The sequence below is a fragment of the Amblyomma americanum genome, unplaced genomic scaffold (assembly GCF_052857255.1).
Source record: "Amblyomma americanum isolate KBUSLIRL-KWMA unplaced genomic scaffold, ASM5285725v1 scaffold_70, whole genome shotgun sequence".
In the NCBI taxonomy this organism is placed as follows: domain Eukaryota; kingdom Metazoa; phylum Arthropoda; class Arachnida; order Ixodida; family Ixodidae; genus Amblyomma; species Amblyomma americanum.
The window spans coordinates 358,736-430,824 of record NW_027526542.1 but is presented as its reverse complement, the minus strand read 5'-3'; the positions used below and the strand labels follow the sequence as shown (position 1 = coordinate 430,824).

The window sequence follows — 72,089 nt, the reverse complement described above, 5'->3', positions numbered from 1 at the left end:
GATATTTCCAATATTATTAAATTAAAACAATAAATGAGACCAAAAACTCAACCATATGGTACTCTATACAGGCGGATTTCAGTTGAGAAACATAATCACGCAGTTCAACGAAGTGCTTTCTATTACTTAACTGATTAATGGCATTTTCGCGAATACAATATGAGTTTAGCTTTCTCAACAGTGCACAATGATTAACAGAATTAAGTGATTTTCTAAATATCAAGGAAGACACCGATTACATGAAGCTTCTGTTCGATATTTTCAATGATCCTATCTTGAATTTGAATTAATCCTATTTCATTAAATTTGTTCTTGCAAAAGCCGAACTCCTTTGGGGAGATTAAGTGAAAATCTTTATATATGGAGCAAGTCCTTTGTGTATAAGGCATTTTAGTGTTTTTGTAAACGTGCCTAAGTAGTTATTAAGAAAGTCTTTTGACCCCCCCCCCCCCCTATCTATTACGGTCAACCGTGCGATTTTAAGTTCAACCTGAAAGAGTCCGCTGTGTAGGATGCAATTGTACACATGTGCAAGCGGGGCGGCAGGAAGAGAGGCTACTAATTTAATTGGCTGTGGCTTAATACCATCAGGAGCTTTAGTACTATTGGTCTTTAAAGAGTCAATAATTTGTTCAATCACACATTCGTCAGTATGGTTTAGGACACTCGTACCTTGTGTACACGTTTTAATTTAACTCACTGGATCTAAAACAGTTTTCCCAGATTTCGTGTATGTGTCATGTAGGTGATTTCTTTGTGGAGCATCCAAAATTTTTTCGCTATACTACTCATGTTTAGCTTTCTGTAATTCAGCATTCATTTCAGTGGGAAAAATTTTTAACTCCTTAAATTTTAACTCATCTCTAAGTTTGAGTAATTAATCAAAGAAATTATCTGTTTTATTTTGTTATACAGCACGGCGGATACCCATGGCTAACGAGCTGTTTTGTGTATTGCCACACATATACTGAAAATGCCTCTGAGTAGAGCTTTTTACCTTATAATCTTAAACTTAGCATATTCTTTGGTTAGCGGGGCCTTTAAAGGGACACTGCCTTTATTGCTAAGAGATTTGGATTCGAGGGTCAAAAACTTTTCCACCGCTACGATTCAAACTCGGATGATGATGATGATAATGATGATGATGATAAAATTTTTAATATTCCACCAGATAAGGAAGCCCCCTACTCCCCGACCCCGGGATGCAGGCCTAGAGGACGGGGGCGGAGACCTCCGCGATCACAAGCAAGCAGGTCTTGACTCTTCGCGGCTTCTGTCGCCAGGCGGATGGCTTGTTGCTGTTGAGCAGAGACCTCGCTCCGCAGCAGGGCTGCCCAGGCTTCTCTACAATTTATGTTTGCTTTAGCCGCTGGGGAGCTAGCGCATTCCCAGATTATGTGGTCGAGGGTCCCCCTCTCCCCACAGTGCTTGCACTTATCGTTTTTTCTATCACCAGTGTGAATATGATAAGCCCAGACCGGGTTTACGAAGTTCTCAGCTTGCAGGTGCCGCCATGCGACTGCTTCCCTATTGTTTAGATTTTTGTCCGGTGGTGGCACCAGTCTCCTGCATAACCTATAACTTTCAACAATCTCCGTGTAATTTTGCAGACGCTCGTCCATATTCCGGCAGTCGGGCGGCTCCAGAGCCACCCGGAAGTAGAGAGCTCGGGCTAACTCGTGGGCCGCCTCGTTGCCAGGAACGGAGGCGTGTGCGGGGGTCCAAATTAGACTGATTTTTCTGTTGAGGCGTCTACCGGCCAGAATCCTTGCCGCTTCCGGCATGATCCTACCCTTTCCAAAATTCCAGATGGCTGTTTTGCTATCGCTGATTATGAAATCGGCTTCCGTTCCAACGCAAGCGAGCGCTATCGCAACTTCTTGCGCCGTTTCCGTGTTTCGGCTTCTAATGGTGGCAGCCGATACGGGGGCACCTCGGCCATCGACCACCGAGGCGACCGCTGCACCCGACTTGCCCCTTGCCGCGTCCAAGTACGCAACCGACTTGCTGTCCATCGAATCGAAGCGTCTGATTAGTGCTTCTGCTCTCTTCTCCCTCCTCTCCGTGTTGAATATGGGATGCATGTTACGAGAGAGGGGGGAAATGATTAGATTTGCTCGGCAGTCCTGCGGGATGCTCGATTTGCCTCGTAGTCCCCTATCTGCTTGCAGGCCTACCATTTCGAGGATAGCTCTGCCCGTGGTCGTTCGGCTTAATCTTTCGAGCTGCGAAATTCTGACAGCCTCCGCTATTTCGTCCCAGGTATTGTGCACTCCCATAGAGAGGAGCTTCTCGGTGGGGGTGCTAATTGGTGAGCCCAGGGCCCTCTTTATGCACCGCCGAATGAGTGAGTCTAATTTCCTCCTCTCCTCCGACCTGATGTTTAAGTAAGCGTGGCATAGCTCACGCGGCTTATTACATATGCTTGGGTTAGTTTAAGCAAGCTTCTTTCCTTCAGACCTCGTCCTTTCAGCGCGACCCTTCTAAAAATGCCAAAGGCTTGGGTGGAAAATCCCTCTAGTTTTTTTATTGCCCCATCATTATATCCATTCGCCTGAATGAATAGTCCTAGGATTCTGATTTTATCTACCTCGGGAACTGGTTTCCCCTCTACTTTAATGTCAAATTCCCAGCTGCGCTTGCATCGGAGCGATGTTGGGTTATAGACGAGTAATTCCGATTTTTGCGGAAAGCATGAGAGACCCCTACTGGCAGCATAGTCCACGACAGTGTCCGCCGCCGCCTGCAGGCGTTCCTCGATGCCCGCATTGCTCCCCTGGTTAATTCTGGGGTTGATGTCATCCGCATACATACTGAAATTTAGCCCCTCTATGCTCCTCAGGGCTTCAGGGAGGTTCCCCATCGCTACGTTGAAGAGGAACGGGGAGAGAACCGAGCCCTGCGGCGTGCCCCTGCTCCTTAAGTTCAGTGTGGGAGACTCAATGTCTTCGAACCTCACGCAGGCAGTTCGGTCTGACAGAAAGTCCTTGATATAGTCGAATGTTCGGGCGCCTACTTCGATATCCTGGAGACCGCGGAGGATCGCTTCGTGTGTAACATTATCAAAAGCCTTTGTCAAATCCAAGCCGAGAATTACTTTGGCGTCTCTAGAACGCGAGTCGATTATGTCATGTTGGAGTCGGAGCATCACGTCCTGAGTGCACAAGCCCGGTCGGAAGCCGACCATCTCATGCGGCCACAGGTCGTTTTGCTCCATAAAGCGCGTCAGTCTTGTCTGGACTACGCGCTCCAACAATTTCCCCATGCATGAGGTTAAGGAAATTGGTCTTAGATTTTCTTTTTTAGGGGGTTTGCCAGGCTTAGGGATTAGAATTACGTTTGCCGCCTTCTACTGCGGAGCCAGGTGGCCTTTGGCCCAAATTTCTTGCATATACTCCGTCAGAGCGCTGATGGAGTCATCGTCCAGGTTTCTTAAAATTTTGTTAGTTATCCCGTCAGGACCCGGGGCCGATTTCGTTTTTAGTCCCAATACTTCAGCCCTGACCTCCTCCTCCGTGATGGGTGCGTCGAGCTCCTCGTTGGAAGTCCCGTCGTATGCTGGGAGGGGGGTACTATGGGTATCGCCAATGTACATGTTGATGAGTTTGTCCATAAATTCCGCGTCTGTACCATCAAACGCGTGCCTAGCTTTTGATAATCTAATTCCCGATAGGGTTTTCGAGTTGGTCGGGTCTGATAGGTGTCTCAGCAGACCCCACGTTTTGGAAAGGTTCATGCCCCCCTCCATCTCCTCGCATCTGCTGCACAAATTCTGTTCACATAATTTGATCGCATAATTTTCAATTTCTTTGTTGTGTCTAGCGATCCTCCGTCTAAGATTTCGGCTCCATTTTTGCTTCTTCAGTCAGCGCTCCATACCATGCTTCGTCTCCCACATGTGAAGCAGTCTGCTATCGACTATCTCCGGAGCGTCGTCCCCTTCAAGCGTCTTTGTTGCCTCTCCAACGTGACGCCTGAGGGCCTCCGGCCATTTCTCTATGTTTGTGATTCACCCTGTGGCAGCTTTCTCTCGCTTCCCCTTAATAATTCCCATTCCGTAACTCTCGGTAGACGCGCACGACGCGTCTTCACTCTTTTTTTAAGGATCGAGGCCAGAATGAAATGATCGCTGCCCAAATTTTGTTCCGAATTTTGCCAGTTCAGATCTGTCACATTTTTGGAGAAGGTCAGGTCAGGAGATGTCTGTGCAGACTCTGTTACTGGACTACTAGGGTCCGAGTGTAGGGTGAGTCCCAGCTCGTGCGCGTCCTCCCATAGCTGCCTGCCTTTAGGGTCTTGTTTAGCGTAACCCAATTCTGGGTGCGCTGCATTAAAGTCACCGACTATTAGCAGGGGGTTAGTCCGGCTACCTTAATCGCTTTGCGAAAGAGGGCCCTGAACCTCACCTTTCTCTGCTTCGGGGTACTGTACAAATTTAATAGGAACACGCTCGGTTCCTGTTTTCGCCCCGTAAGAATTTCCAACAGCACTGCCTCAATTACTCTCGAGATGATTTCGTGCTCGACTGCCGCAATGTTCCTCTTATTCAACGTTGCGACGCGAGATTTCTCACCTCTGTCACTTGGAAAAGCTTGGTATCCCGATAGTATTGCTGCTTTGCCCGTCTCCAGCAAGGCTATAGCTAACGGTTTCTCATCTAATAGCGTCAAGTATTTTTGCACTAAGGCCCGCTTGCGCTGGAAGCCGCAACAGGTCCACTGCCAGATTATAGACTCACTTGGCCCTCCTCTGGCCATTTGAAACTGGTTGATATTCTCCTCAGCTTTTTGTTGTCATTCTTCGATGGCAACTAATTCTGCCCTTTGTCTTTGTACTTCGCCCGTGAGGGCTTGGATCTGGCTCTGAGTCTGATTTATAGCGGCCATAATTTGGGCCATGAAAGAATCTAATTTAGCTACGATTATGGCTTCTAATCTTTTCTCTAGTGCCACCAATGGATTAGCGTCTTCTCCTTTGCGTTACATTGGGGCGGTCTAGCCAATTCTACAATCATATTTTCCTCCTCCGGTGCCGCAGGCTGCGTGGGAGTCCCAGCCCTAGGGGCCGGGGGGGTTGGTTTCGATACCAAGTTTGGTTGCGCACTGTTGGGAGAGGGGCACCCCGTACGCGCCTCACTTTTGGTACACGTAGCTCTTGAGTGAGCTTATTAATTATCTCTTTAAGCTCCCTAACTTCTTTCCTTAATTTATCGATCTCCTCTTCTTTCTTATCATTTGCCTGGGAAACGCCACTGCCGAAGCTTACACGTTCTTGATCCCCGCTCGGATTCCGCTTGTGAGTCCAAGGGTTCGCCGGGTCCCTGGAACTCGATCTCCCCCTGGGTGTGGATCCGGGGAGCCCCCTGGTGCGGGAGCTCGAGCGGCCGCGCTGCTGCTGCCCTCCGGTGGTCTTCTCCAGCCTAGGGAAGGAATCGTTTCTGGTGCGAAAGTCCTCGTTTCCGCGCCTGACCTTAGAACGGCTCCGGGGATTCCCCTCGGCGGTCGGTCCCGCTTGCTGCTCCTGAAGTTCCTGCTGCGGTTGCATGTTTATCTTGCGTTCCCATAGTCTCTTCTTCACCTCGTAAGGAACACGGTAGAGTTCTCTACATTTTCTGTCACCGAGCGGGTGTCCTTTCCCGCACAGTTGGCTCTTGGGGTCACATAAATGGTCTCGTGGCAGTTGTTCCATGCCACAGTCAAAGCATTTCACATTCTCGGGGTCCGGGCAGACGTCTTCGCGGTGTCCGAGCCGACCGCAGGCGTTGCAAACTTCGTATTTTTTGCGGTAGAGTGCGCAGCGGTGCGCCACGGGCGTGAGTCTCACCCACCGCGGCACCACTTTGTCTTCGAACAGTATTAAAACTGTCCTCGATTCTCTTCCGTGCCTTCGCACTCCCAGAACCGGAGGATTTCCGTAGATTTGCAGCCTTTTCAAAATAGCTTCGTCCGAGAAGGACAAAGGGACTTCATGCACGACGCCTTTCTCGCAGTCCTGCGGCATAGCTACGTACGTAGTCATTTCGATCTTTTCCCCTTCGAACACGAGGAGCTTCAAGTCGGCGTATTTTTTCTTGCTTTCCGCGCTGACGGTGGCGACGAGAATGGAATGTTGCTTCACATTCATCGAGATGACATCCTCTCCGGCCGCGTCTGTGCTGACGCCAGCCGCCCGAAGTATAGCGTCAGCCAAGTACGCACTTCCATATTTCATCAGACGTACGAGACCGCCGTGCGGTCTCATGACTATTTTCTCGGCGCCGTCCGGGATTCGGGCAAATTGCCTTTCAACCGACTGTGCCGCCATCTTCCTCTCTGCAAGCTTCTCGGCGGCTCGCTGCCGTTCCACATGGCGTCCCTCGTTGTTCACTAGGGGGGCTGCTTCACTTCTCTTCTTACTTACGTACCATTGTCTCGGCACGTTCAATTCTTCTGGATCTAAGTCCGCACCATCTACGGTCTCCATCATGACTGATACAGTCTTCGAAGGAGCCGCCGCCGGTGGCGACTCGCCGCTAGGTCTAGCATTAGGCTTAGCTCACCACGTGGCTCGTCGTAGACCGCAAGATCCCAAAAAATGAGGAAAGCGTGGGCCCACCTTGGGAAAATCAATATCAGCGGTGTCCAGGCGTCGAGTGCTGTCGATTCAGCTAAAATCCAAGATCCGTCGAATTCAACTTGTGCTCGAGCGGCCGTAGTCGACGGAGCCCATCGAACGCACGTCCGCTCCGCGCGGTGGCGGCGGCGAACTCCATTCAAACTCGGGACACTGTGATGACGAATTAGGAGAACAGTGACGTAAAGCAGCGGAAACGGAAACGACGGCTCCGTAACTACTGGTTGCGCGCGCTGTGCTGCCGCCTAGCAGCCGCTGAAATCAGTACAGGCTGTCGGACGCTGAAGGCCTCTATCAGCCGTTGTGGCTTCGTTTACGTTTTGCACCAAACGTTAACATGGATCCCGCTCCCGATTCCGACAACATGGTTCTCGTTAAGAACTGCGGCCTGCATTTAGCGACCTCAACCCCACACAGCGTGCCATGATTTTGAGGGCTGAGGTGGTGGGTCTGGAGAAAATCCTAGCGCCGATGGGTAGAAAGCGTCGCTGTCACCGCCGTGCCGCCGTCTCGACTGATGTGTAGATAATAGTACGTGTGGGCATATTTAAAGTCTTTAATAATTGTCCTCGTGAGGCTAGTCATGCAGCCCAGCGTCTTGGTACGTTGAGGAAGTCAACACTTGGAGCGGTGTGTTTGCTAACGTTGAGGAACGTTGAACGCTGGCTATACACAGTTCTTTCTCCTTGTGGCAGTTGCGTGCCGTTGCAAGAACCCAGTCAGAGGAGCACTTAGAGAGGATCATGGAGGACCTCTGCTGCTCCGCCTTCGTAAATTGAGGCGCATAACGAAACCATGTGGGCACGCAGAACGCATAGCGGCGAAGCACTCTAAAACATACCGAAACTCAGCTGGCCACTTGTTGCGCCCAACATTCAGGTTGTCTTTATTCCATCTTCCTCGTGTCATAAAAGTGCACTGGTTGTTTAAAAACAAAACTCATATACTTCGATATAGATAAAACACGTAACCTTTATGCAAGTTTCTCAGCCTCAGAGATCTGTGGATTCTTTTCTCCTATTTCATCAACACGCTTTTACTTGCGAGATTGGCCTGTTGCAATACCTGTATTTTAGTTCGTGCTCTTTTCGACCATACAAGGGCTCTGTTTTCAGAAAGAGTGGTGTTTTCTGTGCTTAGGAGCTGGTATTCTATCGGTACAAACCAATTTCATTTTCTCCTCAGTATTACTCAATGTTGTATTTGTAAGCCCTGTGACTGACTACCGTCGGCTGGCTTCTGCTTGAGACCCCCGGCTCTGATTGCACCTATAGTGGCGCCGGCAAGATCATTAGCTAATGCATTGCCGGGAATGCCGTTTTGACGAGGGATTCACCGAAGGTTTTTCGGATGTGGACTGGCGACTGTTATGACTACAGCCGGCAACGCGTTGTCTGACCAGCCTAAAATACGAATGAACGGTGCCACGCTGAGAAAGATCCTGCGGGATCTTCCCACACTTCGCTGTGCGAAGATGGCTTCACTTCGCGAAAGATGCCTGGGGACAGCGACGGAAGAAAGGTTGGCCCGTTCGGGGGAACAACGTGAAGTTAATAAGTGAAGTTAAAGAAAACCGCAACAATCAATGCATCTTCACAGCGTAGAACTTTAAAGGCGTTCTGCTCTTACCACCACTGTAGTACACTTCTTCTTTTATAGCTGGAGCCCCTTGCACTTGCGGAGGTTGCTGAACTTCAGGGTCCGGCACAGCAACAGTTGGTTTGACTGTTCCTTCAAGAAAGCAGGCGAAAGCCGACAGTCTTTATTTTGTGCATCGTGGATACGTTTTCTCACTTTTTATATGGCGTATTATTCACCGTACTGAATTTACTTCAGCATGCGTTAAATATTTAGTGGCATCCCAAGAGTTAACATCAACGTTCTCTATAGATATGCAAATTAAATTACCAAAGGGCTAGCTACTATCGGAGTGGACGTATTTAGGTAGATGATTCAGGTTATAAGTTCTCCCAAGCGCTGTCAGACGTTCGCTAAAGAATAATTGCACAAAATTGCTCATATAGAAGCCTTAATTGATGCAGTGGTGAAAGACACATCAACCAAATGAGCCGGAGTGACAAAAAAATATGGCCCTTAAAAAGGGATGTTGCCGGTTACATTGTCAAAGCCTAAACGTCATTACACTGTATTTAAAACGCAGCTCCCGGGTATCTTCAGTTGCAAGTGCCCCACCCTCAAAAAGGTTTTTTTTTTCCTACAAGTGTCAGTGATTTTACTTAAGATGTACCACACGATTCGATGCTGGCCGTTTCCCATTTGCAAGAAATCAGAAGCAAGCTTTTACCGCGGCAGCCGCATCGGTATTGGTGCCCATAAAAACTTGGATCCTTTCTCAGGTGTTATGACACCTCAACCATGCGACTGTGTACTGCTTCACATCGCATCCGACGGAAGGCTTTGGCGGCACGCACAGCGGAGGAGTAGTGCATCTGGGCGCGTGGGTACCGCATGGCTATGGTTCGGCGGCATATCGTACTTAGAGCGGATGAGTGCTACAGGAAGTCTTATGGAAGCTGGAATTGGAGATAGAGCACACAAGGTCTGTGCATTTCTTGCGGCTGCGTTCGGTGGGATTACCTATAAAGTCTTATTCTTCTCTCGAGATACGAGGTGTTTCAGGGAAGATGTACAAAAGTTTTCGAAAATAGGCTTCTATAGGGCTAAAAATATGGCTTCTGCGGCATAGTATTACCGGTGTTGGCGGACACTGGAAAGCTGCTGAATTGTGTTAAGTAGTAAGGTAGTTAACTAATTTCTGATAATTAAACTTTTCAACTAGTAGTTAGGTGCCCAGTTTCAACTAGAGATTTGTACCGGTCGTGAGTAATAACCATATCTTGCAAGAGTGGCAGATCGGGCTAGTTGGTAATTTTCCATAATGCGATACAGCGCGAATAAAGACGAGGACGAAGCGAGACAAGACACCACAGCGCTGTTTTTTTGAGCCAATGCACACACCGCTTTTCTGAATGTAACTGCTCTCGCCGCATTTAACAAAAGTGGAATTAAGATAGACCGTCAACAATTCTAAGAAGCCACCTACCGACATACCGGAAGAATTTTGAAATGCAACCGAGCCGAACGCATCGATGCTACTTTCAACGCAAGACAAAAGCTTGTCATGTGGCAAAGAATAATAAAGATCTTTAATGTCAACCGAGAATGGCATGAGAGCTCTGCGGTTAGATTTCAGGAAGTCAAGAACTTTACTCGAGTCCTTCAGAAGGAAGGGATCGTCAAGTGCCAGAACCTTGAGCCTAGACTGAAGGAATTGCCCCAAAGCTTTCTGCCAAGTGCCCTTCTCAGTGACAATTACCCTCAATGGGCAGTCTGCTTTATGCGTCTTCGCTGTGAAGAATATGTCCAGACTGGCCTTGCCAGCAGCATTTATGCTTGTAACAAGTTTTTCTAGATTTAAGCGGCTGCAGATTTGCTTAGCTTTTGATTTTATCCTTGACAAAGATACCCTTTCACGCCGCTCGAAGACTGATTCCAAAGCATCAACAGCTTTTGTGCCAAACATGTCTTTTGGCAGGACCAGGAAACCATCTTCTTTGTCAGCTGCTAATAACAAAAGATAATGGCTTCTTAAGTAAGAGACGACATGATTGAAGGGCCTAGTTTTGTCCTTCAATTTGTGGCGAGACAGCACGTCAACTTCTTCAGACAGGCAGCTAGCGAAATCAGAGTCCTGAGCACGATGAGCCACTTGCCTGACCAAGCCCAGTAGATCCGGTGGCGACTTCTTGGGTTCCACGGCGAATTTCGGACCTAGGCTGAGAACACGAGCCACTTTGTCCGGGAGTACCACATCTCCAAGGGTGTGCACTCTATTACTGTGACTTGAGCGCTGTTTCGGTGAGATGGCACGAAGGTAGCAAAGCTCATGTTGCCATAAGGCTTCAGCAGTTCTGTCAGCAAGCGCGGAAAGCTCACGCCACTTCATCCTGGCCCTTGGGAACCTGTCGAGGCGATGAAGCTGCAGGTACAGCGCTTCTCGGAAGAAGCGTGCTTGGCGCTGCCACTCTGACCGTAGGATCTTCATGATTCTTATGCCATGATGGAGCGAGGGCTGGAAACCTCCCAGGAGGGTCTTAATCGCTCCAGGAAGCAGCTTGACACGGATGCAAAAGGCGAGAGAGCGGGCGCGACAGACAGCAGTAGCGAAGAGGGCAATGAGGCAGGAAGGTTCAGCAGAGAAACACATGAAAGGGCCCGAGGAACTAGAAATATAACTTGCAAGAGTGGCAGATCGGGCTAGTTGGTAATTTTCCATAATGCGATACAGCGCGAATAAAGACGGGGACGAAGCGAGACAAAACACCACCGCGCTGTTTTTTTTGAGCCAATGCACACACCGCTTTTCTGAATGTAACTGCTCTCGCCCCATTTAACAAAAGTGGAATTAAGATAGACCGTCAACAATTCTAAGAAGCCACCTACCGACATACCGGAAGAATTTTGAAATGCAACCGAGCCGAACGCATCGATGCTACTTTCAACGCAAGACAAAAGCTTGTCATGTGGCAAAGAATAATAAAGATCTTTAATGTCAACCGAGAATGGCATGAGAGCTCTGCGGTTAGATTTCAGGAAGTCAAGAACTTTACTCGAGTCCTTCAGAAGGAAGGGATCGTCAAGTGCCAGAACCTTGAGCCTAGACTGAAGGAATTGCCCCAAAGCTTTCTGCCAAGTGCCATTCTCAGTGACAATTACCCTCAATGGGCAGTCTGCTTTATGCGTCTTCGCTGTGAAGAATATGTCCAGACTGGCCTTGCCAGCAGCATTTATGCTTGTAACAAGTTTTTCTAGATTTAAGCGGCTGCAGATTTGCTTAGCTTTTGATTTTATCCTTGACAAAGATACCCTTTCACGCCGCTCGAAGACTGATTCCAAAGCATCAACAGCTTTTGTGCCAAACATGTCTTTGGGCAGGACCAGGAAACCATCTTCTTTGTCAGCTGCTAATAACGAAAGATCATGGCTTCTTAAGTAAGAGACGACATGATTGAAGGGCCTAGTTTTGTCCATCAATTTGTGGCGAGACAACATGTCAACTCCTTCAGACAGGCAGCTAGCGAAATCAGAGTCCTGAGCACGATGAGCCACTTGCCTGACCAAGCCCAGTAGATCCGGTGGCGACTTCTTGGGTTCCACGGCGAATTTCGGACCTAGGCTGAGAACACGAGCCACTTTGTCCGGGAGTACCACATCTCCAAGGGTGTGCACTCTATTGCTGTGACTTGAGCGCTGTTTCGGTGAGATGGCACGAAGGTAGCAAAGCTCATGTTGCCATAAGGCTTCAGCAGTTCTGTCAGCAAGCGCGGAAAGCTCACGCCACTTCATCCTGGCCCTTGGGAACCTGTCGAGGCGATGAAGCTGCAGGTGCAGCGCTTCTCGAAAGAAGCGTGCTTGGCGCTGCCACTCTGACCGTAGGATCTTCATGATTCTTATGCCATGATGGAGCGAGGGCTGGAAAACTCCCAGGAGGGTCTTAATCGCGCCAGGAAGCAGTTTAACACGGATGCAAAAGGCGAGAGCAAAAACCATATCTGCAAAACCCATATCTGTTTTTAGAATTTCGAAAGCGCGATTATCCTCAGCGCTGTGGCTTGACAAAATCTGGCTGTATCGTGCGAAAATAGATTCGTTTTCGAAACCATGCATGCAAAGCAACCTCTTTCCCTTTCCCCAGTGCATAGAAGAAATCGAAAAAAACGCAATTTGTCGAGCCGCAGCTTTGTGGGAAATATCCGTCTTTTTGTTGCTGGCTAGCCGCCGTGAAGCAGCGATTTGTCCTCGCTAATCTCCTTCGGTGTGTTGGCAAGAAGTGTGCAAGGCGAGGTAGACGGACGTTGACCAGCGAGGGCCACGACAGAGGTAGGGGATGGAAAGGGCGCGTTTTCCCAGAACTCCTCGAGGTCCCTGTTTTGTGCCGATGATTAGGCTGCGCGCGGAGACACGAGCGGTGACCCTGGCGAAGCCGCCACACACCGGCAACCCCCCTCGTCCTAACAAAGACTCTCTAGGTTTGAACGGTCATTACCACCAAGCGAGACGGGTCCGGACGCTCGCGCTTGACCAGGAGCAATTAAGCGTAGCGTACGGCAAGGTGCGAACGCGACTACCAGGCGCCGCCTCGATTCCGACGCGCCAGGACGCTGTATGTTCTGGAGGAACGAGCCGACTTAACGAAACGTAGCCGAAAGGGAGGTCGGCGCACGTCAAAGGCAGCAACGACATGGTTGGCGACACTTTCCAGATTCCGGCAGACGCCTGTCAACAGTCGTCACGAAGACGAGTAGTTTGTTACCCATGGTGGTGGCTGCTCGGGTGAGATCGATAATTGCCCTAACGGTGGGAACCGCCAGGTTTACCGGTTCTGAGGAAGCCGGCGGCACGTGAAAATTGTTTTGACGTATTTTCATGTGTTTTTCTTTTTAGTTTGAAAGGGAGAGAGCTTGAGTAATACTGTGGAAGTAGGGGGCGTGGCATGTAAATATAGTGGGCTAATCTTTTTGAGAGCCCTTTCCCGGAATGACATTTTTTTAATGCAACTTTGACGTTCTTTTCGTGTTGTGTATTTTAGGAAGACGGTTTTGAACGTTGCGGAAACTGGAAGGCTTGCCAAGCAGTTTGTAAACCAACCATTAATTCGTATGCTTCGATTGGGTGCTGCAATATGTGGGCTAGGCTCTGAGATCTTTAAAACAAGGCCCCGGAGCTTGGGAAATTGTTCTGGGCTACAGTCAGATGGAAGGCATTTTCGGCTACGCCAAATAGGGGCCTCCCCTAGTGTTAGGCAGTTTTCACCTTTTGTTGTTTAACCTTTTTGCCGCTTAAATTCTATCTTGTGGATCTACTTGCATGTAATGTGAATTTTTGTATATAAAATTTCAAGTCGTACTCCCTTGATACCTGCACCCTAATTCGTCGCAAGACCGTCTCTGACAGGGCACCACTTGTCCGAAGAAAGCCTTCATTCAGTTAAATCAACCAACCGTCTCTGGCAGTATGCACCCCGTGTGCGAATAACATAAACAACGCAAGAAGACCCGACGACTTTACTCTACTTAAGACGGTTCACCGGTTTTCTAGTGTCAGCCAACACTGGTAATGCCTCTACTATGCTGCAAAATTCATATTCTTACCGCAAAACGCCCATTTAAAAAATTTTTTAAAGGTGTTTTCTAGAACACCCCGTAAATTGATGCTGTCGGTTAAAAAATGCGGTTCAGAAAAATGCAAGGCAAAGTCCGTACTTCCGGTCGCCTATGTGATTAGCGCGTCTTTATTACCCGGGAAGCATCATGGATTGGGAAACAGAAATAGTGCAGTCTTAATTACGTATTATATTTTCACAGGAATGCTATCAGCCTAGAAATAGGGCTTTAGGTGCCTAATGCAAGCTCCATAAATGTTTTTATTGTCATGCGGTGCTAATCTAATCACAAAGCAATAGTCACAGAGGCACCTAATGCATTTAATGCTCACTACTTCTTGAAGGTAGCGCCTTCACACTGTTACTGAGATTGTAAAGCAGTGTTTTAAATGATGTGACGGCTTACGTAGGCAGGAAACTAAATAAGTGTTTGATATAGAAGACCACAGCGCTGTCACATCTTGCTAGCGGAAACAGCATACCGCCATCGTGGCAAATTAAGTTATCTGACGTCTTGAAGAGACAACTTCACTTCGACCGGAGTGCTGAAATTGTTTTTTTTAAATACGTACAGTCGAATTTATTATCTTAATATTTTTATGCGTGTTCCTCTTATTTGCCTTTGAGGTTCCATTTTCCCGCCTGAAAAAAAAAGATTTTTCTCTTAACCATAAAGGGGTAAGACACTTACCTTTAGTGCTCTTTCGGTCACCTTCACCTTGGGATTTGTTTTCAGCCTCTAGAAAACACGAAAAGACCCTGGTAAAGCGTGCTCCTAATATCAACACGGGGGTTATCTTCCATATGAGAGTCATTAATTTTATGCAATGCGCATGTTTTTGCCAAATGTTACGTAAACTTCCACTGGGCGTTGCTGGCTATCTCCACCTGCTCGGCAGATTTTCACTTTGCTTCTGAAGTTTTTTTTTACAGGGTCCACGTTGGGCATCATGGAGCCTGCGGGTTGTTACTACTTACTACTGTGTTGTTAGAATATTATTTATTCCTACTGTTGTTGGTTTGTGCACCCATTAACCAAATTGTCTCATGGTGTCTCTCATCCGTTGCTTCAATTGAGTTTTCCGCTGTCTGTTAGTTTCCATTCGTGCTCGCTGCTTTCAGTGTCTGTCTCGCTACTAAAATAAATTAATACCTAAAATTTCTTTTCTCTTTTTCACCTCTTTCCCCCGTGCTTTTAAAAAGCCGCATAAAATGTGGCCGCATATAAAAGTGGTAAGCATAGCGAATCATATATATACACCTTTTCTCTTTCCCTTTTTGCTGTCTGCACTGATTCATCATTGTACGACAACCGAACTGGTTGTTGCACCCAATACAACAACATTGCTCGAGATTAAATCCCCATTTTGCGGCATCGAGAAGGTTAGGCATGAATACGTGCCCCAGTATGTGCCTGCTCATACAGAATTTCAATAAGAAAACGCCTCCGTCGACCTTTCGAAAATTTATTTTCCAGACGACATCAACTCCACTAGAAAGCTTTAAAAGTTTCCCGTAAACACCCCTGAATGAATTTCAATTGCATTAAAGCAAAACAACAATAACCATAGCATTCGAGTTAATACCAAAAATTTAGGGTATTGTAGTTTAACCGTTCACTAAATCTCACTTGTGCAGCAAACAAGATTCGAGGCCGCATACTCTGAAGAGCGACATGAGTTCGCTTGCTGTTCAGCATTGGCAGCGTTTCCTCTCGGCGTTCATTTCTTCCTCACACCACCTGCAGCTACCCACAGATCACGTCGTCAGTGGTCAACACAACAATTATCCGCCCGATCATATTAAGTGTTCTCCGATAAATACGAAGGCGTTTAATCCTATAAGAGTTTTTGAGAGATATTGATAACTTCTCACTGAACATAAAATGGCTTGGAAGTGTATATTTTCCGCATTCAAACGAGTTAGGCCTACTTCCGTTATGGCACAATTTTAATCCAAAATATTCCAGCAGTCATGCCAATAAGCCGGCACATCAAGCAGGTTTGAGAGGTACATCGCACTTTGCAGAGAACAGCTGTAAGTGTGCAATGAACAAGAACATAGCCGTATCCCAGATAAATGTTATTTATAAAAATAAATAGTTGTTACCTCTTTACAGCTGACATGCCGGAAAATCTAGTATACGAGAGCGACCATTTGCACTAAAATGTGCCCAAAATCGACTCCTCCCGATGAGGTTTTCTATAACTAAGTATGCTGTTCACTCCCTAACACCTAAATGGTTCTTTGGCTAAAGAACAGATCTGAACGACCATTTTACGCATCACGCACTTGATATTTTTATAATAATATAGCGGTTTCTAAGGACCACAATAATTAGCTGATTAAAAGAAGCTTGTGGTACACGCTCGTTCTAGCAACTAGAGAGTTTATTTCAGTTCTTTAAGATTTCTTCAAAATGAGCAAAGACAGCAGTTGCAGTTGCCTGATAAAATTCTGCTGCGGCTTGCAGCAACATAAGTGGAGCAGGTACATCGCAGTAAGCAAAAGCGCTCATCGCAACCCAAAAACAAAATGAACACGGGATTAGAGAGGCTTAGTAGTTTTGATACATTATCATCACTTTGTCAGGGTGTACTACCGTTTTGCTCCATTCTTTTTAAATTTTGCGCTCACAGCCAACAAGTGAGAAGATGGCCGAAAATAGCCACAGGTGTCCCGCACGCAAGAAACTTTGGCCTACTCGCTGCTTCGTCTTCTCCAGTGATTGACAAAACTGCCAAAGACAAGTGTCCTCGCCACAGACCACAGTCAACGTTATACGTGTCACCGTTCCGTGAGTGCTTGTGAATTACAGCGATTTTGGCGTCTAAGCTCACTGAATCCAAATCCTAATCTTTTCGAAAAAATACACATTCAAAAATTTGTAAACGCGATCTTTCTCAATTTTGCGTTCCAAAATTATCGCTTATGCTAATCACAAGAAAACAAAATATGTAAACCTGGTAAATTTATTTCCTTAAAAAAAATCTTCAGCACAGTTCCATAAAATCTCGCACTTAATACCCGTCTACAACTTCCCATTACACCACCATTCTTTGGCCTACAACAATCATTAAGGTCTCTGTCTGCTCTAACAGCGCCAAAATTACAAGTTATGTATTATTTCTATGCGAAACACCGGTATTCTTTGTGACATCTGAGTCAAATTACACCAAAACCAAAGGCCCATCTTTATTTCCTTTAACCTATATTTTATATCCCATAGCCTTCTACACTGTTCTATTTAATTGAATTCAGAACAGAAAACGTTCCAGAGTTCCAGTCCGGAAGGGCAGCCACTACACTTCTAGCATTTCTACTGCTATTCACTGCTTGTTTAAAACAGGAGATTAGAGTTCTGGAAAAGATGAAGAGAGTGGAAAACGAGGTAACAGAGAACATGCTACTTATGTTGGGAAGAACAATGAATAATATTTAATAGAGGACACTACATTCATGCAGTGATGGGGAAGAGGTTCAGCATAAACTTCGCGTTGAAGAGGACCGCGGTTCCAACTCCAGAGCAGTGTAATTCTCCACCAGATAAAAAAGATATCCTAATGTCGATGGAACTTAAATGCGACGCCTGGGTGCGGCCTGATCCCACTTACCCGATACGAAAGCGCCCATTGTTGCAAAGATTGGATTTGTCCACCTTGATGCTCTAAGTACCCGGCCACCCCCTCCTATTTGAAGGCGGAGTTCGAGCTTGTGGTGCAGTGGACGCTAAGGATTTAGGAGATCCTGAGTAGCCTCTCTCATAAAGCTCTTAGATGCTCCAAGGTTGAATAAAAGGCACAGCCGACTCTCAGAAAACTGTTTGATGCTCTGCGAATCGACGAAAGGTGGAGCAGACTTTACGATAGCTGGTCGATGCTCAGCAAATAATCGACGTGCGGTGTAGGCTCTTCGCCAAATCTCTTTGATGATCCAAGGTTGAATGACAGGCGCAGCACACTGTGTCAGAAAACTGGTTGATGCTCTGCGAATGAACGAAGGGTGGTGCTGGCTGTACGATAGCTGGTCGATGCTCCGTCAATTGTCAACATAAAGAGTAGGCTCTTTGCCAAATCTCTTTGATGATCCAAGGTTGAATGAAAGGCGCAGCACTGTCTCAGGAAACTGGTTGATGCTCTGCGAGTGAACGAAAGGTGGAGCTGGCTGTATAATAGATGGTCGATGCTCTGCCAATTGTCATCATGAAGAGTAGGCTCTTTGCCATATCTATTTGATTATTCAAGGTTGAATGAAAGGCGCAGCACACTGTCTCAGAAAACTGGTTGATGCTCTGCGAATGAACGAAAGGTGGAGCGGGCTGTACAATAAATGGTCGATGCTCTGCGAATTGTCATCATGAAGAGTAGGCTCTTTGCCAAATCTCTTTGATGATCCAAGGTTGAATGAAAGGCGCAGCACTGTCTCAAAAAACTGGTTGATGCTCTGCGAGCATTGAGATCATTTGTAATGGTTACACCAAGGTAGCGGTATGATGTCACAGACTCTAATAAGACGTTATTAAGCGTATACGTGGGATCTGATAAGTTAGTGCGAGATACCCTCATTAATTTACATTTGTTAATATTTAATTGCATGCACATTGTACTGCACCATTCGGTAATATAATTAAGGTCATTCTGAACTAATAAGAAATCGGAATTATAAGCAAGTTTACGGTACAGAACACAGTCATCAGCAAATAGGCAAATTTTGGAAGAAACGCAAGAAGACAAGTCGTTTATGTAAATCAAGGATAAGAGAGGACCCAGAACCGACCCTTGCGGAACGCCGGAGTGGACTGGGGCCGAAGGTGAGTTAACTTCATTAGTAGTTACAAACTGAACGCGGGACGTGAGGAAAGCGCGAATCCAATCAATTACTGCAGTGTCAATGCTTAAGACGCTTAGTTTATGAAGAAGTAGCGCATGGTTTACCTTGTCAAAAGCTTTAGAGAAATCAAGAAATATACAGTCAATTGAAAAACCAGAGTCTAGATAGGCATGGAAATCATTAGTGAAGGAGACAAGCTGAGTTTCGCAAGAGAAATGTTTATGGAATCCATGCTGGGCACTTGAGAAAATGCTGTTATTTTCAAGAAAGTTAAGAAGATGTGTGTGTATATAATGTGCTCCATGATTTTACATGGTACAGATGTAAGGGAAATGGGCGTGTAGTTGAGGGGATCATGTGTTGGACCTGACTTGTGGATGGGGATTACTTTTCCAGATATCCAGTCAAGATGTATAGTGCCTGTGTTGTACGATTGTGAGAAAATGCAACTAGTATTATTGAACTGTATTCCACCGTATTTTGCAAAACTTTATTATTGATCTCGTCCACTCCGCAAGATAATTTGGATTTTAAGTTATTTATTATAGCTTTGATACCGGTTGACTCAAATATTATGGGGTCCATGATCTGATAATTGGTAGCATTCAAAACTGGCATCGGAGTGGTGAGTACTGGGGATGAAAATGACATAATAAATGTGTTGTTAAGCACATCTGAACAAAGATGAGGCGGCACTGAGTCCCCAGAACTGGTTACTGATAAGACACCCTTATTAGTGTTGCGTCGAATGACGTTACAAAATCGCTTTGGATTATTTTTTAGTAACTGTGGAAGTGTAGTGTTTAAAAATGAAATCTTAGCTGACCTTAAAGGCGTGACATAAAATTTGGCCGCTTTTTTGTACGCTAACCAATGAGATAATTTTGAGGCGTTTAGCTGAATGAAATAAACGCTTTTTCTTGTTCGATAACCTGTTTAGATGAGTGTTATACCAAGGTGCTTTGTTGCTAGTGTAGGTGGTTCTAAGGGGGACGTATCGGATTATTAACTCAGAAATTTTATTTTTGAACATGCCCCAGTTAGCTTCTATGGACCGATGAAGATATGATGGCAGAAGCACATCTATAAGTGAGCAGAGTTCGCTGTTGATGGCAGGGTAGTCAGCTTTGTTAAAAATCGCGAAATTTTCTTTTTTGTCTGCTCGTTGTTGTTTGAGTCACCGTTAGTGTGAAATGTAAGACATCATGATCGCTCAGCCCAGGAAGGTGCGAAACAGTCGATAAGTTGTCTGTTACTGTCGAAAGAATAAGGTCAAGAATTGATGATGTATTTGGTGTTAAACGTGTGAGAGAACTAACGATCTGTGATAAGCTGAAGTCTGAACAAACGGAAAGAAATAGATTGGATTCAGCGGACGAGGGATTAGAAAAGGGGTGATCATGTGACCAGACGATATTCGGAAAATTGAAGTCATCTAGAAGTAAAAGTTCAGCACCAGGGAAACGCGTGACAATCTGATTTAGAGAATCGTGTAGGTTGTCGCAGAAGGATGTGTCGGCCGAGGGGGATCGATAACATACGCCTATAATTAATTTTTTAAAGTTAAGATTTAGGCAGCATCATATTAGCACTAAATTAGTAATAACAGGTACAACAAAACAATCAATGCATTCATTATTGCAATTAGGACACCACCACCAGTTCGGTCACTCCGGAAGACAACATATTTATTTTTACAATGAAACGGTTCACTATCCATTATTTTGCTGTTTAGCCATGTTTCGGTTAGTACAATAATATCAGCAGTACAGTCTTCGATCATCGCGCATAATTCATCTTTTTTTGGGTAAAGACTACGTATGTTTGTGTACAGAGCTGAACAGGCGAGAATTTTCGAAGCACCTCCCCTCTCATGATCCTACCTAGTCGACTTCCCGCGACCATAGCGGAGAGTTCTGCTTTGAGTTGCACTCGCGTTTTCAGTGGCATTTTCAGGAGCATTTTCAGACACATTTCCAAAGGAATTGCTGATTTCGTAAATGGCGCCTTCGCTTTAGTTGTAGCCGTAGCACTTTCCTTCGATGAAGTTTTTATTATAGCCGAGTTTGAAGGATATGCCGCCTTTCGATTTGCCAAACTCTATTAATTTTTTTCTGATATTACGCGTGGCTGGGGAGAATTTTCCAGCAATTCCTTTCCCGGTATTCTTCAACGACTCCCGTTTTGACATGACAAGTTCTTTTGTTTTATAGTTCTCAAATCTTGCTATAAGTGATCGTGTTTTGTCATTGACGAAACGCCCAATTCTATGTGCACGGGAAATATCTGAACTACAGATATCAATTTTCATAGTGCTCTTTGCTTGGTTTTCGAAATATATTCTTAAAATTTTCCAAAAATACGCCACCTAAAGCATGGTTCGAGCACATTTCGGATACGCGAAAAATATGAATGCGGTTTTAGCATCTTGGGAATGTACTAAAAGTGTACTTTCGTAAATATGAAATTAATTCCTTCCATTATACGTCGCGTAAACCATATTTCGAGCACGTTTGAAACACGTGAAGAAATATGTATGCGGCTTTAGCATCTTGTCAATGTATTAACTGTGCACTTTCGTGAATATAAAAGTAATTCGTCTCAAGTATACTTGAATTTTAACAAACGGGTCGTCAATTGAAACATATTTTAAGCACACTTTTAGCTGCCGTAGAACAATATAGGGCTCAATATCGGCTTTAGAGAAATGGCTTTTACATGTTGGCAATGTAGTGAAAGTGTACTTTCGCAAATAGAAAATTAATTCGTCCAAAGTACGCTTCAATTTTTAAGAATGAGCTGTCAGCGTAAACGTATCTTCAGCACCCTTCAAGCTGTCGTTGAACAGTTATTGCTCGAAATAGCGTTTCGGGAAAAGTCATATGCTGGCAACGCATTTAAATTGTACTTTCGCAAATGCCAAATTAATTTGTGAGTATTTTACTTCAACTCTAACCAATGGGTAGTCCGCGTCCGCAGATTTGCAGCACACTTCAAGCTGCCGTGGAAAAACCTAGTGCTCGAAATCACGTTTCCGGGAAGATTGAAAACACTCCTTTTTCGTCCATTCGTTTATGTTACCTTCTAGCAGAAAGGCAATCGCCCCTTATTTAATTTACGTGTGTACCGCGTGATAGCATTATATCGGCAATGGCGCCACGCGCACCTCCGGCCTCGAATATGCCAGGCCGACAAGACTGACAAGGCCGACCATCTTCCATACACGCCCATGTAGTTGTTGGTTGATAGTTCGACTTCTGACTGATGCCTAACCAAAGTTATGACTGACAGTTCGGTTCTAGATAGACCGGAGACTCGAACGCGACCACTCCGAAGCTTGTGCGACAGTTTGGGGGCGCACAGTCTTTGCGCAAACAGCGCCTCACCGGTCAAAATAATGTGTCTGCTCTCGGAGGGCATATATAAGCCAAGCCAAGCATTAGGCTTGTCAGAGGAGTTCGTGTTTGCTAACGTCACTTTGCGTCGGCATATCCGGCGTGGCGAGTTCTTTCACGTTCAGGTCCTTTCACGTGACCTTGCATTGGCATAGACTTCTTGATGGCAACGCGTTTTATCTGGGTTTGTCCGCCTCCCGATGCTTATAACCAGTTCAGTCATTTCTTCTGCTGTTTGCAAAATTGATCAGTATAATCCGGTGAATCCGACTAGTACTCCTTTTGCAAGCGGAGCCGAAGTGAATATATTTATAATGCGTTAATTGCATATTTTGGTGTAATTTAGTGTATTGTATTGTATTTAATGTATATTTTTAGCATATTTTTAATGTATCAATTGTATATTTTTGCATATATTTAATGTATAATAAATATACTAAGCGGAGAGAAAATGCATTTTTGATGAATTTGTAAGGATGTTCAGAATACTACTCCTAGCATAATTAGAAAGCATTCGTGTGGCAATTTAGTCATAGGGACAAAAAATGCAATATAATACATTAATACGATGTATTGGAAATGCATTTTTAACACAGCCTTTTTTTCGCTAAGAGAGAGAGAGAGTTCCTTTAATCAAAAAGCAGAGAATTTAGCAGGAAATTAAAAACCACTCGCATACTACTTTGCGTGGGGAAGCCAATTTAGGAGGCAAGGACGGAAGTAGAGCAGTGCGGGAAATTTTAAATTAAAGAAGAAAAGGGGAGAAGACAAAATTCGGCCACGAAATGACAACTAAGGGGCATTGGTGAGAAATGGCGTAACATATCAAATCATGAAGTACATAAACCGACCATTGGGATAACAAAGTTCTGCGCGAAGAATGCATGATAGCGACATGCTAGATAAAATTAGAGCTTGTCGAGATGACCATTTTTTTTTAATTTGCAATCAAAAAGTTCATTGTATGTCTATGTTGTCTAGGGCAGGCTAAGGAACCTAAAACACTGTCTATTGTTAGAGGCAGTGGGAAGATCTTTTCTTTGCTCCTCTGCAGGGCATACCAACAGGCTATTCATTACCATTTATGTAATGAGCTTCGCGAACTTGCGCGCTTACATTTTGTGTCAGTGCTGAGAACGGTTTGTTGTACATCAGTGTGCTTGCGCTGGTCTAATAACTGCACTTCCCGCGTATGAGGCAAAATGTAATCCGCGTGTTGGGCCGTGCTACAGAGCAAGTGACGAGCTGACACCTGTTCCTTTTCATCCTCGACATTTGAAAAAAAGTGCCAATGACAAGACAGAAACATGCCTAGATAAGAAAATGGAAGCGTTTTATTGACCGCGTTGTTTCTGAATTATTCTGGCGTCTGAACTTACTAACCAGCGGTCTGCTGCGGTCAGTTTTTTTTTTGCCATTACGCATGTTTACAATGACTGGATGCGTATGCCACGCGCCCTGTATCCAGAAAGTGAAAGCTTAGCACTAATTTTCAGGAATAAAAACGATTGATAATGGGCAGGGGCGTGAATGGCTTCCTCGCTTTCTGGCTGTAACGTGCTTTAGATTGGATTATCTTCGCAGTAGCCACCACTTGGCCCACTGTCTCAAAGCAGTGCCGCAAGCCGAAGTCCGCACTGTCGCCGAAAGATAAGGAGCGTGATCGTGTTTTTCCTTGGACTGTCCTAACAGCGCCTAGCACCATTTATCCGCTCAGTACGAAATTCCAGTAGAAAAAAACTCACTGTAACCTCGGCCAGTACTGCTACAATTTGCAAGCAGCTACAGTTCGATGGTGGCCAACAATTCCACTTATTTACATTCTTCGGTACACTAATTTTCATTGGCGACTTTTCGAGGTAGCTTACCGCAATCTTTCTTCAAGACGCACCGGCCGTCCCTCGTACGAGCCGCACCCTTGTAGCACCCACATACGAGTTGGACGTAATTGCAGCGCCTTGGGGGCACATCCGCGCACCGTTCTTCAAAAACGAACCGACTTCGAGGACAGAAGGTTACTCTTTGCTTATTGTAGCAACCTGGAATGTGGAATAGGATCACAACATTAAAATCAAGGATTAACAAGTCTCTTTAAATGAAAGGTGCCACTGCCTCATCGTCCTCAGACAATGCTAAAGGAAATGCTCTGTAAATGTATCACAGTTCACTCTGCTTTCAAAATGAACACTGTAATACTGTGCACGGAACATCGTAAGAAAAACATGAGAACAGTAGGTCAGTTTAACAATCTGTGCATGGAAATAGCCTAAAAGATGTAGTAAAGTGAAAAGTGAAATGTCATATCAGTCGCGGCCATTTGTAACTGTTCTTAAGACGAGTGGCGCACGCAGAACAAACATACACAGGAGGAACACAAGAATCCTTAAAGAGCACGATCTTCCTGTGTTCTTCGTGTGTTCTTTCCGTTTTCTGTGGTCTTCCAGTGTCTGTTTTTATGGTTCCGCCGCTGCACTCTACCGCACCTACTCGAGAGTACACAACACAAAATATGAGGCATGAACACATATTTTGAGAAGCGGCACGTTACGCCGTTAATATCAACGCCGCAACATTTGTTTATTATTCAGACATCAGCACGCAGCAAGGTTTGCTCGTGTTTTACAAAAACACACCCTTTAGTCCAGCTTCCTCACCACCAATGAGCATATTTCTACCCTCAGAGCCATATGAAACGATTACATCATTCTTGGTAAATGCCTTCTTTATGTGTACGCTGACACTATGTATTGCTTTTTAGGTACATTTGTTACGGGGAAAAACTATTTACATACATTTACAAGTGTTGGGGTTAGAATAAAGAGTTCCTAGCAGGGAGCACCAACAGCAACAAGGAGCCTCTTCTTCTTCGTTCGTCCTCTCACGCGGGACGCCACTTCGTCTTCCACTGCCAATTAGTCGCAACAAGACTCCCGGTGGGACGAGCGCCGTCTCGGCGCTAGGCCGGTGGTCGAGAAGCGACGTGGTAGGGATTGAGGCGCATGACTTGAACAATATCGGTGGGTGGTCTACTTGATGAGGATGCAGGCGTATGAGGAGCAGCTTCATACGTGACGTCAGAGACCTGACGCACCACAAGATAAGGGCCATGGTAGGGGGACAAAAGTTTCTCAGAGAGACCGACGCGGCGGGAAGGAGGCCACAGAAGAACGAGCGACCCCGGTTCGTAGGTGATGTGGCGATGGCGATTGTCGTACAGAGACTTCTGTGCTTGCTGGGACGCTTTTAGCCGACTACGGGTGATTTGTCGAGCGTCGCCAGCTTGAACAATGGCGTCACGGGCGTAGGCGGTGACGGGATGGTCAGTGGATGGGACAAGTGTGTCCAAAGGCAGGACGACGTGTCTCCCATATAAGAGATAGAAAGGAGAGTAACCAGTTGTGTCACGCAGGCAGGTGTTGTAAGCGAACGTCACGTAGGGCAAGGCGAGATCCCAGTCTTTGTTGTCGGGGGAGACGTACAACGACAATATGTCTGTTCATGTCCGGTTCAAACGCTCGGTTAGCCCGTTCGTCTGCCGGTGGTATTCTGTGGCAATCTTGTGCTTGGTTGAACACGAGCGCAGGATGTCGTCAACAACTCGAGACATGAAATAGCGTCCGCGGTCCGTGAGTAATTGACGAGTGGCACCATGTTGCAGAATCAGATTGCGCAAAAGGAAGTCAGCGACATCGGTCGCGCAGCTCGTTGGCAATGCACGGGTGATAGGGTACCGAGTTGCATAGTCGGTGGCTACTGCGACCCACCTATTTCCTGATTCCGAGGTCGGGAATGGTCCAAAGACGTCGAGCCCTACACGGTGGAACGGCTCCACGGGCACGTCTAGATTGTGCAGAAGACCAGGAGGTGGTGCCGAAGGCTTCTTCTTGCGTTGACACAGGTCGTAAGTGGTGACGTAACGCTTGACTGTACGGTATAAGCCAGGCCAAAAGAAGCGGCGCCGTATCCGGTCGTAGGTTCTTGCCACACCAAGGTGTCCAGCTGCAGAGAGGTCATGGAGTTTTGCGATTATAGAAGAGTGAAGCTGCTGGGGAATGACTAGAAGGAGGGAGGGCCCGTCAGGACGGAAGTTTCGGCGATAGAGGATGCCATTTTTGGTATCGAATAGCTGCAGGAAGCGCTTCGAGCTTCCAGAGCTGAGGCCCTCGGTGATGGTTTGCAAATATGGGTCCTTGCGCTGCTCTTCGGCGATGGTGTGTAGGTCAGAAATGCCAAACAGGTAAGGAATATCGTTAGTGTCACTGAGGTCAGGCGGCTCGACAAGGTACCGAGACAGGCAGTCAGCATCTTGATGAAGACATCCAGACTTGTACACAACAGTGTACGAATACTCCTGAAGGCGTAGCGCCCAGCGGCCAAGACGCCCGGAAGGGTCTTTCAGCGAGGACAGCCAGCAAAGGGCATGGTGGTCCATGACGACAGAAAAAGCGCGTCCGAACAAGTATGACCGGAATTTCGCTACTGCCCAAACCAGAACGAGGCACTCCTGTTCGGTGATCAAGTAATTTCGCTCGGCAGGTGAAAGCAGGCGGCTAGCATACGCAACGAGGCGGTCTGGACCCCTGGAGCGTTGTGCGAGCACTGCTCCGATCCTGTTGCCGCAGGCGTCTGTGCGGAGTTCAGTAAAGGCCGCGGGATCAAAATGGGCCAGAATCGGTGATAACGTCAGCAGGCGGACAAGCGTGGAAAACGAATTTTGTTGATCAGGACCCCAGATAAACTCGGTGTTGGTCTTCAGTAGGTTAGTGAGGGGACGAGCGATAAGGGCAAAATCTTGAATAAAACGGCGAAAGTAGGAACAGAGCCCAAGAAAACTGCGCACGTCCTTCTGGGACTGTGGACGCGGAAAATTTTGCACCGCTTCAATTTTAGCGGGATCAGGACGTACGCCGGAGGAGTCGACGAGATATCCAAGAATGATGAGTTGCCGGCGGCCGAATTGACATTTTTCCGAGTTGAGCTGTAGCCCAGCCGTACGAAATACTGTCAGAATACTGCTAAGACGTTCAAGGTGCGAGGCAAAGTTGCGCGAGAAGACAACATCGTCGAGGTAGCACATACACGTAGTCCACTTAAATCCGCGAAGAAGCGAGTCCATCATCCTTTCGAAGGTAGCTGGTGCATTACAAAGTCCGAACGGCATGACTTTAAACTGGTATAAACCGTCAGGTGTGGCAAAAGCTGTTTTTTAGCGGTACTCGTCATCAACGGCGATTTGCCAATGACCAGAATGAAGATCAATGGAAGAAAAGTATTGAGATCCATGGAGGCAGTCGAGAGCGTCATCGATCCTTGGGAGTGGGTACACGTCTCTTCTTGTGCTGCGGTTCAGGTGGCGGTAATCAACGCAGAAACGCCAACTGCCGTCTTTCTTTTTAACAAGGACGACGGGAGAGGCCCAAGGACTGGAGGAAGGTTCGATGATGTCCTTAGCGGGCATATTTTCCACTTCCTTTTGTATCACTTGGCGTTCCGAACTGGACACCCTGTAAGGCCGGCGGTGCAGAGGAGCGGCGTCACCAGTGTTGATACGATGCTGCACAATAGTCGTACGTGGTAAAGGGCGGTTATTGAAATCAAGTATGTCCTGAAAGGATGCCAGTAAATGGGTAAGCGCCTGAGCTTGGTCTGCGGGAGATCGGAAGCGATCATATTGGCATAATGTTCAGGTTTTGAAATAGCTGTGAAATAACCGTCCGAAGAGGGCGACACACAGTTTGTGACTGCGGATATCACGTACTCGTCGGTCGGGGACAACGTTGCGAGGCACATGCCTTGAGGAAGCGTCTGGACGTCCATACTGAAGTTGAGAACAGGTAGACATGCGCTGTTTGCCGATAGTGTGACAACTGTGCGTGCAAGGGCAGCATTCTTTAATATATCATAATGCGATACAGCGCGAATAAAGCGCTGTGGTGTCTTGTCTCGCTTCGTCCCCGTCTTTATTCGCGCTGTATCGCATTATGGAAAATTACCAACTAGCCCGATCTGCCACTCTTGCCAGCATTCTTTGTGACGGGCAAATCAAGGTCAGGAGTGATGACATACTTGCTGTTGGGAAGCGGTGGAACAGATTTAAACCAAACGTAAGAACCGGCTGCTGGTGGTAAGCAGGTGAACTCGGCAGTACAGAGACGGTGCACATCCGGGGCAGGTGGTTCTAAAACGAACGGTAGGTCCAACTCAACAACACTTGTAGCACAGTCATTAAGGAAGTCAAGACCGAGTATGATTTCATGAGGGCAGTGGTTGAGAACGGTAAAGAGCACGGTGGTTTGGTGATCACAAATCGTCACACGAGCAGCACACAGGCCGAGGATTGGGGATGTTGTGCCATCGGCAACTCGAACAACGGCTGTAGGAGCAGGCGTCAGTACTTTGCGGAGGCGGCAACGTAGGTCGGAACTCATCACAGAAATGTGGACGCCCGTGTCAACCAGAGCAGGGACCGCAACTACATCGACTTGAACGGTCAGTAAATTCCGCGGAACACGACGAACTAAACGCGGATATTGGGGCCAGGTCGTCACTGCAGCATCACCTCTAGACGCTGCAGAAGCTAGTTTTCCTCCGGTGATCGTCCGTAGGGACTAGGAGAGGTAGCGCGTGGTCGTTGCAGCGAACGGGACTGGCGGCGCTGTGGGAATGGTGAGAGGCTAGAGCGGGGCGGCGAGACGTCGGTGGTGTGGCTTGATGGGTCCAAGGATCGCGAGAAAGAGCTTGAGCGGGGAGCGTCGGGGAGATAAGGGGGAGTCGAGGAACGGGTCCGCTGGGAGGAGTACCATCGACTACGGCAATGACCGGAGATGTGGCCTACGCGGGAACAATTAAAACATATGGACCTGTCGTCAGGCGTACGCCACTCGGAGAGATTGCGTGGTCGAGTAGTGGCGTAAACACGCCGGACAGGATAAACAGGAGGGACTTCGGGTACTTGGGGGGGAGGGGGGGGGGGGTGAATAGCGGCGAGTGAGTTGAAACCCAAGTTAACAATTTCCTGTCGCACGACTGCTTGAATAAGAGGAAGGGTGAACGGCTGGTTGTCCACAGGAGTTGCTAAGGGAGCCGGACCAATTGCTTCAAGCACACGGCGCACAATACGAGTCACGTTCTCAGGTGAGGTCGGCTGGTTCCGAGAAAAAAGATCTTGGCAGGAAGAAGACGCAGCGGTGTTGGGCAGGCTTGCAATATGCTGAGTGATCCGTCTTCATTTGGCGTCCTCGAAGCGGCGGCATTCTTCTATGATGTCGGCGATCTTGTCACAGCTTTGGTCGATGAGCAGATTGAAGACGTCGTCTGCGATGCCCTTGAGCACATGTCCGACTTTGCCCACCTCGCTCATCTTGTATCCACGTGTAGCATAGAGACAACACATCTTGAATATAAGAGACGAAGGACTCCGTGGATGACTGGGCGCGACTGGCAAGATCTCTTTTAGCGGCAAGCTGTCGGCCGAGTGGTTTGCCGAAAATGTCGATAAGCTTCTGCTTGCAGTCAGCCCAACTGGTCAGTGTCTTTTCGTTGGCATCATACCACTTGAACGCCGTGCCCTTAAGGTAAAAAACTCTGTTCGCAAGCATGAAAGTTTGGTCCCAGCGGTTGTTAGCGCTGCACCGTTCATATCTGGGAAGCCAAGTCTCGACGTCGGCGTCATCGTAGCCAGAGAAGGGTCCAGGATCACGAGGGTGAGTGAGGACAACGGCAGACACAGATGCAGCCGAATCTTGGGGGAATGCTTCCGTCATTGTCGGCCGTGGTAGGTATCGTCCGCTACGTAGTTCCTTCTTGCCGCACCTACACCAAGGATGTTACGGGGAAAAACTATTTACATTTATTTACAAGTGTTGAGTTTAGAATAAAGAGCTCCTAGCAGGGAGCACTAACACGAACAAGGAGCCTCTTCTTCTTCGTTCGTCCTCTCACGCGGGAGGCCACTTCGTCTTCCAATGCCACTTCGTCGTAACAATATGTTGGCGCTTTGTAGGTCTTACATACGTTTTACGCAGAGTGAAAATTCCCCCTGAACAGGACTTATATCTCAAAACCATATAATTACCATAGTCAGCGAGGCTATACACACCGAAGGAAAGGTTGCCCTCTAGCGTCAAATAAGCATCACCTCAGATTAGCTTTGGGCGCCGCATTCTATTGCTGTTTATTTTTTTACAGAGATAGTAAATATATGTAACTTTTTTACAACTTTCCTATCGTCGCTGGTGTCTTTAGTTCATTTCAGATGAAGCTCTCTATGTTGCCTAATCATACTTCTTTATATGTTTGCCGCACATGTTCAGGTGTCGCCTCTAAATTCTTTTATTCCCCTGTGATACCATATCTCGAGTTTCCTATCATATTGCCGCCGCTGTTTTTCGACAACTTCTCTGCATAGTTATCCGTTTACTTTTCCTACGTCGCTGCGCTCTTCTAAAAGAAATGCATCTTTTTGGTCCTTCACTACGTTCTGCTTAACATGGTGTTACTTGCCGGGTAGAGCTATTCTAGTTTTTTTTCCTTTTCAGGTATTGAAAGTTGATATTTTCAAAGTGACAACAACTCCGAAATTGTTCTTAATTACTTGGTAGCGTTCACATAAACTTTATGTCTGTATTCACTTAAGATTCAGATAGGCTTTTATCCTGCTTAATTTATTTGTACCTCACCATGGCTGTTTTCAGCTATCCAGACTATTCAACAATATTACTAACTAGGCTTTCTTGAGATTCTTTTCTACTTCTTTTATCAATCAATCAATCAATCAATTTTATTTCTGCCTCAAAAAAGTGACAGAGGAGCTGCAGAAAAAGCTGTCATAGACAGCTTGACTGAGCCGCAGCCCCCATTATACCGGGCAGCAGTGACAGGCAACGAGAAAAAACAACAAAACAAACAAAAGAAAACAATTCAGAGAAAAACACATTAACACCAAAAAAAAAAAAAATCTACCACTAGATTGTACATGTGGGCAATTTACATGTTCATCCAAACATCATTGCATAAGTATCTTTCAGCAGTACAACAAAAGCACAATGAATCAAACAATACAAATTAAACAAAACAAAAACACCTCTTAGTGCAGTTTAAAGAAGAAAAAAAAAATCATTTTGTAACACAGTCTATGTATAAGCAACGCAGCTCACGATTAGTACAGGTAGACAAGTTGAAATTGGCAGATTTGTATGTGTTTAGAAGAGAAGGAAGTCTATATTGCAGGCGCTGTTTACCGGTATTTATGCGTGGTGTAGGCACCAACCAGGTTTCAGGCTCTCTAAAAGGGTAACTCGCTTCTTTTTCTTTCAAATTTGCCAGACGTCGAATATAATTTATGTTATTTTTGGTTTCAAGTTTAAAACGCACACTCAGTCGATATTGATATAAATCAAAGATTTTGATTATGCCCGTTTCACGAAAGAACGCTTTGCTGGGTGCTCCATAGTCCGCATTAAAGACGTAGCGAAGAAACTTTTTTTGCAGAACATAAATTTTTTGTAATGAAGAATACGTTGCAGTGCCCCATACAAGCTGGCAGTAGTTAATGTGGGCACAGAACAGTGTGTTATAGAGAAGTAGTTTAATTGATTTAGGAAGAATGTATCTAATGCAGCCAATCGTGCCTGTTACCCTGGCTAACTGCCGGACAACATGATTTGTGTGATCTTCCCAAGACATGTGCGAAGAAAATACTGCACCTAGGCATTTGAAGTGATCAACTATTTCTATTTCTCTCGAGTTAAAGGTAATACTATCGTGTGGGGTGATCGGTTTGTTTCTTGGTCGAAATATTACAGCTTTAGTCTTTTTTTCATTCACGCGCATATAGTTTGATTGTGACCATCTTTCCAGTGTGATCATTGTTGTGTTGCACATTTGTATCAGGTCATGAATGTTGCTTCCGGAGAAAAAAATGCTAGTATCATCGGCATATATGATAAACCTGACATTTGGGTTAATGTTCACAATATCATTAAGGTAAATGTTGAAAAGTAGGGGCCCAAGTATGCTTCCCTGTGGGACACCAGAATAAATTTCTTTTATTTCTGAATATGTATTATCTATGTTGACAGTTTGTTTCCTTTTTGACAGGTAAGATTTTATTAGTTCTGCAGCCTGGCCCCGAATTCCGTAGTGCCATAGCTTCTCTAGAAGTAACTTATGATTAACCAAGTCAAATGCCTTTGAGAAGTCTATGAATATTCCTATTACGAGCTCTTTGTGTTCAAACTGTGTCAGAATATATTCTTTTTGCTCTAAGAGTGCTAGTTCAGTAGACTTGTTTTTCCGGAATCCGAACTGATATGGTGTGAGCAAGTTGTATTTATCTAAAAATTTATTCAGTCTAGAGTGTAGAATTTTCTCCAATGCTTTAGAGAAAACAGGCAATACAGAGATGGGTCTATAATTACCCAAGTCATTTCGGTCTCCTTTTTTAAATAAAACAGTTATTTTAGCAATCTGCATTTTTTCTGGGAATACTGATGTAGCTAAACAAACATTAAAAATATGTGCCACAGCTGGAGCTATAATATCGGCTACATATTTTATGGGCTTTATCTGGATGTCGTCAATATCTCGACTGCTGCTATTTTTTAGGCTGAGTATGACCGATGCTACTTCATCCGTCGTGACAGGTTCAAGAAATATTGTATTATCGTTATGAAAGTCTAAGTAATCGCATGCATTCCGTGCAGACCCATCCGTTTTCTTTTTCGTGAAAAAGTCGTTGAAAGCATTTGCCAGCTCTGTCCCTGAAAGTTCTTTATCATCGATCTTAAGATTCCGCACTTGGCCATGTGACTGGTTACGGTGCAGCAATGAGTTTAAACGGGTCCAAACCACATCATGACGACCCTTCTTGACGTCTAGAAATGCAGAGTAATATTCTGTTCGTGCTGATCGCAATTTCTTTGTTAATTTATTTCTAAATTCTTTAAATAACCTCAAATCTTCAACTGAACGTGTGGTTAGAAATGTTCTATACAGCTTGTTTTTCATTTTTATTTCTTTTCGTAACTCATGGTTGATCCATGGTTTCCGAGTTTTTCGTGAGGCTTTATATGTTGTAGAGGGAAAATACAATTGGTATAGTTGTTTGAAAATACCAAGGAACTTATTATAAACTTCATTAGCATCATTGAGGTGAGCTATGTGGGCCAGGTCAACTTGTTTAAGAGCATCGCGAAAAGCTTTCAGTGTAACACTGGTTATACGCTGGTATCTAATACCTTCTGGCTCTTTCAGTGTAGGGGTTGGCTCATTCATGCACAAGAACACTGGGAGGTGGTCACTGATAGAACATGATAAGGCACCGGTCTCAATTTTTGGATGGGCAAGATTGGTAATGAACAAGTCTAAAGTGGATTGACTTCCTGTTGTAACTCTGGTAGGGACTTCTATTACACTAATGAAACCATTTGAAGCCAAAACAGTCCTAAATTCTCTCGTAGAAAAATTGTTACTGCTCATGTCGATGTTGAAATCGCCTCCAGCAATAAGCGTATAACCTCCATCAGCTACAAAAGACAAAAAGTGTTCATAGAATTTAAGAAAAACGGATAAATCTCCACTGGGTGGGCGGTAACAGACAGAGTAAATACATTTCTTTGCGCATAATGATATTATCTCGTAGTCCGGCGTAACCACACTGTATGGGTTTAACATTTCGCCAGTTACATTTTCATTCAGAAGTAAAGCCACTCCCCCGCCACGCCCAACGGGTCTGTTGAGATAGTAGGTTTTGTAATTGGTCATTCTGAAAACATTGTGCGCGCTGGTGCTCCATGTTTCACTCAGCATTATCACTGAAAACATAAACCGAAATTCGCTAAAAAATTCATCTAGCAAGACCATTTTATTTTTTACTGAGCGTGCGTTAACATGTATAGCTTTAACGGATGCGGATGAGAAAGAGGAAGCGATGTGGTTCAAGTCATGCGGAAGGTGATACGGGCACTGTGCCATTTTTCTTTTCCATATTCCTTTGGTACTGAGCTTGCGCAGTGCTACGTAAGCTGGTCCAGATCGCTTGCTCCTTTGATATGTATTGCAGTCATTCCTTGATCTTTACGAACGAGAATTTTCCCATTCGTATACCAGACAAAACGATAACCTGTATCTTTTGCCTTCTGCTTCGCATTTCGAAGCAAGTCTCTGTGATACCGTGTCAGGTTTTCCTGAATGACAATGCTCGGTTCATTATCTTTTACTTTGCTCCTAGCGTTCAGCCACGAATCTCTTGTCGTCTGTCTGGTGAAACGAGCGAGTATTCCTTGCGTCTTATCCCGTCGGGCAGGCAGTCTGTGTATTGTTTGAATGTCTGCTGTCGTCAGGGGTGGTACTTCAAGCTTCGGGGCGATGTCATTTAACAAAGTAAGCAGATTTTCATCGGGCAGAGCAGCAATACCGTGTATCTCTAGATTAAGTTTCCTGCTTCGGTATTCAAGATCATTAACATCTTGTTGAAGTTGCGTTTGCACAACTTGCGTCATGTCATCTTTTTCTTCTAGTTCTGCTACTCTTTTCTTCAGTACCTTGATCTCATTGTCCTGGCGGGAAACATGTCTTTCAAATTCATCAAATTTCTTAGACATATGTTGGACAGATTCTTCCATTTCTGCCACCTTTTTTGTTAGCTCTGGCAAGCTCTCAAGTTTCTCTAGTATAGAGGCAAGAGCTAGCTTAACATCTAGTTCTGATTCACTGTCTGCTCTACTACTCGTGTGCGACCCATTTTCCCGGCATGTGAGGCAGCGCCACGCTTTCTTTGAAGCATTGTTTTTTGCTTTAAAAGATTTCTCCGTCACCCCCGCACATTTACCGAAATGGTAAGCGCTTTGGCACTCCGTGCATGTCACACTCGGCACATTGACATGAATAGTTCCCTCGCAGGACGAACACACACTAGACATTTCTTTTCGTAGGCGGACACTTCACCAAACGACATAAAAGCACGCTTCACCAAAATACAATGGCAGCAGTGGCAGCAGCAGCGACAGACACAATGGCATGAACCACAAAAACTATGACAATTCAACGTAGTGCTGCACTAACCTGCAACAAGGGCGAAGCGCGTTACCGATGTAGCCGCGTCGCTGCCGCTGCTGCCAAGTGACCGCTGGTCCGATTGCTTGCGTTTATCTTGCAGGGCCTTCCGGTCGGCGTCTGCGCAGATTGTCCCCGAAGCGTGCCAAACGTCCGATGGTTGAGCTTGATGATGGAAAGGCGTAGCTTTGGCGTAGGCATAAGAAGGCGTACAGCAGAAGCGGTTGCCGGTTCCTAGCAGCAGGATCACTTGAGAACGGGGAGCTCGATCTGCAACAAGGGCGAAGCGCGCTACCGATGTAGCCGCGTCGCTGCCGCTGCTGCCAAGTGACCGCTGGTCCGATTGCTTGCGTTTATCTTGCAGGGCCTTCCGGTCGGCGTCTGCGCAGATTGTCCCCGAAGCGTGCCAAACGTCCGATGGTTGAGCTTGATGATGGAAAGGCGTAGCTTTGGCGTAGGCATAAGAAGGCGTACAGCAGAAGCGGTTGCCGGTTCCTAGCAGCAGGATCACTTGAGAACGGGGAGCTCGATCTGCAACAAGGGCGAAGCGCGTTACCGATGTAGCCGCGTCGCTGCCGCTGCTGCCAAGTGACCGCTGGTCCGATTGCTTGCGTTTATCTTGCAGGGCCTTCCGGTCGGCGTCTGCGCAGATTGTCCCCGAAGCGTGCCAAACGTCCGATGGTTGAGCTTGATGATGGAAAGGCGTAGCTTTGGCGTAGGCATAAGAAGGCGTACAGCAGAAGCGGTTGCCGGTTCCTAGCAGCAGGATCACTTGAGAACGGGGAGCTCGATCTGCAACAAGGGCGAAGCGCGTTACCGATGTAGCCGCGTCGCTGCCGCTGCTGCCAAGTGACCGCTGGTCCGATTGCTTGCGTTTATCTTGCAGGGCCTTCCGGTCGGCGTCTGCGCAGATTGTCCCCGAAGCGTGCCAAACGTCCGATGGTTGAGCTTGATGATGGAAAGGCGTAGCTTTGGCGTAGGCATAAGAAGGCGTACAGCAGAAGCGGTTGCCGGTTCCTAGCAGCAGGATCACTTGAGAACGGGGAGCTCGATCTGCAACAAGGGCGAAGCGCGTTACCGATGTAGCCGCGTCGCTGCCGCTGCTGCCAAGTGACCGCTGGTCCGATTGCTTGCGTTTATCTTGCAGGGCCTTCCGGTCGGCGTCTGCGCAGATTGTCCCCGAAGCGTGCCAAACGTCCGATGGTTGAGCTTGATGGAAAGGCGTAGCTTTGGCGTAGGCATAAGAAGGCGTACAGCAGAAGCGGTTGCCGGTTCCTAGCAGCAGGATCACTTGAGAACGGGGAGCTCGATCTGCAACAAGGGCGAAGCGCGTTACCGATGTAGCCGCGTCTTAAAATCTTCTTAAAATCTTCAACAAAACGTTGTAATTACTTTCTCTATTATTTAACGGAGCTTGCCAACAGCAAATCTGAGGAAACTAAGCTTCCAGTCACTTCGGTTATGCAGTTCGTTCTTCGCATTCCAGTATACTGAATATCCTTCTACTACTCCAATAAACTAGAGTGGAGAAATTCTCTCAACAAAGTTGAAGACTGGTCCAGATGGTAGTGATACATCTTAAAGTCAGCCGGAATACACAGCACAGGAGAAGAGAAGAGCACAAGACGAGGCTGGTCTTGCCTCCAGGACGAAGAGCCACGCCTTATGCTCCTCTCTTCAACTGTGTTTTGCCTTTCGGCTGGCTTTAAGATGAATGGAGAAATTGTGCTTCGATGTCTCCCTGATATCTATTCGCTCTCTCCAGATGAAGGTTTTTCCTTTAGAGGGATATTCATAGCATAGGTTTAATGAAGTCCCTCCAATCTTGTGATGAACTCCATTCTTGAGAGCTGACGTTTCCACAGCATTAAAGCCTTTTTATGTGGGAACGGTGCGTGCAATGTCGGCCACTTGCTTGAACGCGTGAGCGGCATGCCTTCTGTCTTCAAAACGCGAGTGTGTCCGCTGCATATATGCAACACAGCGAAGGGGAAACAGCAAGAAGCACCAGATATAGGTCCCTCAATGCCAGCGCCACTTTGTCTCGATACGTGGCCGTGTCTGACGCTCTGGGCATTTCAAGAAAGCAGCCATACCTATTGCTTATTCAAGCTAAGAGTAGACGCCTCTGTGAACTGGCTCGACGTGCTGGCCATTTTGACTTTAGCCTTGTTGAAGGCGCACGCATTGGCTTTTATCTACTACTTTTAACGACGGCCAGCCAATTCGTTCTGTTGTCCACGGCCTAACTTCGCTGTGATTTTCTTACCATCTCCCTCTTTAACTTCCTTGAAAGCAGTGCACAATAAATTACTCCTCTGAAAATGTTCATGCCTTTGATAATAAACTTTTAACAACTAATTATTTTCAGCTTCAGCTACACTACAGAGAGTTGTTTGATAATGGTATTGAATTATGAATCGAATTTTATGCTTTTTTTGCTTTAATGCATATGCTGTAACGAGAAATGCTGTATAGAGGGTCTTCGCCTCTGCACCGGAAATATTTTTGTGGTTCTGAACAAATTTTCAGTAATTTCATCCAGTCCTCTCCATTATCACCAGCGTTGTTGCAATTTTTTTCTTCTGTAGTCATCTCTGGAATTTTTATACCATCTGTGGTACTGTCTTAACGTCATGCCAAAATTATTTTAATGCTGCAAAAGTCAATATTTTGGCGCAAATCTTTGTGATGTTTGCGCATTCACGCTCAGATTCTCCAGCAGGCAGCTTTTTCGCCTTAATTGTCGCGTCAAATGCGACCACATTCTTTCCGATTGATAACTGCCACGCGCAACTGCTTCCACATTTTTTTTTTCAAATTTCTGTACTTCGTTTTGGTTACATAAAACGAATGTTCATTGCCAGCTCTAAATTAAGCGCAGCCAAGAACTGCAGGCATTGTGCTCTACGAGCGCCGAGCACGCTTTTGGCTACGCCGCTGCCGACTTATTCAGCTCTTTGAGGGCGCGAGAGAGCAAAATAGTTTTTTTGAAATCCCTTTTTGTTGTCTTCCTGTCTGCCGGACTGCCGTCACCACTACGTGACACTTGTTGCAGGTGATAAATGACGCCTTCATCACCCTCAGTTCCCACGAGTCGCCGAAGCAGCTCGAGCCGTCCTGAAGAAGCGGATTCCAGGGGAGCCACAGAATTCGTCCCAACAGAAGACTCACTGCGGAACAGGCGTCGTCTCCAAGGGCGCTCAACTGAAAACGAACCACTTTCAGACCGCATGCGCGTACAGAAGGACTCCTCAGCACCGATGTCAACCTTGGCTAAGACAACAAGCTTCGTTATTTTTCACCAAACCTGAGTGCCACCAACACTGAACGGTTCACCGGGCGAGAATTTGGAGCTTTTCGCCGTATTCAACAGTTCCGATGACCAGAAGAAAGTGAGACGGGTTTACTGCACACTGGAAGGCTCAGCCAGGATCTCGTACAAACACCACAAAGCTTCACTGGGAATCGATCAAACGGGAGTTTGACTTTGGCGAATATAGACTGGAAGGGAAGAGCGCACGCATCACACACAGACAATTACGCACGAACGCTGGAAGTCGCCTCGGCACGCCTATAGTGTACCGCACAAAAACCAGGGACAACATGTGGCATGCGATCTTCAGTATTGTCAAACAAAAAATAGCTACGCCTTCCGCTACCTTCTTCCAACCAGCTTCAAGTTGCGACCCTCGCGGAAGTTTTTCGTGAAGATGGCCTTGGCTCCCCGCAATTCACGCCTCCAAAAGAAGCTAAACCTATGACCTATGCCTCTGCGTTACGCAGCCTTCGGCCTTGATGAGACTCTAAACTGCTCTTAGTCATAAAGCAGATGTTCTAGAATGCCGCCCCCTAGCTCTCGCTCGCCCATTTTACGAGCGACTTTCAACCCTTGGGAAATACAACACCTGGAGGACTTCCGGAAAACGACCGCTCAGCTTTCATTGTGGTGAGCCCTGCCACAATCTTCGTCACTGCCGGAACCGACGTACCGATCTCCATGGTACTACCATCGACGCATCACGATCACACTCCGGCCAACGCTTGGAAGAGTTCGATGACTACCTGCGTCGTGAGGAGTGTGTGCCAAACCACATTTCCCGCTCTCCATCGACGTCAGCCTCGCTCTTCGAGTCGCCAAGCAGTAGCTACCCAACGGCAGTGCCAGGAAGGTCCACTAGCCTCCGGAGGGGAAACTAAAGATAGGAACTTATAGAGGTGAGGTTGCTTTTCGATGAACCGGCGAAGGCTCTCCAGCGACCACAACATCTTAGCTCCCCCTGCTCTCTATGATGACGCTGCGCACGAGGACCAGCTCGATGAAAACAGGACCGAACTTCAAACTGACGCCGTCACCCAGAAGAATGAGAACACACTGCACCATTGGAAATCAGAGCAACAGGAAAAACCGAGACCTAACTCCAAGGGCAATCTGCAATACCAGGACACGAAGCACTGATCTTGAAGTGTCAAACAACGGCCGAAAATCTACTGCCCTAGTTTACACTGCAACAGATTATTTCGTGATGAGTGGTGCATTTCCTATGCAGCTCAATAGGTAACGACAAGTTGGGATGGCGCACATATAAGCACTGCTGGAGGCCGCCTAGTTTTACCGAAAGGGCAATGTACCGCACGAGTAAAGCTGAGCTGGCATACTTACCTTGAAACCTTCACAGTCCTCCAGCAATGCTCCTGAGCACCCAGATCGTAGGCACAGAAATCTTCACTGAGCATCCAGCAGGAATCGACCTTCAATCCGCGGCCATCACGGTTTCGACGGAGGGAGGTTTACCTTCGAAGAATACACCGGCTCATCACAACGCCTTGAGTGTACCCGATGAAGTGAGCGTTCCAAAAGTGTTCACCGCCTGGGCGGGTGCCAGGATTGCCATGAACATCGAGGGCCTCATCGGGGGAACCACGCAGTTTCTCTTTGATCGAGGAATGGGCAACGCTAGAGGGATAACCCGCCTCCGAAATGCACACGCTCATCATCATCATCATCACAGCCTGGCTACGCCGACTGCAGGGCGAAGGCCTCTCCCATGCCTCTCACATTATTACTGTTTTTTGCCAGCTTCGCCCAACGTATTCCAGCAAATTTCTTAACCTAACTTTCTGCCGCCCCCTGCTACGCTTGACTTCTCTTGGAATCCATTTAATCACCCTTATCGGTTGTCTTGCCTTCGCATTACATGCCTTGCCCTAGCCTACTTCTTGCCCTTGATTTCGACTAGGTTGTCACTAACCCGCGTGTGCTTTCTCAGCCACTCTGCCCGCTTCCGGTCTCTTACTGTTTCATCTATCCTTTTTCTTTCTATAGCTCGCTGCGTAGTCCTTAATATAAGCTGAACGCTTTTTATTAGCCTCCACATTTCTGCCTGGTAGGTGAGTACCCGTAAGATAGAGCTGTTTTACACTTTTATATTAAGGGATATTAATAAACTGCTATTTAGAATATGAGAGAACCTGCCATATGCGCTCCACCTTATTCTTATCCTTCTAGTTATTTCCCTCTCATGACCGGACCAACTTTCAATACCTACCCTAAGTAGATGTATTCATTTAACATTTCCAGCACCTCGCTACCAACTGTCGATTGCTGTTCCCTTGCTGGACTATTGAACATTAGTTTTGTTTTCTGCATGTTAATTTTTAAACGCACCGTTCTGCTCTGCCTGTCTAAGTCATTGATCATGATTTGCAGCTCATCTCCTTAAGAATTCAACAAGGGAATGTCATTAGCGAATCGCAGATTATTAGGTATTCTCCATTAACTCTTATCCATAACTGTTCCCATTTAAGGCCTCGGAATACCTCTTGCAAACAGGTGGTGAATAGCATTGGCGAGATCGTGTCTCCCTTCCTGACGCCCTTCCATACGCGAATCTTATTTTTGACATTATGAGGGACGATGGTAGCCGTGCAGTTACTAGAGATATCATCCAGTAATTTCAAATAAGGCTCTTCTATACACTCTGATTCCGCAATGCCTGCATGACTGCTGAGGTTTCCATTGACTTAAACGCTTTTTCGTAATCAATGAAGGCTATATATAGGGGTTGGCTATATTGTGCGCATTTCTCCATCACATTACTGATAGTGCAGGAGTCTGACCTCACCATTGTCTATAAATCCGGACATGAGCATGAAGACGCCGACCCTCTCGTGCGCCTGTCGAACTCGCTACACCCGACACGCACGATGACCTAAGTTTCCTTGGGGCGATCCATTCTTCTGATTTGTCAAATCAGCAGCGCGCCGGTCTAGTGTTACGTCCCTCATTGATTATCTGGAAGGTCAGTCGGCCACCGTTCCTAAATGTTTTTCTCAACACCTGTCGTCGTTTTCCATGCAACGAGGCGTGCTCTATAAGAAGAACCCTGGTTCCAGTTTTCGAGCGTACCTCCTCGTCGTGCCGACAACACTTCAAGAGGAAAGACTTTCTGCGTGGCACGACGAACCAACCTCTGGCCGTTTGGCATACTCTCGCACGCTTTCCAGAATACGCCAGCTGTTCTACTGGCCCAAACTTGCCACCTTTGTTAGACACTATGTGCAGAGCTGTCGGCAATGTCAGCGCCGTAAGGCCCCGGCCGCCAAGCCTCCGGGGTTGCTCCAACCTATTGCACCACCACGTTCCCCTTTCGATCAGGTCGGCATAAACCTTTTCGGTCCGGTACATCATCATTGCCACAGACTACCTCACTCGATACGCCGAGGCCAAAGCGTTACCTCGTGGCACAGCGTCCGAAGTTGCGGATTTCATCATGAATCAGACCGTCCTTCGGCACGGCGCCCCGACCTAAGTCATTACCGACCGAGGGACCGCCTTTATTTCCCAGCTGATGGCCAAATTTTATCAGCTAAGCGGTAAGACCCGACCGTAAAACTACTTCTTACTACCCGCAAGAAAATGGGCTGACAGAGCGGCTTAATAAGACCATGGCGGACATGCTGGCGATGTACGTTGATGCGCAACACAGAACTTGGGACATGATCATACCATACGTGACATTCGCCTATAACACAGCAGTTCAAGACACGACCCGTTTCACACCGTTCCGCCTCCTCTATGACAGGGGAGTTCAGACGATGCTCGACGCAATGCTCCCTTGCGCAACTGATGACCAGCTTTCTGCTGACGCTGAGAAGTTTGCCCACGAAGCCGATCAGGCTCGTCAGCTAGCACGTGTTCACATCACACAGCCACAAGATAGACTAACGCCGATACAACCTCCGGCACACACAAGTCTTCTACAATCCCGGCGACCAGGTTTGGGTATGAATACCTGTTCGACGACGAGGCTTGCCCGAAAAAACTCATTTGCCGCTATTTCGGTCCTTATAAAGTCTTGAGGAGCGCCAGCGACGTTAATTATGAGCTACTATCGGACGCGTCACTTACACAGCAGAGAAGCCGTCGACTACCCCGTCCAGAGATCATCCATGTTCAACGCACGAAGCCGTATTTTGCACAGTGACCCCCAGATACTACGAGCTTTTCTTGCATGCTTGAGTGTGCTTGCGTGTGCTTGTGTGTGCTTGTGTTCGCGCGCTCACCTGCGTGCGTATTTCTAAGAGGGGAGGAATGCCAGGTGGCGCTGAAGCAAAAAAACGTTAACGCTGCTGGCGCGGGTTGAAGGACGTTGAAGTTCGCCGTTTTCTCCCACCGAAAGACGTGCTGCCGAGCCTTCTCTTTCCGGGTTCCTGTCTTGTCACCAACACCGTGACAATATTCTCTACTGTGCAATATCCTTTACGAAAGCCTGGTTGATCATTTGGTTGATTGAAGTCTAACGTTGCCCTAACTCTATTAGCGTTGCCTCCGTAGATATTTCGTACGACGCGGACAATAGAGAGTTGTAGAATATCGTTACCGTATTTACGTTACCGTTTACCGTGTTACCGGACGCCGGATTTTCTGGTTAGCGCGGCGCACGCTAGAAGACGTTTTAGCGTACCGTCTGTTCCGTAACAAGTTACCGTAGGGCTAAAACGAGTGATGTGGATGGCAGATGCCCAGCTTTTAATTATAAAGAAACGAATGCATTGCAATCATTTCTATGAAGTGAAATACTACACTTTAATAATCTTTTTCTCTGCATATAAAGACGTACCGACTGCACTTCAGCTAACAGCCGACTTAGCGGCTTTTCAAAAGTGCACGCGTGAAGCTAGAACCATTTGCCTGCCCTGGCCAGTTGACAATTTCACTACGTAACCTCAGTAAGCTTGCATACAAAGCGCACGTTGCGTTGCGAGCGCTGTAAAAAGAACACAACTACGACACCTGTTCGCCGTGCCGAAACGTCGCTTATGTGTTTGGATGTGAACGCTGTGGCGCCATCTAGTGGCAGTAGTTAAAGCGCGCCAACACCGGGCCGGAAAAACTTTTTTATTTTCTTTAATTACTGATGAATATAGCAAGAGAATTGCCAGTCTTTTTTTCGAGAAAAAAAATCATGAAAATATAGGAAAATGTTAAATCGGGCGCGGAACTGAAGAGCTGCAGTGTAGTCGTTGCTATTTGGATATGTACACGACATATAGTCAGTCTTAACTGCTCAAAAATCGGCAAGTAATCTCAACAACATGGCCTAGTTGTTACTCAAACCTCAACGTATGAGAGAGTCTGCAAATTAAAAGCGAATGCCTTCATTTATAGCGAGAAATGGCGCCGAAGAACGCGGCGGCGGTGCTGTATTTGGTCCGAAGCGGCCATGCAGGGCGCCGCCATGTTTGTTTACAAGCGAACGGTAACTCTCCGCAACGCTATAAGGGATTCCGTAAAGTGTTTGCGGACCGGTAAGTGGCGGCGCATGCGCAGACGTCGCTTGCCGGGCCCGGTAAACGGTAACGTAAACACGGTAACGATATGCTCTAACTCTCTATTAACCTGATGGGTCTGTAAACTTTAAAATCCTTGGCGTCTCGTTTCCTATGAATCGAGATAATATTAGCGTTATTTCAAGTTTCTGGTATGCCAGAGGTGACAACGCATTTCGTGTACAGGGTGGACAGTTTTTCCAGCAAGGCCTTCCCTCCGTCCTTCAACAGATCTGCTGTTACCTGATCCTGGCCAGCTGCTTTCCCCCTTTGCACTACTCCTAAGGCTTTCTTTACTTCCTATTTCGTTACTGACGGGATGACCCACTGCTGTGCGCTACTCTCCATCTCATTAACATTCTTATTACATTGTCTACTGTGCATATTTGTATAGAAGTCTTCGGTTACTTCAAATATCTTATCCATATTGGTCATGGCATTGCTATCCTTGTCTCTTAACGCATACATATGATTTCACTTACGCCTTGTTTCCTCTTCATTGCTTTTAGGCTACCTCCGTGCTTCAAAACATGCTCGATTCTCTCCATATTAAACTTCCTTATTTCGGCTACCTTTCGCTTATTGATCAACTTTGATAGCTCTTCTGGTTCTATTCCGTCTGCAGGGTTAGACGCACTTAAGTTGAGGTGCTGGTCACAAATTTTGGCGAAAAGTACCGACATCTCAACAGATGTGCGACGATTGCTTTCTGAGACGAACTATCTGAAGTACGAGAGGCCTTCACCAACTCCGACCAACCCGCACACGATTCATCTAACCAAGGAAACCCATCCACCTTCGACATCACCGAGCTCTACCCCAAAACAGAAAATATCAAATAGGCAAGTCTTCAAAATTACATCGAGCGCTTCTCGTCGTCAAAACTCCGACTAGCACCGATTGGCAAAGAGTGCACTGTAACCGAGGAACGTGCTCTACCACTCCGCCAAGCCCCCACCCTGTATCACAGCAAGAACGCCAAGCAATCCGAAACAAAGTTGAATGAATACTTCGCAACGACGTCATCCTGTCGTTACAGAGCTCTTTGGCAGCACAGGTTGTGCTAGGGAGAAAGAAGGACAGCAATTAATGGTTCTGGATCAATTGACGCCACGCTGACAACATAAAGAAGAAGGACGGCTACACCCTTCTTTATATCGATCACACACTGGACCGACTCTGCAACATGAGCACTTCTCTTCGATGGAAATAAAGAGCGGCTACTGGCAAATGGAAGTCGATGATAGAGGCCGATAGTAGACCGCATTTATCATTCCGTATGGGTTCCTCGAGTCCAAGGTGGTGCGATTTGGATTGTGTTCTGTGCCAGGGACTTTCCAGTGGGTAGTTGATTCAGTAATGGCAGGTTTGAAGTTGGAGAATTATCTAGTATACATATATGGCGTCGTTTGCTTCGGCTTAAACTTTTATGAGCACCTGAAAAGGCTCCGAACAGTGCCAGAAACCGTCAGATTGACCAGCCTTGCCTTAAAAGCAGAGAAGTTCCAATTTGCCAACGAGGAGCTGCTGTTACTCGGACACATCGTTATCAAGGACGAAACACGCCCATACCTACATGCTGTCGCACAGTTTCCGCCGTCGGGTGACAACAAAGTAGCTCGGAGATTCCTTGGGCTGTGCGCGCATTACCGAACAATTTCTCAAGAACTTGTCGTGCATCGCAGAACCTGCGACCCAACTCACAAATCGAGAAGTGCCATTTAATTGAGAAGCGCCGCAATTGGAAGCCTTCAAGGAACTTCAGCGTCCTGTCAGTCTCCACCGGTCCTCGCGCACTTCGATGAAAACGCCGAGACCCAAATTCATACCGATGCCAGTAGCATGCGCCTAGGCGCATCCTCGTTTATAAAAGCGGCGTACTGGAGAAAGTAATCGCGTACGCTAGTCGTTCCCTGCCAAAGGCCGGGCAAACTAGAAGGAGTGGAGCGCGAGCATCTGGGCTACGTCGAAATCCCGCCCCTACCTGTTCGGTACACCATTGAGAGTTGTCAGCAGCCAGAAACAACGCTGTCAGACTGTCACATATAATAGGGATTCTGAAATAAAAGTGTGGAGGAAAGGGATTTGAAGAAGACGAAGAGGATGGCGATAAGAATGACCTAGATTAACAGAAGACTAAATAAGATGGAGAAGTATTCAGTGAGGTGGGAAGAGATGATTGTTGGAGAAGAGTAGAAGGAGAGGACGACGACAAGGATTACGAGGACTAACGGCAAGGCTATAAAAGTGCGAGGGAGAGCGAGCCGCTTTGGACCAGTAGCAGATATTAAACTTATTTTTCGAATATGGTGGAGTGCTAGACGAACTCTGGCATGTGTCGGCCCGGTATTGCACTGACTTCGGGAAAGGCCCGAGGCTTATGGCCCCAATTAGCGCACGGCGTCTTTTCTTTCTAACTTCCCTCTCATAGCATGTAACTCTTCTACATTCAGCACGCGCCAGCGAGCGCGGCTCGGCTTGAGCCAGTAGGCAGACCCGTTCACTTTCCTTCCTTTCTCTCTTCCTGTCAGCAACAGCAGCAGCAGCAGCAGCAGCAGCAGCCATGGTGGGGGGGGGGGGGGGGAGAACAGAGAATCGGAGGCTCCGGCGGGTCAGGGACGCTCGGCTGGAAGAGAGCGACGTCGCCTACTGCTCCGGTGAGGTCGCGTTCTACGGCTTCGCATCGTGGACTTGCTGCCGTTCCTGAGCCCGTTCCGGGGAGTTGACTGAGAACGCTACTACCTGCTACGGCAAGGGGTGTCTGCAGCGCTGTTGCCACCCATCCGGGTTGTGCCCCCTACGCCAACACCGGCATCACCTCCACGGGCGCTTGGACTGGGAGCGTGTACGACGCAGCCAACGAGGCCGCTAGCGACGCCACCCTTAGCTCGTCGAACGCCATCTCGACGCCGGCTACTGGACCCATGCAACATCGCATCCGCACCGAACCAACCGTGAGCACTAACGCCGACCGCTAACAGTAGAACGCTAGTAGTAGACACTAGTAGCAGTGTTCCCAGGTCGTGTATATTGATATTCTTTGTGTTTTGTGTTAGTTTTGTTTGTTAGCGTTTGTGTCACGTAGGGTGTATTAAATGTGCGTCTGTGTGGGTACACCAGTCGCCTAGTCCACTCTTCGGTCCGACTGTTCTCCGAGCTACAGGGAGATCTGTGACACATACGCAAGGCTGAATACTTTCCAGAAGGCTGAGTCTCTGTTTGGACGCCAATTTGACACCGCGGATTTAGGAAAAACCTTTTTCGTCGCTATTTCGGCCCGTGAGGGGTTCGTCGTCGACTGAGTCAATTGGACTATAATGTCCCTCTTGAGCATCCCAGCATCCCAGCGACGCCACGCACGACCAGAAGTTGTCCATATTGTTGCGGGAAAGAATATAATTACAGTTATTTACAAAAACGAATAAACAGCTACGGGCGGGACTCAGAACACAGCCAGAGATGAGTTCTCGTCTTCTTCCTCGTCCACTCGTTCACTCGCTCAATGTCGTCGTCGTCGTCTAGCCGCTGCAATATCATCCGTCTAAGCCGTACTATGCGCGTTAAATGGCACTGTATTTCCACTCTCAGTGTTTATTTTGCACTGTAAATGTTTATTTTTTTATTTTCATCTTCGTGTTAAAGCATAAATTCGATGCTTTTTTGAGAGGCAGTAATATGGTAAACTTTTGAGCTGTTTATTCGTTCGCGCTCAAAGCCGCCAGGAAGCCGCTTTATCATTGTTTTCGACGCGAGATGCGACGAGTCTTATCTCGATTGATCGCAGCCAGGCGCTACTGCCTCCACATTTTTCCAGATTGTTGTAGTTGTTTTTGGTTCCTTACCTCTAAAGTTCATTGCGGGCTTTATATTGAGCGCAGCCAAGTAGTGCAAGCATTCTCTTCTGCGACCGCCTAGGACGCTTTTTGCTATCGCTCCCGCGGAGTCATTTATTTCCTTGTGGGAGCAATTAATCCTATAAATAGCTTCCTTCGGCAGCTCTTTGCATTGTCTTCTTGACTGCCCGACTTCAGTCACAACAACGTGGCAATATAAGTAGCAGCAAATGACATTCTCGTAGGTAAATTATTATCCTTATTTTAGTCCCTACTTTATAATCATTTTCGTTATTGATCACTCATACCACTCTCCGCTTATTTATGAGCTTCGATAGTTGTGCCAGTTTTGCATTTTCTTAGATGTGATCTTTTGTCTCTGCCTATTCTAATAAATTTCTTTTTTTTTTTTGGCTGAGATATCTGTTATCCTGACTATGCACCCCTAATACCTAGTAGTCGAAATGCACATTTGATGATTCTAAAGCAGGCTGCCGTTTAGTGCCTGCCCGCAGTGTCATCTTCCTTGTTGGAAACTATCTCCTCATAAGAGAGGTTCGACCACTGCTGCATATATCGTGCTGCTTATTCTTCTGCTACTAACTCAAATGTACCCTCTTCTTTCTTGCTATATTGCAGATGCAATATAGCGGCGGTGCAGCCAAGCTGAATAAAATGGGGCAAGAACATTCGAGAGAATTAGGAGACAGCAGCGATAACAATATTCAACAATCCAGAAAATGTCGCGCAGAGTCAATCATTGCAAAGCAATGTGACCGCCTCTGTGTGGCAAACAATAATGCCGCCAGCCTTGAACAAAGAAAGGTATAAAACAAGATTCCAAACTTTCGGAGCATCACCAGTTTATCCTCTTCTTTTCGCCCATATATCACGGAATCCTGCCAATGCTCTTTCATGGGTATGTGTAATGTCAATTAGGAAAGAACTTACGTTTTGAGCGAAATATCGGCGTTACCCTTGAAAACGAAAAGAAAGGCGTGGAAGCGCTCATGCTGCCTCTTCCGTACGCTGCTTTGTTTCCGCTAATGTCTGTAAGACATGCAAATTGGGCGCTGTAAATGCAACACTAGCCTCTATTAGCACTCAGAATAAGGTTTTGGACCACGACGTGCACCACATCTGGGCACGCCCGGCGTGCCTAGGAAACTGTCAAACGTTCGAGAAAGACTTCGTCTTGAATCCCTCCGTGTCGACGAAGGATGTTTGACTCCTGATGTTCCGGCGCCAAATTTCCCTGAACCGCGACGGCAATTTTTCATGCACTCGCCCGAGTTCGGCGGTTTGTATTCCGTGATTCTGTAGCCTGAGAAGTGTCCGACGGCTTCCGCTTTTTTCAGAGAGACAGTGATTTCGGTCTTATCATCGTCGATAACGCTTGCCACCATCTAAACGTCCGTGGCCATGATTCCGCGGCGTGGACGAGCCAAAAATGAGTAATCGTAGTGCTTTCGTGGCTTTTGTTGAAGTTGGTAAAGACAATGGAGGGGTGAATGACATCGCATGTGAGCTGTTCTTAATCGACGTTCATCGATACCATGTCTGCGATGGTCTTGTAGAAACGCTGCATAACGTCGTGGGTTTGTTAATGCTACTAGGTTTCCTTGCGATGCTTAATCTGCTATATCAAGTGCAGGATGTTTTCGTCAGTCCACCTTAACCTCTGTCATTATGAACCTTTCGGAGGCGCCGTGCCGCAGGACCACATGCCAAAGAAAAGAATCGATGACTTCAGCTGCAGTGTTGTATGCCTGGGCGTTCTCTTCAGCTTATATGAGTCAAAAGTCGAAGGCCAATTTATCTATTTTTCTTCTTCGTTGGATAAATTTCGTTTTTCTTGGTTGGAGGTTCACACGTGCTTACAAATCACGTCGCTAAAGGTTCACGGCGCCAGAGTTTCACGGCGTTCACACTGTCCACAAGTCCTGACGTAACGTGCTACATCATAAGATCGATGCCTCCAGGCAACGAAGCCTCCCAGCGATTGATTCGTCCTGGAAAGCCTCCCGAATTTACCCCAGGAGGATTTTGGGATTACAGGACTGCAGCGGTTCTTGGTAGGAGTGTCGTCCTTGAGATGGACGTTGTTGTGCAAACAGCACTAATCGATGGATGCGTATAGTTGCATTTACTAGCATGCGTTTCTTGCATTCAGTACTATTCCAGGCACTATGCAGAAGCTGAACTCACCTTCGATGTTCAGCCAAAGTCCGACAAGGAGAACTAGAATAGCAGTGCAGTTCGCTGCGGTCATAGCGGTGCTTTCAGTCGACCTGCCCTATAATGAAATTTTGAGCGAGAGAAAAAAAAATAAAAAAAAATGTTGGTTCTAGGGCTGTAAGCTTGGTCGTATGCAAACAAAGTAGCCAAGATTTCACAGTTACACAAGATCTAGCAGAACACAAGGAAATTATATAGTATTGGACGTCAGTTATGCAGCAGTTTTCCAGCATTTAGTTAGCGGAAGCCGAAGTTGTGCTACTGTGAGCAATATGGGGGGCAACAAACTTTTAGCACTTTATTACGGCTTATTTTTGCAGTAAAATTGAGACTTTGGGTATTGTAGAGCAAAAGGAAACTTGCTATAAAACGTAAAATACTATGGTTTGAGACATAATTATGAAGCAATCAGTAAATCTACACCAAAGATTTGTTGCCTCTCATATTGCTTACAGTTGTACACCGCTTTCCACGCTAAGGTTTTATGTGCAATTAAGAACATTCATAGCCTTCATTACGTTTTCTTTTTCAGGAGTGCAGTTCTAAGGATGTTTCCTAGGCAGTTGGATCCTAGGCAAGTGGTTGTACTCCCATAAAAAGCGAAGCACTTGTGGTTGAAAGCTGCAACCACTGTGTCAGAAAGATGGTTTTAAAATACTTGTTCAGCAGCACGATTACTAGCAATGCAGTTCTCCTGTTCGGGCGGGCCTTGCTTGCATGATTTTATTGTAGCCTTCAATAGAATATTGCCGATGTCTTCCTCCACCACACGGCCTTGCGTTCTTTTTTGGGTTCTCGATAAATACGTACCGGTGACACATTACGTTACGAAGCTGCAATTCCATGTCGTAGTTATGGAGACCTTGAATGTTTACTCTTGATTTTGATAAATTTCTTGTCAGAGAAGTTTCCGCTAACCTAGGTGGTCAAAATTTTTCCGGAGCCCTCCACTGCGGCACCTCTTTCTTACTTTCTTCTTTCACTCCCTCTTTTATCATTTCCCTTACGGCGCGGTTCAGGTGTCCGCCGACAAGTGAGACAGATCCTGTGCCATTTCGTTTCCTCCCCCCCCAAAAAAAATTATTATTGAACCACTGCATTTTGTCTGTGGGGCTGCTCTTAGTCTGCATTTCCAACAGGGCTGGAAAACCTCAACGCCTATGCGTGGTGCGCATCTCGTATGCGTGCAATCACGACGGTCAACGAAACCAAAACTTGAACGTGATATTACCTTTTAAATATTCACAATACAGGAATTGGTGTGAGTTTTGGGTTCCTAACCGCCTAAAATTCCTCGTATTCCGCTCTATTTGTTAGAATTTTTTGTAAACAATTAAGGGAATTTTCTATTATCAAAACGTAACAAACTCAAAATGAATATTAATAATAATTGATTTTTTGGGAAAGGAAATGGCGCGGTATCTTTCTCATATATCGGTGGACACTTGAACCACGCCGAAAGGGAAAGGATTAAGGAGAGAGTGAAAGAAGAAAGGAAGAAAGAGATGCAGTAGTGGAGGGCTCCGGAATAATTTCGACCATCTGGGGATCTTCAACGTGCACTGACATCGCACAGCACACGCGCGCCTTAGCGTTTTGCGTCCATAAAAACGAACACGCCGCGGTCTGGTTCGAACCCGGGAACTCCGGATCAGTAACCGAGTGCCCTAACTTCTGAGCCACCGCGGCGGGTCAAGAAAATGAATAAAATAAATAATAAATAATTGGTTTTTGTGGAAAGGAAATGGCGCAGTATCTGTCTCATATATCGCTGGACACCTGTACCGCGCCGTAAGGGAAGGAATAAAGGAGGGAGTGAAAGAAGAAAGGAAGAATGAGGTGCCGTAGTGGAGGGCTCCGGAATAATTTCGACCACCTGGGGATCTTTAACGTGCACTGACATCGCACAGCACACGGGCGCCTTAGCGTTTTTCCTCCATAAAAACGCAGCCGCCGCGGTCGGGTTCGAACCCGGGAACTCCGGATCAGTTCCCGGGTTCGAAAATTGGTTTTTAAGGAAAGAAAATGGAGCAGTAACTGTCTCGCGTACCTCGGTGAATACCCGAACCGCGCCGTAAGGCCAGGGATAAAGGTGGGAGTGAAAGAAGAATGGAAGAAAGAGGTGCCGTAGTGGAGGGCTCAGGAATATTTTTGGTCACCTGTTGATCTTTACCGTGCACTGGATTCACACAGCACTCGGGCGTCTTTTTTTGCGTTTCGCCTCCAGCGACAAGCAGCCGTCGCAGTTTTTTTCGAACCCAGGCACTCTAGCTCAGTAGACAGATGCCTTAACTACTGAGCCACCACGGCAGGTCCGGAATAATTTCTATCACCTGGGGATATTTAACGTGCACTGACATCGCACAGCACACGGGCGCCTTAGCGTTTCGCCTCCATCGAAACGCGGCCGCCGCAGTTTTTTCCGAACGCGGGCACACCGGCTCAGTAGACAGATGCCTTAACTACTGAGCCACCGCGGCTGGTACAAATTGAAAGTTAAACGTCACACTTTGGCTGGAGCCAATACTTCGATATTGTTTGTAACTAAGAGCGAAAGTACCGTGACCAGTTATACAGGGAAAACTAAACTCATAAGAAAATTCAATGGCTAAGTTGGCGCATGCGGGCAACTACTGTACTATTAAATTTGTAAAATAACGATAGAGATGTTTATCTTGCTTGTCAAGTAACCGATGAGCGCATACCAACAGAGTGCTTAATAACGGAATATTTTGTGAAGCCTTATAAGCAGAATTCACAGAAACAACAATAGAAATAGCCAATAGTGATAGAAAGCGAGAACAGCCGGGATTATAATTGTTGCGCAGAGAAAGAGTTCCGTACACCTGCATAGTGTTTAACGGTATCATCAGGGCGTGGAACAAACGGCAATACAGCGGCCTTCGACGAAGCGAGGGGGGCAATCAGGAAAAGATACTCAGATGCGTTAAGTCTGTGTCGCTTTCAGCCTGTTTTAGAGCGAAAGCCCTACTCTACGAACTCTAACCGGTTCCCCGAGTTTTTGTGAAGGCTAACCTTGAGGGCGACATTGCCGAAACTTTGCATAGCAACAGGCCGTACAGAAATAAACATTGTCGCGATTTTATTCAAACCCGTGGCGGCGTGAAGAGTCAGCTTCGCTAGCCAATGGACGAGAGCGCTAGGCTACCGCCGCAGCCGAGCATTTTCGCGCTGTGCATTGCGTGCTTAAAATATGCTACGAAAAAGACACGGATGCAAAGAAGAGACGTGCGCACGAGCGCTGGCTTAGAACTGGCGATGTATTACAAAACAGCCTGCTTTTTTGGCCAGGTTGCGCAACAAAAAAGAAAATATTCAGAAAAAGCAGAAAAAGGGGAAACATGGATAAAAAAAAACTTATTGCCAAAAGCAGCTTTCAGTATTAGCAGAAAAAAACATCATTTATTTGACGGATAAGAGCACTGATGGCTCAATAACACACGAGTCCGTATTTGATAACATGTTGTAGGCCTCAATCTCTTCTGTATGTCTCAATCACTGCTCAAAATCTGGATGACACTTGCTACATGTTTGGCAACCAAAGGCTAGATGGTATTTCACGCCAGTTTTCACATAATTTTTTTTTGCTCACGCAAACGGTCATTTAGGCATCTGCTGGTGTGCCCAATAAAAGTTCCGCCACATTGCAGGGGAGTTTCTTAAATCATTCCTTTATCGCTTCTTCCGTACGTTTTGCAAACTTCTGCCATTAAACTTCACAAAGCGCTGCCGGGTTAGTTGCCACAGCTCAGTAAACGATGAAACAGTCCAGTCAGCAGCTGCCCGCCACGGATAATCTTCGCTTGTTCATGTTGCATAGTATGTTGAAGGCTCGCCCTTCGTGAACGAGATAACTGCTGCCCTGTTACATAACTCTTTGCCATTAAAATGATGTGAAGCTTCACTTAAGTGCTCGTCGAGCATTCGCGCCATCGAAACACCGCAATGGGAAGTATTTAAAGTGACGTTTCGCGTCTAATCGAGAAGGTTTACGGGGCCGGAAAGAAGTGTTTTCCTTCAAATCAAGCATCGCTCGTTTCTGCGAGGCGTTCCTCCTCGGAAGGTCGCTGTTTTCAAGCATAAGTACCAAAATATGAACACCCACTCCGGAGGGCGTAAAATAGCGATAGCGCTATGTTTCGGATAAATTGCGGCAGTTACAAGACAGTCACTTCCAGAGGTGGGAAAGCTCACAAAGTTTCGACCTCATGAGGTCGACCTCAACCTCAAAATGACCTTTTTTAACGTTTAAGCATTTTTTATTTCACACAAAAAGTGGAGACGACGCTTGGAGAAAAGGCTGTTTCAGCACAACTTGACAGCGCTCCATCCCCCCAAAGGCAACAGTAACAGCTCGCATATTTCACGTCACAAGATTACAGAAAATCCTGTCGATTTCTAAAGCTAAATACTGCATACTAGACTAAAGATTTCATTCTTACAAAGGTAGAAGGCAAAGAACAGTAATTGTTTACAGGAAAAAAAGAAATATAAAAAATAAAGATCGGACAAATTTACGTAGACTGTCACCACTTCGCGCATTTTTGCGTGCACTCCCAGACACCCTTAGAGCGTGAGGGCATTTCGGTCTCGGTCACTAAGGAGATGCCCTCTACTCGGCGTGGCAAGCTCACCCGGAGACCAGCTACCAGTTGGAAGTCAGTGATGGCGCCTGTTTAAAATACCAACAGCTTTTTGCAATTTCGCGAGAATGTCCCCCGAAGTGTTTTCACAAATTTATCGCAAGATATACTGAATGGTCGTAATCTGATAGTATTTGTCATCTTGACGCAAGCCTCTCAAGCTCTGAAAAGAAGGCATTCTGTTTTTGCCTAGTTGATTAGCAGGTTGTTTCTTTGCCACCGTTCTCAATTGAAGCGTATTGCAAACGGAGCTTGCTTCGCAAAGCATACATGATCTCGGCCTGCTTCATACACATTACAGTCATCGGCGTAAGTTACAAATTCACATCTGGGGATTGGTTGAGCAATATCAATTACATTGTACAAAAATAGTATGGGGCTTATGATACTGCCTCGTTGAACGCAAATTTTCAGTTTTCGAGGGCTTGATTTATGTTCGTTAATTGCTACAAATTGATTTCGTGAGCTAACGTAAGATTATAGAAGCTGTAGCGAAAGTCCTCGAATACCATATCTTTTCAATTCTGTGAGCAATAAGTCGTGGTTAACGCGGTCGAAAGCTTTGCTGAAGTCTAACTAAATGCCAAGCGTAATTTTTTTTCTTCAAATTTATCTAGTATTATGTCTTTTTTGAATTAGTGAGGCTGTTTCTGTTGAGAGATTTTGTGTGAAACTATGCTGACTATCTGTTATTAAATTATATATGCGAGAGAAACTATCCACTTGGACTTCAATTACCTTTTATAGGCCTTTAGAAAAAATGGCTGTATAGAGATTGGACGATAATCACTCATATTGTACCTATCTCCCCCTTTCTGTGTAACTATCACTTTCGCGACCCTCATGGTCTTGGATAAAACGCCTGTTGACAACGCAGTGTTGAAAATATGGGTTAATACAAAACAATAAGATCCACTACTTAGTCCAAATGGTCTGATTTGGATGCCATCCGCATCTTTACTGCAGATGTTTCTGAGGCTCTGGATAAGCGTTAGTTCTTGTTATTTCTTCTGAGGTAAGAGAGACTGCAAAATAATGTATTTGAATTCATTTGGATGATTTTGGGGGCGTCGTAATCTTTACTGCCGGCTCCTATAACAGTAAAAAAGCTGTTGAAGTCTGCGTGCTCTTTCTCTTTGAGAACTGTATCGCTTAGTGTCAGGCTGTCAATGCGGCTGCACTCGTTTTTCCTGTTTAACGCACTGTTTATCCTTTCCCACAAAATGTTTATCCTTTCCCACACAGGTTTCATCAAATAAACGATAGTAATAGTCATTTTTTGCTTTTTTCTCAACCTAAACCTCAAGTCGTGAGGTGTGGTTGAGGTGAGGTCGCCGACGGCTCGAAATTTTGTGATTAAGGGCTGCAAATCAGACCTCAACCTCACGCGTGAGTTTGAGGTTGAGTGAGGTCGGCAGTCAGTGAGTTTAAAAGATTGAACTCGATACTTTTTGCACTTGCCGCTGCTTACTACGACGAGTGCCGATTCCCAAGCGGGGTTGGAGAGCACCACAGCAGTGTTCATACAATGACGTTTGGTGTTGGGTTTCTCCTATTTCGACAACCGTATGCCGCAGTCCGCTCTTAGCTTTGGGTACTGCGCCGTAATGTCCGTTCAGCCCGAGCTGACAGGAGGACGCACCCCTCTGGTCTTCCCGGAAGGAGTGTTACTGTCACAGCACGCCACGCTCCCTCCCCTTTGGCCCGCTGGCATAGCAGCCCTAGCTGCCTGCCGGCCGGCTCAAAACTCCTGGGACAGCGCAAAGCACACAATTCATCTTGATTCGCGGTAGCTTTATCTGATGCCACAAACAAGTTCCGTTCAACAAGCACGCAATAAATTCATCGCAGCGCGGATGGCCCAAAGCAAGACTGCTTCATGTTCATGCTCGCTGCCGGCGCTGTCGTCACGGCTGTTGAATTGCAATCGAGTGAAGGGGATCCTCCTGTACATTATGAGCTGACTTAGAAACTGGACCGGTCGTCACAGGCGAGACAACAGGATTCAGGCGGTTCCTATCAAGGACAGCTGCTGGTCTGGTGAAAAAAGCACGAAGTCAGAAATGCCTGTATAACACCGTTGAAGCTTATGATCGGAGCCTTCCTCTTTCGAAGATCACACTTCTTTATATTCCCGTTTCGTAATGCGAGCAGATGCAAATATAATATTACTTTTATATCCCTCCGAATAACCTCTCTTTGGTCTCCTGTTCCTTCTTCCTTCTCGGAAAGGAACATATTATGCCGAAACACCACATCACAAAGTAAACGTATACACCTCCTTCACGCCGCGACGTCACGAAGATGCGGTGGCGCAGATGTCAGTAACGACTTTCACACGGAAGGCAAAACAGGTTCCATCTGCCGTTGCCTTCCGTAGCAACCGGCGGGACTGCGCGACTGCATCGTGCCTGTGCACTGCCGAAGTAGCATGTATTGACAATCTGCATCACTGTGAGATTCGCATAATAGGGTACAAGTGGATATAATTGAGTCTCGATAAGTTCCGCGCATCTAAATGCCGCAATAGGCAATGGGCCGCGGCAGTAAAAGGAGATGTCTTAGTCTCGATCGCGCTATCACGCAGCGGATGCTGCAAAGGTTTCCTAGCGGAAAAGATGTTACGCTCAAGCGCCCATACATTACCACAACACACTTATAGCTGCGCAAGAAAAAAAACGCAGATTTAATTGCGCGAGTAATTGTCTTTCGAAGCCGTTATGATGTCCGAGGGGCGCCGGCTGGCTCTCTTGCGACAAAGGAACACGTTTTATTTTGTTGATAGCTTGATATGTTTTAACATGTACGGAAGTCATGGGAATATGTACAGGCGCCTTCATGGCATTTAATATTTGCTTGGGACTATACTTACCGTCACATACATAATTTATTCGCACATATTTTGCACGGATCGTTGGTATGATCAGAACAGCGTACTTTAACGTGTGCGAAGAGCCATGCAAGCACGTCTAGCTAGAAACGTAGCACTTGAAGTAGCACGGTGCATTTCGCTAGCTGGTTGCTATTCATAATGCAGACATGATTCGCAGCATAATTAAAACGCACACAGAAGAGACTGCAGCACAGTCCTGTCTTGTTTTTTCCGTGTCTTCTGTGTGCGTTTTATTTATGCTGCGAATCTTGTCGGCATTATGACGTAGTACTCGACACCTTCAAAACAAATTATGACACGTCATGCAATGAAAAATGGCATGACATTGTTACCTGAAAAGGTGCGTGGTCGTGAAGCTTGTGCGCCAGGAAGCCGCGGGCGGACATTTACTGGGTTGCAGTGCGCTTTTGTGTTTGCTTTTCAATTGCACGACAGTGGAGGACAAAGATACATAAAGCACCCGTAAGTAGATGCAAACCAGCCTACCTATGGCGTGTAGTTTGCAGGGGAGTGGCATATTTTTATCCCTGAGCTGCTGCGTCTTTCGAGCGCCTGCGTTGCTCGGCAACGGATTCATTAAACGGTAAACTAACGGAAACTTTCGGGACGAAAACTGTAGCGAGATAATGGGGATGAAGCTGATTAAGTGCAGCGTTGTAGCTGGTAACTCAATACGCGGCTGGTGTGTCAACAGACGGCGAACGCACGCTTGCTCGTCCGAGATGATACCAGCGCTCCTCCTCACTACTGCCTCGAAATAAGATCACGCCAGCTTGTACAGAGTGCAACAGAGGGGCGATTGTATTCAATTTTTAGGATAGAAACGGCAGCAATGCTACATGTTTACCGCAAATCACTTATGCAATACACTCTGATGAACTGTTTCTCGGAGCACGCCGTACGTAGCCAACGCCAACCCTCGACATCGAGCGAAATTCCTAAGCTCAATGCATCAACCACTCTTGTGATTCTAAGAAATTACAAAGGCTTCTACAAGTTTGAACGCTGGCGCTCACGACTCCCCTGCGCCGCCGCTCCATTGCCTCTTGGCTACCGCGAGCCCGTTGGCGACTAGAGCGCGACCTTGTTTGTTTGCAAGCATGCAGAAGGTCCATACCAGCATAGCGGTGTTATAGCGGTAAAAAAATGCATAACTTTAATGAATGTATGATGATGTGGTAGCTGGTTCTTTTTCCTTCTTTTCTAAATGAAGACGTGTGAATAGAACTCATTACGTGCGGGCGCTGTGCTGCTGACTAGCTGTTTCAAACCTTCTATTATGACGTTTAGTGGGGGCACACTGTTGTTCGCTTATGTATTTAGTGTGCGATGTGTTCTTAAGTTTGTAATCATTCTCTTTATTTTTGTTTTTTTCTCGTATAGGATCAGTTAAATTGGCGGCCTGCCTTGCAGACGTCAAGGCATTACCCACACCCTTATCTTTCCTTTAACTATTTTTCACAGACACGATCACATTAAATGGCTTCGCAGAATGCTCGCGCGGTGCGCGCGGGTAAATAGCGTCGAGGATGCCGGCGTACATTGATTAGGTCAGTTTTAAAGGGAAACAAATGATTGACTCAAAGCTGCTTGTCCCAAACTGGTTGACGAAATTGTACTCAGAATTCTGTTCAGGCGTATAAGTATTCAGGCGGTGAACTTTTTTTTAGTCCGGGGGAGGGGGGATCGAATGCAGATTTCCCTGGGGCGAAATTTCACTCTGTTTACCATTATAGGTTATTACTTGATTCAAATCATGTACCGAGTTTTTTTGCGATAAGGACATTCATTTCTCTGCACACTTTGCCTGGTCACATTGAATTTTCGAAAAGCTCTCGATGTAATTGTTAGTCTTGGTGGTCTTGAGGTCGTTATTAAGTTTGTTTCTGAGGTTCTTGAATTCTTTAGATATGGTCGTGTCACGGCTCTTTACAAAGGCATAGCACATGTTATTTGTCATCTGAAAGGTTTGCTGGTGTTTCTCTCTTAGTCTTGTGCGGCGTGTTGCGATACGTCCGAGAGAATGTTTGTAAGCTGGAGTGCAAGAATTCTTCGGGTCGTCCTGTCCACAATGCAGATTTTTTTTTATTGTACTGATCTGTCAGCAAGGCCGTTAGCGCTTGGATGGTACTTTGCACTCACAATATGTCGACCACCAAAACTTTTGAAGAAGCGCTTCAATTCTTCTGAAACGAACTGTGGTCCGTTGTCGGTCACGATGTTCTCTGGTACGCCAAAACAAGAGAATAGATCTAAGAAACTAGATAGTATGATACGCCGTAGTTTTCTGCATAACATAGACTTCCGATCATTTTTAGTGAGCGTCCACAGCGACAAGAAACATGTTGTTCTTCGTGGGCCCAGCGAAGTGCAAGTAAACTCTCCGCCACGGTTAAGTGAGCCATGACCTGGGTTGAAGCGGAGCTGGTGCCGGTTCGTTGCTCTGCTGCTGACACTGTTGACATTTCTTTACGTGTTGCTCCAACTTGATGTCAATGCCCGGCCACCGGACGTAGCTCTTCGCGAGTTTTCTGCTTCTCAAGATACTCGGGTCACCCTGATGCAACTCTTCAAATAAGAAATCCCCATGTTTTGTAGGCGTGACTACTCATGCCGTGCATCAAACAACCGTGATGAACTGTAAGCTCCAAGTGCTTTTCAAAGAAAGGCTTCAAGTCCATTTCGGCGACGTGCGCCGGCCAGCCAACAACTTTGTAGCGCAGTACCTCGCTTAGCCAAGGGTCACGCCTAGTTTCGCGAGCGACGTCGCGGCCTGTGACGGGCAACGCTTTTAAACAAAGCGAGTAGGAAGTCTCGCTTTCTTCTTCCGCTTCTTTTTCATTGCTGTTGATCGGTATCCGCGATCAGCAATCCGCTTCCGTGTCATCGCTAGATTTCTTGAACTAAAGCGCGTAGTTGTAGGCGGACAACTTCACCGCCCAGCACTGTATGTGCGCAGCTGCCATCGAGGGAATGGCTGTTTTCTGACCGAAAATTGCTTGTATTGGTTTGTGGTCGGACACAAGCGTGAAGAGCCTTCCGTACACGTAGAAAATAAACTCTTTTACTCCGAATACGAGGGCAAGGGCTTCGTTCTCTATCTAATTATTTTCGGTATATGGTAAAGTGCGCGATGCATAGGTGACTGGCCGCACCGATCCATTTGTCATTCATTCTCGGCTCCTATACCGTACTACACCTATGCTGCAGTCAGATGAGCCGCAGGCGAGTTGAAGTGGTCGTTTTGGATCATAATGAACTAGAAATAGATGGGGAGCTCTAGCTGCTTTTACCCAGTGGAAAGTAACCTGGATGGACTCATTCCACGATCATTCCGTTGTTTGCTTCAGCAACCTGTAGAGTGGGTGTGCCAGAGTCAAGAGACTCTGAGCAAACTTGCCGTGATAGTGGACTATCCCAAGCAATGGCTACAGTTGCTGATTGTCCCTTGGGGCCGGCGCATTTAGCAGTGCCAATACCTTCTCGGGGGCTACACGAACACCGTGGGCTTTGAAGACATGGCCGCGATAACGGATCACTTGTTGAAAGAAGGAGTACTTATCACGCCGGGTGCGGACACCACGTTCTAGCAATCTCGACAAGGCTGTTTCCAAATTGCGGAAGGGCTCATGCTTTGTCTTGCCTGCGACCACAATGTCGTCAGGACAGGAACTGACGCCTTTCAACCCTTTCAGCACATTATCTATGGTTCTCTGAAATACGCTTGGTGCGGGCGAAATGCCGAAAGTCAGGCGGTTCAATGTGTGCAAGCCCCTGTGAGTGTTTGGCGTCAATAGCTACCGGGAGCTCTCCGCCGTAACTACTTGCTGGTAGGCCCTACTGAGGTCAATTTTTAAGAATTCTTTTCCGCCTGCAAGAGCTGCTAGAAGGTCATCTATTCGTGACAGTGGGTAGCGATCTACTTCCAGACAGTGATTGACTGTGGTCTTATAATCGCCACATAGCCGAAGGCTTCCATAATTTTTCACTACCGGCACCAAGGGCGTCGCGTAGGCGCTGGTAGCCTCAGGCTTTATGATGCGAAGATTCTTCATTTTCGCAAGTTAAGCTTCTACTGCACCTTGTAGAGCAAATGGAACGATTCATGCCTTTTCAAACTTCTGATGCGACCCTTCGCAAAGGACAAGGAAGGCCCGCTGTTCCGTGATTGTGCCAAACTCATCCTTTAAAGGTTCGGAATGACTGCCTAGCAGGGTTTCCAGCTTTTGTTGCCAGAACCTTGATTTCTCTCGAGAATGGCTAAACTGCTTCAAAAAAACCAGGTTCTTTCAATCCTGCCGAATGGCTTGCAACCATTCTCTGCCGAGAAGTACTAGTCCTGAGGCGTCCACGATGTATAGGGTCAGCTCCACGGTCTGGTAGTCAGCAAGGCCCAATTATATGTGCGCAGCTTTAATGAAGCTGACTGATGTTGCTTACGTGGAAACAGCCTCTTGAATTCGTGCCATGAAATAACGGATACGGCTGCGCCGCTGTCGAGCTCCAGTGTGAGCAGGACACCGCCAACGTTCAGGGGCACAGTAAATGGGGCTACGTTAACTGCTTGAAGTGAGACAGACGACTCGTTTCGAACGGACGCCGACATCTTCAATCGTTTGCAGTGCTTCATCTCCGTAGCTTTTTCTCTTCGACAGAGGCGTTGAATATGCCCTTTGCAGATATATTAGTAACACGTATCGCCGCTATGAGGGCCCGCTTCTATTGAGTGATTGGCACACATCGGCAATGGTGTACTGTGTGCCCACTATCACCGGACGCCGCTCGGCACCCCTACGCAAGGCGTCAACATATGACCTAGATGCCTGTTCATTGAACTTTTTTCGTGCCTCAGAGTACGATATATTTTCTCGTCAGACTTATTATTTACATTCCTTTCTTGAACACTTCACAGGTTTGTGAGTAGGCTGCGCGTGGACTTTTTGCAATTTGCACATATTGTTTCAGTTTCTTGGCAGTTGTCTGTATCATGTTCGGTTTCGGCACATTTGCCACAGGTCTCTTTGCCTCTACATGTCTTGCTGCCATGGCTATACCTTTGGCATTTGAAACATCTCCTATGGTTAGGGATCTATGGGTGCACTAGGCACCTAATGAATGAAACCCGGACGGACTCGGGCAAGCGAGTGCTGCCGAATGTTACCAAGATGAGAGATGTTTTTTCTTCACTTTACGCTGAATAGTGACGCTGCGAAGGGATGTTACGTCTTGGTCTCGCAAATTTTCCGGAGATTTCGTAGTTGGAACTTCGATTCATTCGGTGCGGTACCGTTCAGGGTTGCGATTGAATTTTTTTAGAATGAAATTGAGAATCAATGCGGCATGTATGGATTAAGGGTTCCTATTCTGTCCCTTGTGCTTCACCTTTGGAGACACCAGAAAGTCTCGGAAGCCACCCACCTGGTATACAGATGCGGAGCCCGTCGGCCGGGGCTTGACCATGTCCCCGACAACCCCCGTTCTTGATTTCTAACCGTCACCTTACAGCCTATCGCCATGGTCCAGATTACAGCTTCGGTATGGGGGCTGATATTGATCCGTGGTGGCGCTAAGCACCATCTCTTTGAGACTTAAGGTGCCCTTGCGGGACGCATAGATCTGATCTTAGGGCTATCATGAGCGCGTCTTTCTGACACCGCCAGGATAGAATTACTCTCCGCTCAGTTAGCTGACTACAGAACGCCGTACGTTTCCAGGCAAGTTGTGCATTTTTTCTTGAGGAATGTCGAAAACAGCACCTCTTTGCAAGACCCGCAGGCTCCACCAAAGTACAAAGTAATCGCGCACTTCAACTCATAACGCTCAGGTTCTTAATGAAGCCTACTACTCATAGGATTTAAACAGCAGTTAAAAGCACACATGTAGAGTCGCATATAGCAGCCAGCGCAGAATTGGCGGGATGGTCTCTAGTGGTCATTTCCCCGTCAAATGAGCCGACCGCGCTGTCACTCAGAGCTTTCAGTGGAATCATGTCGCACCTCTGGGTTTAACTGTTGACTAAGGTATAAATCACTGACAATGCCTCCTTTGCGAGCGTTTACTGCTCGATCAGAGCATCCATGCGGTCTTTGTGAATGTATTCAGACAATGAGCAGCATGCAAGGTCCAACCTGCTCTGAAGTAAGCGCCCAGAAGCAGTGGACTTCTGATTTAGGGCAAATTTTGCTCGCCGCTGCTGCTGTTTCCAGGTTCATAAGCAGAGTTATTGCAGAGCATAGTGCACTGAACAAGAGCAGCTCCCTGTGGTAATATTTATGTATAGCAAAACAAATGGGCGCTCCTTTGCTAGAGCTCTTTTCGCGGAGTCGAAAAGCACAATTCTTTTCTGCACAATGCGCTAAGCTCACCATACAGAGAGTTAAGGCCCGTCTTGGCACTTGTTTGTTCGTCTTGTGCGTGAACAGTATCGCAATACTGCACTGCACAGTGCTTCACACTGTGCAATACATTCCTGCGGTCACAACCTCCTCCCTCTCTTAGAGCGAATATCATTGACAGCCGGTATATTATACGTATCCTGCATGTTTCAACCATAACCTTTCCAATAACTGCACTGTTGAGTAGATTTGCATGCATATAATTTGTTGGTGTCTGTCATTTTCCTTCTGTTCGAAAGCAGCATTTTCAAAACGAATCAAGTTATTTTGAGCACAAAGCACCTCGCGGAGAAGTCAGTGCTTTAAACGCATTTTTAGGTTGTTCATCCAAATGGAAAACTCTTATTTTGACTTGAACATTTACATTATGCATGAAAAAAAATGAAGGATAATCTGTGCAATGAGCCGTAGCCTGAGAAGTAGTTCCTCTTCTCGCTGCTTGTCCGTGGTCGACGCTCGGCTGTCGTATGGGAAGGCGATCACGCGCCTGCTGATTGGCAGTGGTAGCAATGGAACCTCCGGGCTCATCAACGAGTCGCGCATCATAGCTACAGCTCACTGTGGTAGGTTCACAGAGATTAGGCCGGCGTCATCTTCGTACACGAAACTACGTCGACCGTCCTTCTCGAGCGCCGAGTTTATCTGCACTGCGAACCGCTGTTCACCACATAGAACGTCTTTTTCATCCACCAATTTCTCCTCTCGTTCGCGCTTACATGTTTTCCATGACGTCGCCAACGGTATATATTTGCAATTCGCGGAGAATCGAGCATCAATTATTAGTCCTTAGCCCACCCCATACTCCAAGCAACATCGCTGCTTCCCTTGCAGCTCCTCCTCGCGGGCCCAGCTAAAGCTCGTTGAGGAACTAAAGCAGCGCCATCTCCCTCAAACGCGTCAGGGTAAAGCAGGTAAGGTCGAGCAACGTAGGGCGTTTCAGATGCTAACACTATGTGCTATTAGCCACCTACTTATCTCTTTCTTTTTCACTCCCACATTCAGCACTTCCACTACTGCACGGTTCGAGTTTCCACCGAGGTTATAGACAATTACGCCGCCATTTCCTTTACTCAAAAATCAAAAAGGAGCAGAAGCTTTGGCCGCACGGGTTAGTCATTATTTTCCTGCAGAATATCCTTGACAACGCAATAAAGCTACTACCGCTTTGTAATAAAAGAGTAACATCAGTAAAAATTGGGCCGTGGGTCGCAATGTAAGCGTTGAAATAGTCAACTTCCTAATCTGTGGGCGCTAGCGCACCCGGTAAAAGCATTTTGTATTGGTGTGTCGTGGACCGCAATTTTATACAACCAGGATATTGTCACGGACGCCGGTAGGACGTTCAATCCCTGGCAGAACAGTACCTGGCGAGCACACTGCGCAGAGCGTAGCCGGCAGGGCCTAGCACCGAGCAGAAGAGGACGAAGTCCGGCGCGCGACAAAGGTCGAAGACAGACCGCACGGGGGAGCCGGTAGCGTGATGGCTAAACTAAGTGCGGCATTGCCCCTCCCCTCTGGAAAGGCATCGACTCGATGCCTGAAAGTGAGGGGGAGCCACGTGTTGGTGTTAACAGAATCCCAGGCACCGAACGTGGTGAGAGTTGTCACGAAAAGAGTCGAGGATCATGTGGAGGCGGTGTTTCTGATCGGCGGTTAGGTCGGGGTTCACGTCAGTCATAACGGGGGCGTCAGACGTCGATGCATGGGTATCGTTGAGGGAGCAGGCGCAGTGAGAGACTGAGTCACTAATTTCATCGAAATAGGCTATGGCGGTTGCTTGCGGCAAGTGGCGGTATTCGGCGCTAAAGTTCGTAACAAAAAGCTGCGTTCGCAGTCCGCGGAGGGAAGTAACACCCCGCGCAACGCAGACTTGTTGACTCAGCAGTAACGACAGGTTACCTTCCGCAACCCCGTGAGGAGTGCGTGGGTTGGAGCATTCCACCGTAATAAACAAACTGGAGCGTGGTGGTAGCGTGACATTGTCATCAGACACGCGAAAAACAGGCCTGTCGGGCTCGCTGCTGTCGACTATGGCACAATGAGGTGAGAACGTCACAAGTTCGCGGAGGTTGATTATCGCACCGTGTTCCCGAAGAAAATCTAACCCGAGGATGAGGTCCTTCGAGCAATGAGCCAGCACAGCGAAGCAGGCAGTGAAGGTGACACCACGAATCTCCATTCTAGCGGTGCAGACGCCAAGCGGTGTCACCAGATGGCCTCCAGCTGTCCGGATGTGTGTTCCAGGCCAAGGTGTCAGGACTTTCCTCAGGACAAGCGTCAGACCACGACTCATGACGGAGAAATCGGCGCCGGTATCTACGAGAGCAGTCACGCGGCGGCCATCAACGATGACCGAGATTTCAGCCGAAGCTTGGTCACCGTTAGAAAAACGCTGTGTGAGGGAGGTCGGACTAGGGGATCGTTCTCGCGGTCGGGTTGGGGCGTCAAGCGGAGGCGTCTCCGTTCGTCAAAAAGTCGTCGGACTTAAGGGTCATTCAGATTGTCCAATTGAGGCGTCAAGCGAAGAAGGCGTCTCTGGGCGTCGAAAGGTCGTCGCGGCGTGGGGTCGGAGGTCGGGTCGCATGCTAACTTCGGTGAGCGGAGGATGTTCGTCATTATGTCCGGTGACGGCGGCCCTACCTCCGGGGGTCGCCGCCCTCAGTTTTCCCGGCGCGGGCTGGAGGACTGCCGGACGTAGGACTGGCGAACTGGTGAAGAAAACCGTCGAGGCGACGGTGACCTGGACTGACGTTGGGCAGTGGGTACAGGTGGGACGTTGGCCGCTAGGTACTGATCGATCTCGTGGGGTCGTTCACCATAGCGCGGCCGGGGTGCGTCGGGCGAAAAGTCGCGCAGGCCAATCCGGCGGTACGGGCAGTGACGACGGATGTGGCCTGCTTCGCCGCAATGGACGCACAGGGGCGTGTTGTTCGGCGTTCGCCACATGTTTGCCTTCGTGACGGGTGGGCGGCCGTCTGGCAGCGCTGTCGTATGCGGGAAGCGGTGGGACGGCGCGGTAGGGGCAGGAGAGTAGGACGCCGGCGGTGGTGGCGCAGGACTTCGCAATGTCTCGCTGTATGTCATCACATAGGGCGCTGGCGGTGGCGGCGGTGGAGTGGGCTGCACCGTGCGGTGTATCTCGTCACGGACAGCCTCCGAGATGGCGGTGACACTAGGAGGCTGCTCCACAGAGCGAAGCTTCTGCAGCTCTTCGCGAACGATGCTCCTGATGAGCTCTCGGAGGGAGGTGTTCTCATCCCCGGGCCTCGGCATGTAGCACTCCACAGCAGTGATGTTTGAGGAACGGCCGTAGTGCGGAAACCGCTGCTGCAGGGCGCGCTCCATGCCTGCCGCCTCCTTTGCAAAATCGGCGGCTGTAGCCGGAGGATCGCGCACGAGCCCAGCGAACAATTGCTCCTTGACGCCCCGCCTCAAATGGCGCACCTTCTTGGCTTCCGACATCGAAGGATCAGCGCGGTTGAAAAACCGGGTCATGTCCTCCACGAACATCGCCACGCTCTCGTTTGGCTGCTGCGCTCTCGATTGCAGGGCCAATTCAGCACGCTCCCTCCGCTCGTTGCTGCTGAACGTATCCAGCAACTGGCGCCGGAAGTCTTGCCAGGTGTGGATGGCGACTCGTGGTTTTCGAACCACGTCTTGGCGGCGTCCTGGAGGGCAAAGTAGACGTTCCGAAGCTTGCGGTCCTCGTCCCACAGATTAAATTCAGAGACCCTGTCATACCCGTCCAACCAGTCCTCCACATCTTCAAACTTGTCACCATGAAACGGCGCGGGCATACGAGGCGAATGAAGAAGCAGCGGTGGCGGACTCACAGTTTGCTGGAAGGTCTGGCTGGCCACCGTAGAGGTCATCTTGCGGGATGGCGCGGCGAGGGGATTGTACTCGGGAGCTAAGCCTTTCAAGCGGCGGCTTGACTTGTGGACAGGTGTCGTGTCCAGGGGGTGTGGCTGAGCGCTGGAGGTTCCTGGGACCTCTTCGTACATAGATCGTACCCCGCACCTCCACCAAAAATGTCACGGACGCCGGTAGGACGTTCAATCCCTGGCAGAACAGTACCTGGCGAGCACACTGCGCCGAGCATAGCCGGCCGGGCCTAGCACCGAGCAGAAGAGGACGAAGTCCGGCGCGCGACAAAGGTCGAAGACAGACCGCACGGGGGAGCCGGTAGCGTGATGGCTAAACTAAGTGCGGCAATATTTTATAAACTGACTGTATTATAAATTGACTGTATTGACTAAATGAATCTAGAATGAGGAATCGTGAGCGCAAAGAGTGAGGGTGAACAACGACTGCGGATGAGAGTCCGTGCAAGCATTGCGGAAAGCGCTACAAGGCGAAAATCACTGCAAGACTTAATTTTTTATGGAACGATATAACGGCGCCGTGGCTTGCAAAAAGAACGGCTCGGGTATGTAGTAACACTCTGTTCTTCGTGGCAGTGTCCATCAATAACTGCACCACAGCTAAAGCGACTAACACTCGCTTGAACTTCTGGCGATGTGGAAACCTAAAATCATCTCCGGAGGATAAAATGCAATGTGAAGAGACTTCAGCTCAAGGAAGGAGATGTTGCACTAGGAGAGCCATTCAATACAAGCTACATACTGGAAAATATAGATGAGCGTCTACAGGACGTTTGCGAATTAGTGAGTAAAGCAGTGGGAATAAAATCACCCCCCCCCCCCCGAATAAGAGACGCCTTTGACACTCAGATTATTTTAAAGTAACTCAACAGCCGCAGATTCCTTCGGGTGAAGACTGCGTGGTGTTCGAGGAGATATCTGATAATCGATGCCTGGCGCTCCACAAATCGCCACTTTCTGACATTGAGAACTGCAAGCAGTTTAATATAAGTTCTAAATGTTCGTTATGCTCATACCCTCTCGACCTATCCCGAATTCTACACACGCCAAAGCAATATATGGCGGTTTGTTCGCTGAACGGCGCCCTTAACGCTATCACGTAATAACCAAAAACATCAACCCCTGGCGGGGTATTGCAACAAATGTGGGAAAAAGCTCAATGCGGTATTATTCAGAGTTCAGTGCTTTTATAAAAAAATGTGCTGCCGAAGTAGCCACCACCCACGGCATGTGCCGCTTTCAGGCTCGACACGTCGTATGTTCATAGTCGCTGCAGGGCTGTAAAAGATGTCAGCCCATTGTCTAGCAAGATTTAATTGGCTTGCCCACGTCATTGAAGCCATAACCGCGCTCCGAAATGCTCCCTTAGGAAGCCCCTGCAGGCCGCTTTCGATCCACCGAGTGCAATGCGCTTTCTCAGAACTATGCTGGTCAAACTTTTCTCGCATGAAAGGAAGCAGTAGTGAAAACGTTTATTAAAACCAATAAAATATTTATTTGTAAATAACGATACGAAACTCAAAGTCACAAAAGTGACACCACAACACGGTGCAAAACTACCCTACACGACAAGATTTGAAATCTACTCGTACATGTTATGGTATGCTGGTTGCCTGCTGTGAAGATATATCGAATAGATTTGCTATAAAAAGTCTTCACTTCCCTTTCAAATTCGGCTTGCCTTTGAGAACATATATGAGGAGCAGCATTTAATTTGTTACGACCTATACCTGCGCATACCATAATGCAATATACAATCAAGGCTCACCTAAACAGAATCAAGGGAAGATAGCAAAGAATTAGTAAATGGGAACAGTGAGCTTGTAGCCATAGGAAATTTTCAACGAGTGCTTCCTCTAAGATATTATCCGGGAAGATTAAAATGAAAGAACTGACTTCAAACGACTGCCCTCTGCCTAACGCACGAACAGATATAGTATCGAAGCATGGAGATTCTGCAAAAAGAGTATACCGTGCAATGTGGCATACATTGCTTCTTTTATCTATGATAACAAAGCCCTATGACTAGAGTGTATCTACAAATCTTATTTTGCTCCAAACAATTTTTTAAGCAGATTCTGTTCTCAGTCGCACGTAAGACCAATAAAAAGGAAGAAACGCATCATGGCAGCTGGCATCGCGCATTTTCTATTTTACGAATTGGTTTCTATGTTTGCTCAGGAACCGCATTTTTTTAGGCAGACAATGAACATTCAACATCGCATTGCCTTCCAAAGTTTTGCCGCTATGCGAAGTTTAGTGAATAATGAAATTGCAGTAGTCCTGCAGTCAAGCACCTTGCTGTATCCTTTTCGTCTCCTGTTTAAGGGTAGGTGTTCTAATATTGCGACGTGCAAGGCGAATTTCTAATTTTAGTCCCATGCAGCGCTTCAGCGGAAAACACTAGATGTCTCGTGTCACTGGACACGAGCGGCAGCATTTATTGTGTGGCATATCAGCTGGATGCATTCGCGTCATTTCCCTATGCGCATGGAAAGGCAAATTAGCAAGCGCCGTCCGCAAAAAGCCACCTCATACGTGAGAAAAAAAATTGAATTGGCTTGAATGGGCTATTTGGCAAAGGAAATGGCGCAGAATCTGTCACACATATGGGCGGACACCTGAACAGCGCCGTATGGGAAAGGATAAAGGAGGGACTGAGAGAAGAAATGAAGAAAGAGGAGCCGTAGTGGAGGGTTCCGGAATAATCGACCACCCGCCGATAGTTAACGTGCACTGACATCGCACAACACACGGGTGCTTTTGCGTTTCGCCTCCATCGAAACGCAGCCGCCTCGGTCGGGTTCGAACAAGAAAAACCCCGGATCAGTAGCCGAGCGCCCTTAACACTGAGCCACCGCGGCGGTCAGAAGAAGACCTAGAAACGCATTTCTCCTGGCCACAGCGCGCCATATATTCATCTCCTAACTTTCTCGCAACGGTGGCAGCCTGTTTAGTTGTGTGCTATTGTATATAAAAAGCTTTATATATGCAATGATGCCAAAACGATGGTTCTTATACAAAATCTGCCGTTGCTTCCCTAAATTTACCAGTTAATGACAAGTGATCTATATATCCCGCCGCATTAATGTGCCTTAAACATGTTCTTCTTTGAACATGAAAACTTTATAATTTTTGCCATACAGTTTGCACAGCGCTGCCAATGTGAGGAGCTTTCATTGTGTTTTTAAGGAGTGCAGGCTATTTGGGGCAAAAGAGTGTTTAGCGGGGCAGAATAATTTCACCATTAGAAGAGAACAGTGATAAAATTTTGCATACAAAATAATAATTTACACATGCTTACTTGAATCGGATACGGAACGGGCGATATGACGAACCTTGCGCTCTTGCCATGATCTTGCCAAGTAATCGACGTCCTTATATACTGTTAAACCAGCTTCGCGCACAGTAATGAAATCAATCAGCTCCATATGAATAAACTGTTCTTGATGTCAAGGATTCTGCATGCTCAACAGTTTTGTGATGGAAGGATTCTATACCACAAGCATTTATTAAATCGGCATGAGCAAACTAAGTTCAAACATAGCAGGAGGTGAATACTTTGCTTTTCCATCGCTGCAATGTGTTTCCCCTTTAAACTTATGACTGCTGTTATAATAAATTCACATGCAGGCTAACGGCTTCTTCTTGATCGATTGTGTTTCTTTGCCTTGCTATGCAGCCCTCTGTACGGTCGCCCAACAAAAATTTCACTTTCCCATCCTTCATGCTATTCAAATTTCGATCAGGAAATACTTTCTAGCAAACTATTGGTGATAATCAATTGCACCCGATGATTAGCAACCCCTAAACAATGTAAAAAAATGAGCAAGGAAAGGAAAAAGGAACTGGATTGCAGCTACTGATAAAAATGAAGCAATGACAGCTCAAGAAAGGAGAAAAAGAGTAAATATATGAAGAGATACAAAACACGACAAAAACGAGAATTAAAGGACAAAGAGTATGTCTAAAAAAGCAAAGACTATGTCTCCATATTTGGAAAAAGAAACAAAGAGAAAAACTTTACGAAAAATCGAAGCCCACATGACAAGTAAACTACCGGCCAAGTGTCTGCACCATGCTGAAAACAGTGATGAGATCAGTGAAGCCAACGTGCCTCTCCATCTAGAAGCATCTTCCTACTGCCGACCAGCGGCGAGCCTCCACGGTCCGAGCACCTCCAAAGCATCCAAAGCTGCTGCTCTCCCACTTCTGCGGAACGGTGTGTCAAGGTTATGGCGGGAATTTTGGGAGAGGGTGAAGGTAGTGGCGTCTGT

At 46.9% G+C, this 72,089-nt stretch overlaps 1 long non-coding RNA gene across 1 annotated transcript; it reads right to left on the bottom strand.

Annotated features, from left to right (window-relative positions):
* Positions 1 to 23,973: 23,973 nt before the first annotated feature.
* LOC144112355 (uncharacterized) lies at positions 23,974 to 71,173 on the bottom strand. Its single transcript, XR_013310232.1, has 3 exons — positions 71,117 to 71,173; positions 49,947 to 50,034; positions 23,974 to 24,059 (listed from the first exon to the last, which is right to left on the bottom strand). It is a non-coding gene; the product is annotated as an uncharacterized LOC144112355 (long non-coding RNA).
* Positions 71,174 to 72,089: the final 916 nt, after the last annotated feature.